At 39.6% G+C, this 72,089-nt stretch overlaps 1 pseudogene; it reads right to left on the bottom strand.

The window, feature by feature from the left end:
• On the bottom strand, positions 37,005 to 60,072 carry LOC100512217 (annotated as a pseudogene).

The raw sequence follows: 72,089 nt of genomic DNA, 5'->3' as shown, positions 1-72,089 counted from the left end.
GGGTGCTGTCATCTCCACTTGACTCGTACAAAAGCTGAAACCCAGGGAAGAGTATTTTTTTTTCAGGGTCAAGATATAATCTGAGAAATAGCACAGAAACATAATCCACAGCTTCTACCTTCTTGTACTTGATGTTCTTTCCTAGAAACCTCTCTCATTTCAGATCACACACATATTCACTGGAAGACTCCAGCATAATTTTTTAACACAGCTGTGTCTGTGACCTATACCAAATCTCATGGCAACACCATATCCTTAACCCACTGAGCAAGGCCAGGGATTGAAGCCACAACCTCATGGATCCTAGCTGGGTTGATTAACTGCTGAGCCATGAAGGGAACTCTCAATGTTTTCAGTACTTTATATTCTCTCTTTTGTTGTTTTTACTTTTAGATCTTTAGTCCCTCTTATTAAAGTGACAGAAGCCTAATAGTACAAGGAAACTTCAATACACTACTCTTAGTGTTTGAGAGATCACAAAAGAAAAAAGACATGGAGGATTTAAATGGTATTAGTAATGACATTATTGATTTTTCAGCAATACTTCAAACTTTATGTCCTCAAAATAAGGAATGTAATTTTTTTCTTCCAATACTCATAAAGTAGTTATGAAAATGGAATATACAGTAGGCCACAAGGAAGCTCCTATTATATTCTCTGAGTGGTTAATCTCCCCTCTTCATTATAACTCAGTTACTTTCTTAAGCACCCTTTGGGTGAAAGAGTTGATTGGAATGGAAATTGAAGCCTGTTTACAAAAAAACAACCATGAAACACTACTCATAAAAATTCTGGGATATAACCAAGTATTTATTTAGAAAAAAAAATTCATAGCATTAAGGGCTTTTTTATTTTTTTATTTCTTTAAATTTTTTTTTAGGGCTGCACCCACGGCATATGGAGGTTCCCAGACCAGGGGTCTAATTGGAGCTGTAGCCACCAGCCACAGCCACAGCCACAGCCACAGCAACTCGAGATCCTTAACACACTGAATGAGGCCAGGGATCAAACCCACAACCTCATGGTTCCTAGTTGGATTCATTTCCACTGCACCATGACAGGAACTCCAAGGGCTTTTATTCTTAAACAAGATGAAAATAAATAAATGAGACATTGATTCCAGAAATAAGAAAGACTGAACACTCAGTTAAAGCCAATAGCAATAAGAGAAAGGAATAAATACAGAGAAATAGTAAATAGAAATAGTGTAAAAAGATTAAAATAGACAGACTTAACATGTAAATTTAAGACCTTTGAAAAGCCTAATAATGGGACCAAACCATTATCCCAGGATAATTAAAAGGAGAGAAAGAGAAATATGTAATTTAAAGAAAACCATAGGCAGAGAGGAAATGTCATCATTGTGCTTTGATAAGCTTAAAATTCTCGAATAAAATGAATGATTTCCTGAGAAAATATGATTGGCTAAAATTAACCTAAGGGAAGTTGAAAACCTAAATAGATAAATCATGAGGACATAGTAATTGGAAGAGACTGGCAGTGGCACAGGAAATAGTAGGATAGATCAATGGAAAAAAATTTAAAAATCAGAAATAGATCTAAATGTATAAAAAAAGCTACGGCAAATAATAAGGGGGGGGGGAAATGCCTCAAATAAGTTGAGGAAAAAGAGGATTATTCAATGAAATGTGATGGTTACACACATTTGGGAATCAATCAATCGACCAATAGCCTTACTTCATAACTCAAACCAAAGTAATTTTCTCTTAGATTAAAATGTTAAACTTTTAAAAAAAGAATTCTGGAAAAATATAGGTAATATTTAAATGATCTTGAGAGGAAAGGCTATTTAATCTGAACACAAGGACAAAAACTACACAGGAAAATGCTATTGAAGTTAAGCAAGTATAAATTTAAAAGTTTTGTTTTTACAATTACTCAAAACTCTCAACTCATTCAAAAAAAAACCTTGAGAGAATATTTGCAATCTATGTCCTAGAACAAGTGTTCTTATTCTTGATGTGTAACAAGTTCCTACACATCAGTGAGTAAAAGATTAATGCCCTAAAGGAAAAATGGGCTAAAACAATTTTTATGGCAAATTTCTAGAAAAGATACTCAGCTTGCTTATGATAAAAATGATCAGCCTCACTGGTAATTAAGGAATGCAAGGTAAAAAATGGTTACATTTTATACCTTTCAGCTTGCAAACATGAAAAAGAATGGAGAAACTGAACTCCCATACTTTGGTGGTGATTACTATTATTAAAATGCAAACTTTGTGTGAAGCAATATAGCAAAATTTACTAATAATTAATTCTTCAAGTATTTTTAAGAAAAAAGTTTATAAACAGCAAAAATATATTACATATCATTATCTTTATTGCTCCCTGAAGATTATTTATAGTAGTAAAAGCCAGGTGTCAGACTCAGTGTTCTAAAATAGAGTATTGATTAAATAAATTATAATATACCCTTATAACAGAGTTTTACAGCTCCATTAAACTTATGTAGGTAGGTGTTTATTTTTATGGAATATGTTCCCTGTAGGTTAAATAATAGGAAAGCTCCAAAGCCTCCAAGAGTAAAATCTCACTTTTGTTAAAATGTATCTACTTAAAAAAATCTGGAGTGTTACAACCAAAGCACTGATAAACAGGTTACTTGGGTTAAAGATTTAGGGGATAAATATAGTTATTTCTAGTTATTTATTTTCTTTGTATTTCACAGTTCTCTACAACAAATATGCCTTTTATTTGTAATAAGATAATAAAATATTAACAAAGAAAAGTATTGATTCTGTCATTATTTCAACCCCATTGTCATCAACCAGTATTTTTCCACTATTTTACCTTGGAAACATTCAAACCTGGAGAAAAGTTGAAAGAGTAGTACATTGACAATTTGCCCATTCTTTATTTAACTTTGGCAATTATTTTGCTATATCTCATCCTCCCTCCATTTATATATGTATGTATGTGTGTGTCTGTGTATATAAAACACGTATATATGTACACAATATATTTGTATGCATGTTATTTTATGTAGATACATACATACAACATAACATACATGCATATATACATGTATGTATCTAGAGAGAGAGAGCAAAGAGCCATTTGTACATTGCAGACATTATGAATGCTTTCACCCCTAAGTCCTTCAGTATGTTCTTAAACAAAAGGGCATTCCCCTACTTTGGCACAATCCTATGACCAAGCAAGCCACGCAGGTCCCCGAAACTCCTTATTCCAGTTCAGAAACAACTGCTGCCTGGTCCTTTACTTCTCTGACGGCAAGGAGGCTGATCATTTTTTTCTTCAAGGCCTTCAAAAGACCTCTTTATTCTCTACTTGGTTGATGTATTCCTAAAAATTGCACGTACCCACAATGATATGTTCCTTTGGAATTCAATTTTACGTAGAAATCCAACATGAATGTGAATTTTAAATTGCTCTTCCATCAGTAATTCTCCTAATAGGTCATCTTTTTGTTTGCTCTTTCCCATAGCTGTATTGGATTTGGCTTAAAAGGAAAATGCAGGCATACCATGCAGAAGTGCTCCTGGCGTATTTCCTGGTACAATGTGTCATTGTTTTTTCAGTACTCAGATTTCACAGAAATTAAGTTTGTTAGTTTTGGCCTTGCCCAAGACATGCAGAAGTTCCCAGGTCAGGGATTGAACCTGAGCCATAGCAATGACAATGCGGAGTCCTTAATGTCTAGGCCACCAGGAAACTCCCAAGTATTCCTTAACAAAAGAGTTTTCAGCTCATGTTTACTTTGAAAAGTTATGTTTATGAATTTGAAACATATAAAACATATTGAACCAAATGTTGTCCTGGAATGGTCTCAAATTCTACTCCAAATTTAGTTGTTAGGACATCAAAATCTCATGCAGAGCACTTAGAAAGCATTCTAAATTACCACATGCTAGCAACTTTTGGTTAACAACATCATTATTATTATCGTTATTATTATTTTGTCTTTTTGTCTTTTTAGGGCCGCACCTGCAGCATGTGGAGGCTCTCAGGCTAGGGGTCTAATTGGAGCCGTAGCTGCAGGCCTATGCCAGAGCCACAGCCATGCCAGATCCAAGCTGCATATGCGACCTACACCACAGCTCACGGCAATGCTGGGTCCTTAACCCACTGAGTGAGGCCAGGGATCGAACCTGCAACCTCATGGTTCATAGTCAGATTTGCTTCTGCTGTGCCACAACAGGAACTCCCAACAGCATTATTACTTTGGTGATCAGAAAGCAGTTTTTCAAGACTATTATATCGTAACATAAGAATCTGTTGATTATGTTTACAAGCAATTTGCTGAATTTACCTTTTAGGAAATTACTGGGGGGCTTTGTATCAAAGTATGATGAATTATAAATTTTTCCACTTAAAAATAAAAGGAAATAAGTTCATGATCAACATTTTTAGGGAAAAGGTCTTTTTTTTTTTTTTTTTTTTTCTAGACCTACTTGTGTTAAACAAGAGACAGTTACATTTACTTGATTTTAGTTTTCCAATGACTGAATATGTGACATCTAACATTCAGGGCATGTTTATTCTCTTTGTTTCATTTGTTAAATGTTGATAATATCACCCTCTTTTCTTTGAAGGATAGATCACATTAGAGTTATAAGTAAATGCCTCAGTGAAAGGTGTGGAGATACTTTCTGGTTTTATTGCATTGTTTGGTAGTCATTTGGTCCTGTCCAAATGTCTCTAAGTAATTTGGCCCATGCTGAAAGGTCCTGGATATTTGGTCCTGTCCAAAACCATTTGGCATGGACCAAAATATGCTTGTGGACATTTGAACTGGACTAAATTTCAAGAACCTTTGGAGATGGAGCAAATGTTGTATGAATGTTTTGGATAGGATAGTGTCCTGCAAGGATTTCACTGGATGTGTTGTATTGGTAGACTCCATTCATGCAGACGGACATACCCTAGGAGTAAGATCATTATCGCGAGAAAGTGGAATAAAGAGTCATGTGATAATAATAAAACACCCATTTATTCATGACTAGCAAATAGCAAGCTCTTCTTACAGAGGGTTATTATTCACCAGTATGGAGAGGTTAGGATTTGGAAAATTTGAATGAGCTCACTACTATTCCAGAGAAACTATGGATATAAAAGGTAAATGATAGATGGAGATCAGGGAGTTTTTAGGGCAGTAAAATTATTCTGTATGATACTATAAGGTATGTACAGGTCATTATACATTTGTTAAAACCTGTAAAACATATAACAGCAAATTTGAATCCTAATGTCACGTACGATTGATAATGAACTTTGGATGAACTTTGATGATAATGATGTATCAATGTAGGTTCATTGACTGTAAAAAACACACTCTGGTGTGAGATGTTGATGGTGGCGGAGGTTGTGCCTGGGTAAGGGGAAGGGTGTGTACAAACTTTGTACTTTCCACTCAGTGTTGTTTTTGTAAATCCTAAACTACTATAAAAAATAAAGTTTATGTCTTTTTTAAAAGGCATATTAAAGAGGCTAACTCACCGAGTGTATATGATAGAGTTTTATTTTTCTTCATTCCCTGTTTTCAACTATTTTGTCAAATCTGCCTTGTCAGATTTTTAGGTCAGATTCCATAACTTAGCATTAGTAAGTCTGGGTCAGCCTGAAACTTTACCTAAATCTCTTCTTTCTTCCCTTTAGAACAGTTGGCATAACCTGGGACCCTGATAGCTTGAGTTGGTGGGACAAGGTAGAGAAGGGAGGTGATTTTGCCTGGAGATGACTTCCTGCCTCTTTAAGGTCCAGATCCTCCTCTGGATTGGGGCAAAGAGCAGGGAGGGAAAAGAGACAGTTATCTGTACTCAACAACTGACATAGTATCCTGTCTGATTGGTCCTATTTTGGTTCTGTTTAGTTCCAACTCTGCAGCTGTCTTCTGCTGGGAAGGTTGACTTAGGGTAGATGATGTGTTTGTTTACCTGGGGGGTGGGCAGCTTTATAGCCAATCCCTTCCATTATCAAGGACTTATAAAGAGAGAGGCAGCCCTATATCAGTTTAGCCCAGCTAAGTAGTCAGTACCCTTAAACCCCTTGTCTAAGCAAGACTTTCTCTTTCTTGACTTAAAAACCATCTGGCAATCTTATGGCAGCTTATTTTACCTGGAAAATTTAGGATCCTTTCCAGAATCTCTGAGGTCATTTATGGCACCCTCCAAGATTCACGAGGCTCTAAAGTGGTAGTATCCTCCATCAGTCTTTTCCTAGGCACATGGTAGTGTGGTCTCTGCTCAAGCCTGACTCAGACTATTCTTGCAAACCTCCTGCCTTTGGGAAATTTTCAAGTGACTCTATGTCTTTAGATGTTATCCCTCCCCTACCCCCAAATTTCAGGGATATGTGTCAGGTGCATACATTAACTTCTTCACTACGTGTTGCTCAGGGCATAGATGAGTCTGCGTGTTCTGCATTTCTTTAAGGATCCACTTGGAGATTAGATACTGGTTTCCTTTTCTCAATGGCATCCATGATCTTCTTGAGTGAGTTTCTTGAAACCCCTTCAACACACACATGCTTCGCATTGTCAGGAAAGAGGAAATAAGATCTTACCATCAACTCCTGTCTCTGAAAACTCCAGTGAATCTCTTCTTATCCTGTAACTTAGCCTATGAGGAAGGCTGATGTGAAATATTAGGGCAATGCCTTTTAGGACTAATGCTAGTTTTTCTGCTTTCTTTATAATTCTCAGAAGATTGTCCTCTTGGAGTTTTTGAGTCCTCCATTTAAAAGATGGAGTTCTGAATGCTTTTTGACCTCAGCTCTGATCTCAGGTCATTGATTATGAGGCAGTAGGAAAAATTCTTCCCAGGACCCTCTTACCTACATTTAGAGTTATAAAGGCATGATTCTTTTGATGAAGGCTCATATTTTTGTCCCACATTTTTCTTCAGAGTTTGGTATTTGGCTATGTGGAAAATAATTTTGATGGGAAGAGGGAGGATGAGTACATTGTCATAATGTCACCATTCTTCCCACCATTGCTTCAAGGTAATTCATATTTCATATATCTTTAAAATCCTGCAGGCAAATATGTACTTAAAAGGTTTCAGAAGAGAGAGACATCATGAGTGATTAAGGAAGCTCTATCTGTCAGTGCTATGAAAATAAAAAAGTGGTATCATAAAGTTTTTTTAATAATTTAATCTCTCGATTATCTCAGGTAATACTAAACTAACCATCAAAAACTCACTTAATTCTCTCCTGGATTCACCATTTACTTGCTTACCAATTAATCATCTGGGTCTCTGTTGTCTTCATGTAACTGACATCCTTGTCTGAGCATGAATTTTCCCCGGTGGCCGCTTTGACAGCATTCCGCCCCCGTCAGGATTATGGCAGTAGAATGGATGGAGTGCTTGCCTCTGTGCAAGAGATTAAAAAAGAAAGAAAGAAAGAAAGAAAAAGGCCCAGTGAAAAGACCTTGCCTGGTGGAGGAAATGCAAGACCTGACTTCCCTACAACTCTCTAGCCAAGTGGCTATAGGAACCACACCTCATTTCTTCCTTTGCAAAATTAATGGCTTGCATTAAAAAGCTTCAAAATTTCTTCCCTACCAAACATTCTTATAGATGTTACATCTTTAAGAAAAATTGATTATAATATTATGTAATTAAATGGTTAGCTAGAAAACATCTACTCTTATGGACCAGAGTAAGGATAAAATTTAGTCACAGTATGAATTACCCAAAGATAATAGGATATTATTTAATTTTAGATTATTTACATTCCCTATTTTGTTCTGCTTAACCTAATATGAAATGAATTAAGGATTCTATGAAGAAATATCAATTGAAAATTAATTTTTATGACAATGACTGGTAACCTATGTGATGATAATTTATAGATTACTGGTATTTATTTGAAGTTTATCATGCATCAGCTATTATGCCAAGTGAATTTTATATGCTGTCTTATTTAATTTGAATGCTTAGGGAGTTTGCTCAAGATAACATCATTATTAAGGACTGGGATTCCAATTCAAATATTCTTTATTCCACAACTTGAACTTCTAACCATTCTTTCTCCATTCCATCATGGGCTTGATGCTAAATTATGTATTATAATACATGTTTATTCATAATATGGGCCACCTGTATGCAAATGTTAATCTCTTGGACCAGTGCTCATATCAGGTTCTGAATAGTCAAGATGCTCTCTCCTTTATTTTGTGTTTTCATTATATTTTTATTTAAAGTAGTATTGTTTTTATCTAATAGAAAATATGGTCAGTTAAAAAATACGAAAAACAGAAAAGTTCAAAAAATATATAACCAGTAATCTCACTACCCAGAAATAGTTACTGTTACCACTTCAGTTTCTTTATCTTCCAACCCTCACTACTGTCTAACTATTCTTTATTTTAAACTTTTTTTTTAAAGTGGTACTGAACTGAATAAACTATTTTTAGCTTATTTCCCCCCCCTTTCACTTAACAATATGCAAGCAGTTACATACTTTCCTGGGTGACATGTTTCTGAAAAATGTGTTTGAACACCAAATGTTAAGGCCGATAGCAGACTCATTTTAACAGAGTGAGGGTAGAGGAGAGAGAGTCCTTCCCAGGGGGAAAAAGATGCTACAAAATATGCCATGTGGTTTCTGCAGGCATAGCTTTTCTTAGGCTTCAGCAGGCAGAGAGAGAGGCTTTCCTGGCCCCAGTAAAGACTGGCAGACATTACCAGCTTAGACACCAATGCTGAGGCACCAACCATTGCGTGGGAACTGGGAGTCAGTTCGGGAATTTCCCCTTCATTTTTGCTCATTTTTCCACTTCTATGTCTCTGTAAGGCCTTGGAGGAAGGTAGGGATTTTTTGTTCTTTAATTACTGCAGAAAGTGCTATTTATCTGATTATGACATTAAATTTTACCACCTTTACTTTTAAAATTTTAAATATTTAATTTATTTATTTGGCCACACCTGCAGCTTAACAGAAGTTTTTGGGCCAAAGATTGAATCTGAGCTATAGCTACACCAATGCCAGATCCTTAACCCACCCTGCCAGTCTGGGGACCAAACCCACACATTTGCAAAGATAATGCCAGGTCCTTAACCCACTGCACCATAGTGGGAACTCCTACTACCCTTACTTTTGAGAAGCTTACAATTTCTTTTTGGCTTGCAATCACCAGACTGAGGAGGAACCTAGCCCTGAAAATATTTTTTTTTATTTTTTGCTTTATAGGGCTGCACTTGCGGCATATGAAAGTTCCCAAGCTTGGGGCCAAATGGGAGCTGCAGCTGCCAGCCTACATCATAGCCACTGCAGTGTGGGATCCAAGCTGCATCTTTGACGTATACCACAGCTCACAGCAGTGCTGCATCCTTAACCCACTGAGTGAGGCCAGGGCTGGAACTGGCATCCTCATGGTTACTAGTCAGCTTTTTAACCTGTGGAGCCATGGAGGATCTCCATAGCCCTGAATTAATTAATCAAATAAATAACTATTGAAATGAATATACATTGATAATAGAGCTTGTATCAATTTCCTAGGGCTGCCATAACACATGACTACACACTGAGTGATTTAGAACAGCCAAGATGTGTCCTCTACCAACTCTGGAGTCCAGGGCTCAGAAATGTGGGTGTTGCTGGAGCTGCACTCCCTCCAGGGGCTGTAGGGGAGCCTCCTTCTTTGTTTCTTTGAATTTCTCCAGGCTGTTGGCCCCTTCATTTCCTGCCTTTACCTTCATATGGCCTTCTCCTCTGTGGGCTTCTCTTCTTCTTGATCTTAGAAGGACATATCATTGGATTCAGGGCCCATTGGAATAATGCAGGCTGCTCTTATCTAAAGATCCTTAAGTACATCCTCAAAGACCCTTTTTCCAAAGAAGATCCCATTCACAGTTTCGGGGTGGACATATCTTTTGGGGAGGGGCTGGTATAGAGGGAAGCCTAAGCCAGATACTTTGAACATGGGCTGATATGAGAGAGATTTAAGTGAGTAGCTATAACACAGTACAGTAAATGCTAGAAAACAGGCCTAGTACAATTGCTTTTGGAACACAGAAGGGTGGAAATTTGGGATGCGGGCATGCGGATGTCCAGGAAGCCTCGTATAGAATGACATTTCAGGATGAAATAGAGTGATTTGTTCTGGGCCTTGATAAATGACTTTTTTTTTTTTTTTTTTTTTTTTTGGTCTTTTTGACTTTTTTAGGGCTGTTTCCGTGGCATATGGAAGTTCCCAGGCTAGGGGTCATATCAGAGCTGTAGCCACCGGCCTACACCACAGCCACAGCAATGCAGGATCCGAGCCGCATCTGCAACCTACACCACAGTTCATGGCAGCGCTGGATCCTTAACCCACTGAGCAAGGCCAGGGATCGAACCTGCAACCTCATGGTTCCTTAGTTGGATTTGTTAACCACTGAGCCATGACGGGAACTCCAAAAAGACATTATTAAAAAAAAAATTGTTAAAATAACCATAGTTTCAAATAAGTATGGTTATTTTAAATATGGATGGTGAGTGATGAGGATTGGTACTTGGTATTAGAGAATGGTGGGGACTGTGGTGAACTGGAGAGCAAATATGGTAACTGGGGGGATTGTCAGGTCTACAGGGGCCAAAGAACCACACTTTCACCCCCTCCACTGAAATTTGACCAGAGTTTTCCTGTGGGAGCTTGGGTGTCCTGGGCTTTGAAGCAGTGAGCTCCTGAGTGCCTTCCACTAAGTGTATTAAGATTTTCTTTCCTTCTGAAGGCTTTGTTCTAATCTAGTTCAACCTCTCTTCATTTCTTCTCTGGAGTGTTCTTACAGGCTTACCCCATTTGCCCCTGCTTTTTGCATCCAGCCCATCTCTCTACCTCATCTATCTTTTCTCTGAGTCATTCTTATGTCCATCTACCCCAAATTATATTTTGTTATTTCGTTTCTTTCTTTCTTTTTTTTTTTTTTCCTGCACTCGCAGCATAGGGAAGTTCCCAGGCCAGGAACTGAATCTGAGGTGGAGCTATGACCTACACCACAGCTATAGCAATGCTGGATCCTTAACACACTACACCAGGCAGGGGATCGAACCCATGCTTCAGCAGTGACCCTAACCACTGTAGAGACAATGCCAGATCTTTAACCTACTGCACCAAAATGGGAACCCCCACTTACTTATTTTCATGTCAGGTTTCACCACCTGTATGAAAGCTCTTTGAGGGAGGAAACCATGTGTTACTTACTTTTTTATTCTAACTCTCTCTCCAATAGATATTACTCAAGGGTCCTTGGTAAATAAACAAATTGGGAAGAAAATGCTCATTCAGTGTTCAGTGCTATCAGAGTCCTGTTTTGTGGAAGGAAGCATATACAATCTCATTTCAAATTTATCTTCTACTCTCAATGTCTATTTTTTCCCCTAAAATCAAGTTACTATGTTGCAACTCCCATATAAAAATCAATATGCTAGGCTGCTGATAATGTCCCTTGTTCTTATTTAGGATGCTTAGAATTTTGAACAAGGGTGGGCAGGTTTTCAAACCTGAACTTCAACTGTCAATGAAGAAATGTTTCAGCTAATGATCATCCACATTGGTATCAGGCAAACATGTGTGGGGCTCTAGGAAAAACCAATTCACTTGTCAATACCTCCCTAATCTAACTTGCTACTGCTGCACAGATAATACTGCTCCTTATTTCCTGGGCTGTCATTCTAGCAAGATTCAGAGCTGATGAGGCTAAAAGACCTCCACAGAGCACCACCTAAACCGCAGTTTAGTTCATAAGACACTGCTAGGTAGGTGGATGAACCCCAGTTCTGCATTTGAAGGCTGCTCTCACAACCCTTCTCAGGATCTGTATCAGGGATCACAAATTCAAATGCAGGAGGCATAAGTGAGAAAAGTGGGCTTACGCTAGCATAAAAGAAGGGTGGGGACTGTGGCATATTGGACAGCAAGTGCAGTAGGGCAGCCGCCCCAAGCTCCTGCCATTTGTTGCTGCTTGAGAATGTGGGCCTAGTATTGGCGTGTTGACAGATATTCAAGTGTTTGAAGGGAAGATAAAAATCTGGATTTTTTTCTGTGCCATCTCTACACTTTCAAAACACAGTGTGGAAGGAAAAGAAAATAGACAGCTATTTTGCAACTCCCAAATAAAAATCAATGTGCTAAGCTGCCGATAACTTCCCTTGTTCTTATTTAGGATGTGTAGGACTTTGAACAAGTATGGGAGAGTTTTCAAACCTGATCTGCAGCTTTTCCCAAAAGATTTTCCCCTTTTCAAAATTGAAATTTTATAGGATAACCATGTGAAAAGGAAGGAGAAAATGAAGCTTATGGGCAATCAATTTTTTTTTTTTAAAACAGCCTTATCATCATATCCAGGAAATTTGAGGAAGCAGTTCTGAAGGTGATTTTTTTCTTTAAATCTGAACAGATTCAGTCTGGTTTTCAAATGGCAAAACTGACTAATGGTTACTTGTTAAGATGGTTCTTGGTGTTATAGGAGTTTTAAAGTGATCTGACTGTCTCTTTAACTGTCAGGGGTTCCCTGTACGGTAGGTGTCTTTTCCCCTCAATGAAATCTGGGTACACACTTCCCTGGGGGAGGATTTTAATTTTTTCAGTCAATTCCCTGTCTCCATGCCCCCAGATATTGAATCGACTCCGTGCTGTAAACACGCATGTTTGTGCAGCCCCACAACTTAACCCTTTTAACTTCAGGGATTTCTGACATGCTGAAGCTCATGGAAGGATCCAGGTCAGCACCCCCTGGCTTGTCATGAAACCATAAATAAGCAGATGGGAGGTGGGCACGGTTCTGATGTGCCAGGCACCATGTGACATTTTACATGCATGCTCTCATCTAATCCTCAGTATAACAATCTCATATGGCAGCAATAGCATTACCACCTTCTGAGTAAATAGAGGTGTACATATAATAGCAAAGGAAAAGATAGCACTTTAAGGATGCATGGCCCACATGTACTAGTCAAGGGACTGTCATATTGTAGAAGTAGAGCCTTGGCCTCAGGTAGGACAGGCTTTGGAACCTGGCTCTCCTGAGTTGCGTAACTTCTCTGAGGCTCAGTTTTTTTTTCTTCCTGGGCCTCGTAAGTACCTGGCTCATCATGATGGAAGTATAATGTGTATGAATTTGCAGATCCAATGCTTAAGTGCAGGAAATATCCCATTATGGATTTTTTTCCCTAAAAGCAAGTTCAATCTGTTGCTAGTCCATATTTTGATGACGGGGCAGAAAATTCACTGCCAGTCATGGCTGAGATTTGCTTCTCCTTGGCCCCTGGTGCGTAGAGGTAGCAAGGTTATTCTCTTTGAGCAAACAGGAGCTCATGTCACTTGTGGAAAATGGCAATATGCTCCCACCGAAGTGGACCAACTCTAAACAATTATATGACCAGCATAGAAAGAAACCAACTCACAGGAATTCCCTTGCGGCTCAGCAGATTAAGGATCCAGCATTGCCACAGCTGCTGTGTGGATTCAGTCCCTGGCCCTGGAACTTCTTCGTGATGCTGGGCATGACCAAAGGGAAAAAAAAAAGAAAAAGAAAAAGAAAAACCAATGCATGAATAGCAAAAATAGCTGAAGCTTTTGAAAGTGTTTATAGCTGTGAACATGAAGAAAAAAAGTCCAGGCTTCCACACTATGGTTTTCTTAACAATAGTTGTAGCTTCTTAATGTGTAGTGGTTATGACCTAGCATTTCCATGACTCTTTATTCATCAGCAACTCAGGCACTTTATCTTCTCCCATTTCCCAGGAAAAATGTCCTAATTTGTTATCAGGAAGTCGTCTTTCAGGGACAGTTACCTTTTCCTATCTTTCTATCAGTAAGTTGGGCTCCTTGTAGGCTCTTAGGAGTTCATCTTGCTTTTATGTTGCTATTAAATTGTTCTGTTTCTGAAGCATTGAGAGGATATATGTGTATATTTCTTTTTTATTTGAAGGGTTAGTCTTATCGACTCACACAATTAGTACAGCCATCAAATACTCACAGGAACAGGTTGTGTGTCATCACTCTCGTGGTGGTATTATCTCCAGGGTGAAATACCCCCACACATCCAGGAGCCACGCACCAAGAGCTACCCTCCAGCATGATTCCTCCATCTCTGCCCACCTGGATGTGACATCCACAGTGAGCGGCTTTCGTGAACCATGAACTTCTAAACTTGCTTGTGCTCCAACATGGTTAAGACCTGGCGTGATCTTAGTCATGAGACAAAATGGTGTGTTCTGTTAGTCCCGTAGGTTTGTGGTTCTTGTTTTGCTTATTTTATTTTGATAGTAAGCCAGAGAATTGGGTCAATAAATTGTTTTTGCTCTTCATTGTCAAGCTTTAGGGAGGTCATTCTGAAGTGATGATGAGTATGAGAGCAGGTAGGTTGGGTGTGTCTTCTTGTTGGGGAATAAGATGAAAAGAAGCTGACCTACTGATTTGCATTTCCTTTATTTAAATATCATTGCTTTCAAAAAAACACACACGCATGCAATAAGGAACATCTTGTAGAGAAGAGGCTTTTACTTACCTTCATGTACTTTGATTCCAGACAAGAAAAGAGGACAAAAATAAGATTACATATGGCAATCTACTGTGACAATTAATGTAAACAAAGCCTTGTTTCATAAATATGAATATAGCCTTGTTAAGTATTGAAACTGTCAAAAACTAGTTACCCTTAATTTTTAGACATATAATAGATAATAATACACATAATTTCTAAAGTGTCAGCAGCTTATTATTTTTTTTTTTTACTTATTAAGACTGATTTATCTTCATAAATTACTGTAAGTAGATTCATAAGGAGTAAGAAGTTTCCTCTGGGGATGTATTTGTTTTTTTTTAAAGGTGTGGCATCTGGAAGTTGCCAGGCAAGGAGTTGAATTGGAGCTACAGCTGCTGCCCTACACCACAGCCACAGCAACACCAGATCTGAGCCACATCTGTGACCAACACCACAGCTCAAGGCAACGCTGGATTCTTAATCCATTGAGTGGGGTCAGGGATCGAACCTACATCCTCATGGATATTAGTCAGGTTCTTTTCTGGTGAGCCACGATGGGAACTCTCTCTGGGGGCTTATTCTTAATGGAGAAAATTTAGATTTGGGTTTTATGTTTAATTTAATGGTAGAACCATAGAATGAGGAACAGGGATGGTTTGTTTCTGTGCTGTCATGATTTTATGCAAAGACTACAAACTGAGCTGGGAAAAGAAATTTCAAATTTGTACTAGTGAATTATGAAAGCACAAAAAACCCTTAAGATATAGATAAAAAAATATGGATGTTGTAAATTATGTCCTCCAAAACACATTCTTTATGTTTAAGAAATAATCACTACTCCAAAATTTGATGGGTGTTATAGCTACACTACCTTCTTTCTTACACCCCCACCTGCACCAACATACACAGACACACACACACCTGAGTATAAAACTCTTATAGCATATTGAATAAGTAGGTCATAGTATTTATCTTCCAACCTTAAAACTTCCAGGCAGCAGATGAATGCTTTTGGTAAAAAATTGAATCAGTTTTTGTATAAGTGGCGTGTTTTCATATCACCTTCTCTCCTCAAATAGAAGCACTGTGAATACCAGGAAAACTGTCAGCAAAATTTCCCCCAAGCTAAACAATTTAAGTTAAAACTCCATGCCTTCCAATTTGTTCAGATTCCTTGTCTTCTGTAGTTAAACTGAAGGGGAAGCGTGCTCAGTGAAATGTCTACTCAGTGATTCTATCCATTTAGAAGCAGGATCAAAACGAGCAAATGAATCATGCAGTATGCCTCGTACACTGGAAAATGGGTCATCTTTTTGTGAGTAGTAAGACATCTGTAGCCAAACCAGGTTTAGGTGGTTGAAAATGTCATCTAAGTAGATTCTTTTAACTTGTTTCTGAAAAAAAAAAAAATGTCACTGACAACTATTTGTCTTCTCAAAGACACTACTTTCAAATATCTTATCCCGCAAGCTGAAGAATATATTTAATTCCAGAGAAAAGCCTTTCAGCGCCCTGAGAAATCCTTTTTGTTCAAAACTAATCAATTTTTGCTTTGTGCACAAAAGTAAAATACTTTGTCAAACTCTCTGCAGAAATCCTTTTAGCTATCTTAAAAAATGCATTTGGTGCAGCCCTGGCTGATTTCTGTTATACGGGCAAAAATTTACTTTGTCAAATTATATTCTTCAGAAAGCCTTTCAGCTGACTTAAAAATCCATTTTGTGCAAAACAATGACCATGCATCAGCTCGGAGTGATTGCACAGTAGTTACTTAGCTTGGCAAATGGCAGCAAAATGTCAGCTGAAATGAAAGACACACAGCCCAGGGCTTATCAGGGAAAGTGCAGATGATTCATGTAACATCATAAATAAATAACGGCAACTTTGTGTAGAAGTAGGTTCAACAGCAGAATGTTCTTTACCAACCGTAGTATGTTTCAAAGCAATAGTAAGGAAGGGTGCCTTACCTGCTGACAGTGACGTGAGCAAAGATAAGGTAGGGCATCTTTCATGCTCCTGTTTCAAGGTCACTTAACATTGTGTGTGAACAAGAAAAAAAGACCTTTTGCCCAATGATAGGGTGAAACCTAAAGTATCATCAAAGTAATGATAGTCATGAAGGGAATGAAATTTCTCAACGGAGTGCCCAGAATAGCATATTCTTCTTGTATACTCTTGTGCTCTCATTGGCCAGCTCTGCTTGAAGGAGGAAAAAGGATTTGGATGTATAGAAAGATAGGATAAAAACAGAGCTGAAGACCCTAGTCTTAACTCATGAAATACTAGTTTCCAACAGTGTAACGGTGCCCTTGGTCAGTTAACAAGGGCAATGTCATAGGACTCCATGCTCCGAGGGCTGTATGCTTGGTTTAGTGCTCTGATGTCACCACCTTGAAATCCATAATATCTTGAACAAGAAGGCCTGCATTTTTATTTTACTAAGAGCCCTGTAAACTTTGTAGCTGGCCAGCCCCCATCAGCCCTGATCAAGGATAATAAGCAAGTCTGCCATGTGACTTCACATGTCTCAGGCTCTTTTGCCTTTATGGGTCCCTTCCCCTATAAAAACATTACAATTTATATTTCACAACTGCATTGGTATAAAGATGAACACATTAGCATTTTCTTTGCCCTAAAGTTTCTTTTTTTAAATTCTGATTTTAAAAGAAATGAAAGCATTTTCTCGGGTCCTAAAAATTCTTTGGGCCCTTGGCCTTCTGTCAGAGTGGATGAAGACGGGATGTCAGCAGTCCACTGCCAAAACTGCCATCAAGTTGATGTGTGCTGGTGGGGGACAAAGGCGCCTGCACGTCAGTTTTGTTACTGAAAAATAGGCCCGCGTGTTCTGAACATGTGTATTTTATGATACAGAACACATATGGCCCTTGTTGTAACTCACAACTAAATACAAAGCATGCTTATCACAGAGAAGCTTCCAGAGCCCTCGGTCTTTTCCATAAGTACTCAAAGTGTTCTAAAAGTTTAAATACAAACTGCATTTCCTCAGAGCTCATTCAGTTTGTGGCAACCACATCACATACTTTAACCTTACCATGCTTTTCATGTTAGGTGGGCAACCCAGACACTAAGCAAAATGGCTGCAGGTTCTGAATTAATCTGCAGGTGACTCTCCTGCCTCTAGACTCATTTATTTTGATGTGTCTTATAACTCTATCCAAGGCAGTTGATGACTTCCTTTTACCCCTTGGAAACCCCCAGGGGATGCTATTACAGAGTCCCACAGGGACCCCAGCTGCTCTAGAGTCAAACTCCATGTTTTGTAGGTTTCACTTCCTTTCTTCACTGTCCTCCTTAAATCTTTCTTTGTATAGGTGGCTTTGGTTTCTGCCCCCGCACAGCATGGAACAATGAATGGTGAGTTTCAATGGAATTTAAGTATTTTCCTGGCTTGGTCTTTCTCAGCCATGGTTGTATACCACTATTATTAGAGAATAGAAAACATCAGATATCCTGGCCTCACCCCGAAACCTATTGAGTCTAATCTCCAGAGAAGGTATCTAGGTATTCATGCTTTTATAAAATTGCCTGGGTAATGCTAATGTTTGGATTACATACTCTTTTTTTTTTTTCTTTGAATTTTATACAGAGTTTATTGTATGTTATGGTGCATATCATTCACGACAATGTTGTAGGAAATCAAATTCTGCTGGTGTCCTCAGAAGAAATCAGTGTCTCACATAACACACGTGTGCCTGTTTCCTTAGCCTTGAGTTTAATTTTTAATATTTAATATGTATGTTAAGATGAAGTACTGGGTTACATCCTCTTCAACTAATCACCTGTTGCAGGAATCACTTTTACAACCTTCCTGACCTTTCTTTGTTCTGCATTTAGATCAAAGACATTGTAGTGAATAGATGTTAAAAATGATCACCCTTATGGGAGATACCCATACAGGAAAATAATATCTTCTGGCTTTTGGTTTCATACTATGTAACACTTGGGGCCATGCACGAATTTTTACTGAATTTGGAAGGGATATTAGGGATGGTTTGTTAAAGTATAGGCTGTGTGGCATGTGCACAATTTATTTAGGGAGCCTCTGGGTCACCTCAAGTAGATCAGCACATTTTTAGAAGGGCTGAACTGAGATGCATCATGAGAGATGTTTGCGACTGCCTTAGGGAGGATATGGAATACACATTAAGATGCTGTGGACAGAGAAAACCAAAAATGAATTCACAGATGAGCCTTAAATCAAAAGCTAGGTGGGGATACTCTTTAATGCCATCACTGATTTGTGATTGAGCTGTTTCTCAAAAGAACAATGTTATACAGTTCTGCTTCAGGTGTACTGTGAGACACACAATAAATATTTACAGTAGGTGCTTAATAAATGCTTTTTGCTTGAATCACGGTTGATAGGCTTCTTGAGGAAAGTCATCCACAATTGCGTCTTCTTTTTTTTTTTTTTTTTTTTGTATTTTCCAGGGCCGTTCCCATGGCATATGGAGCTTCCCAGGCTAGGGGTCGAATTACAGCTGTAGCTGCCGGCCTACACCACAGCTGCAGCAATGCAGGATCCGAGCCATGTCTGCAACCTACACCACAGCTCACGGCAATGCTGGATCCTTAACCCAGTGAGCAAGGTCAGGGATCAAACCCGCAACCTCATGGTTCCTAGTCGGATTCCTTAACCACTGCGCCACGACGGGAACTCCACGTCTTCTTTGTTAAATGATTACTTTTTTGGATTTGCTCCCAAAGAGAGATTTTACCTCTTTTATAAATTTCATATTCATCATTTTCAACATATAAAATAAAAGATCTAAATTTTCCCTTTCTGCAATGCCTTCCAGACATCCCATTTGGGATTTTTGAATTTAAGATGCTTCAAAGAGCCTCTTATATTACCGAGAATTTGCTGCACAGCCTGGGTTTGTTTTTGCCATACTCTTCAGAATGCTCTCTTAGATTCAAACATGAAGAGTTTAAGTGGTACAAAACATTTTCAACATCATATAAAATGCGCAGTCTTTGTTTTGAATAGTGAAGGCAGGTCCCATCAAGAGAGCTTATAGATTGGAGTTTGCATCCAGGGTGTTTGTATTACAGTCTGGTAGAGAGTAGGAATTCAGAACCTAATTTATCAGGTTTGTCTTTCACGAGTAGTTCACTTTAAAGACCCTTTTCTCTAAGGTCAAGGTCTTAAAGTCTAAAGCCTGTTGTCTAAGAAACCCTTGTATGTGCAACCATCTTTCCTAATGTGGTTTTGTTTGTTTTATTTTCTTTGCTTGTTAGGGCCAGAACTGTGGCACATGGAAGTTCCCAGGACAGGGTAGAATGGAAACTGCAGCTGCCGGCCTACACTACAGCCACAGCAACACCAGATCCGAGCCACACCTGCGGCCTGCACCACAAGTAATGGCAATGCCCAAAATCCTTAACCCACTGAATGAGGCCAGGGCTCAAACCTATATCTTTATGGATACTAGCTGTGTTCTTAAACTGCCGAGCCACAACAGGGACGCCCTGATGTGGTTATTCTTAATGATTACCAATCTCTCAGGTGTCTCCAGTGGCCCCAGTACTACCCTGAACTTTTCTCTCCCCCCTCTTTGCCATTCCCAACTATTGCATCTCAATAGGGATGTCCTACTGCATTTTTCACTTCTATGTCAACAATGACTCAGATTTCATGGACACCTCAAGGTAAGACCAAAACTAGCTGCAGTCACCAAAACACCTGAGATTTTCACAATTATCTGTTTATATATACAACGTATAAAAAACTCATTATGCAGGGCTTCTTTATGCCAAGTTCACACTCCAGTTTAGATTTTTCTGCCTAACTCCAGATCTCTATTTGCAGTACATTACATAAAGCCAAGTAGGTAAGAGGGGATCCTATGTTTTTTACACAAGACCATATATTAAAAGTAAATTACATGCTCATTCTTTTTACTCTTCAAAGAACATCCTAAGGAATTTTTCTTATCAGTGCATATGCTTTAGGCTTCCCTATTAGCAGATAACAGAGAAAGAACATATTTTGTAAGCAAGAAAAAATGTCTAAATGTGTGCTTTTGTGCAGGTGGTTTAGAATTACGGTATTAGGTATTTCAATTTTACTGGGCTTTGTCAGAAATAAATCACACCTTTAGTCATGGTCTGTGTCTCTACAATAGTTTTATATATTTAAGTGTGAGTGAATTTGATTTATTCTTCCTGTGTCCACTCAAATTATTCCATCCTATTAGTATTTATGTCAGCTAGGTTGGAGAGTGTTTTATACCTGGGCCGTATACTCTTTTCCAATTCCAATTTTATTGTGGGTCTGTTAAAAGGTCACTTTAACCTCTCTGCAAAATGAAGAGCATAAAGATGTATAGCTTTTCTGTCACTTTACCGATACACGTCAGTAAACATGCGGCTGGGCTTATGCTGTATGTAGTTTGTGAAAGAAAAGCTGTCTAGATCCAAAGGATGACATGATGAATAATCAAAATAATTCTGGGCTGCAAATCTAATCCTAGAGGAAGTGTTATGATGGAGAGTCCTGGGCAAAAATCACATGATAATTCCTATGTAGAAAACAATTGATGCTGGCTTTGTTTCCTTCCCCATGATACCATGCTGAGTAATGTCCTCCAGCTTTGGAGGCCCTCAGGTTACGGGCAAACATTGATTATTTGTCAGATAATGCTATCAGACTTACAAAGACATCCACGGTGCTCCTGAAAGGAAATAAATGACTCCGGCATCCTTTTGGGTGGGAAAAAAAAGAAAGAAAACATTCCCTGAAATAAGTGTTCAAAGAGTTTACAATGGTTTAAATGTGGACGATGTTTTGATAAAATTCCAAGTCCATTGCCAATAGCATTAAAAGGCCTTTTCTCTGTATAATGAGACAGAGTTGTTGCATTTCAGACTGGGGACACCCAAGTTGAAATCTGTTTAGTGGGTACCCAGTGCCAATTGTTGCGGTTATATCAGCTCATTCAATTCTCTTGGTAACTTGAAAGAATATTGTCCCATAATCCAGAGGAAGAAAGTAAGATACAGAGAGGTGTAATGACCTGTTCAAGGTCACCTATAAGTGAGAAGTTTATTGTCTGAAAATCTGTGGTTGGTTATCAAAAGTTGTAATTGTATGCTTAGAGAAAATTATTACTTACTTGTGCTCCTTTCAGAGTTGGTGCTAACTGGAATTAAGACCCAGTGAATATTTTTAGTCTGTGGGATGAGCTGGTAACATATGTAACTTGGGGAACTTGGTTCTCTGGGACCATGAAAAACCTCCATATGCCTCAGGCATTTAGTCCTTGGTTTCTCAGGCCACCTGCATCTTTGGGATATTTTCCTGGGCTTATGCTTGATGATGAAGCACTAGGGGTGGGCTGTTGCTGTTGAGCCTCTCCCTTCATTTTGAGGGGTTTGCTGTTACAGGACATGTCTGAATTGTGAGGATTTTCTCTGTAACTGGTACAACTGGGGTAGGTTCTAGTACCCTATACTTACGTAGGACTAAAGAAATCTTATAATACCTTATAAAAAGAAAAATAAAGTTCTTGTGGAAATAAATAATGAATAAATAAACAGCAAATAAGGGTTTCTGCTGTCTTTAAAAGAGAATTTTCATCACTATGAATCAAGGTCAAGTGGGCATCCTGGCTTCACCCTTGATATTGACGGACGAGCAGAATGAGAAAACTGATTCCCTCCAAGCATTAACAGGCTGCCTTTTCGGCTGTGCACTTCATGTTCACTTGCTTTAACAAGATTTACACAGTCCTAACTCACTTATTAAGTGCTTCAAAAGCATTTTAAGGCAGAGCTCTTCAAAAGCAAGATGCATATCCCAGCCCTCTGTCTGAAGTCGACTGCTCAGAGTTCCCTGATTTATATATGTGTGCTGGAGTTAAAAGGACACCATTCACTCTCTCTAATTTTTCTAGTTCTGATTGCTACTCTCTGCTTTAATTCCTTTTGTTGAATCCCCTCCCAATTCCATTAAAAATGATTTTTAAAAGTTTTACAGAGAATGTGTGGCTGTGGAATTTTCCAGTGCCTGGTGAAGGGTGGGGCAGAAAGAGAGTGTAATGTGGGTGTGGCCATAGAAGATTCTGGAAAGAGATGACTGGAAAATCATCCAGACTTTCAAGCAGAGGGCTAGATTTTGCCGGTAGCCCTGTAAAATGTGTTTACAGGTGGTAAAAATGAGTTCCTGTGAACAGAAATCTGTAAATAAGAAACTGAAGTATAAAGATAATGAAGCAAGTGAAAAATAATTTCTCTAAAGAAAAGCACTCACTATGCTCATTCGACCACTTAGCTGTTGCAGTCAGCACTTCAGAGAGCCCTCAACCAAGCGCTATTTGTTTTTCCATCAGAGAAGAGATGAGCGAATTTACATGAACTAAAAGACTATCAAAATACTGATCAGAAGAAATACAGGACAATAAAAAGAATGAGCCAAAGAAAAAGAGAATTGTCTCTTTCTTGGCAACTCACACTTCCACACTTCTGATTCGCATTTACTGTTGTGAGAAATGTTTCCTGGTGATGAAATATCACATACACAGTGGGAAGGGAAAGACCCAGGACACGGATAATTTGCGTACATTTAGCTCTATTAATATCATTAGGTAGGAGAACCAGTGACACTGCAGCTAAAAGCAAGAGATGAAGTAACCAGTGCTTTATCTCCCGTTGCCAAGGACTGCATGATGAACTCTGCAGTGACCCAAATTTATCACAGAATAGTGCTCAATGCCGCCATACCAAGCACTCTGTTGCAATTACAGCACATTAGGCAGAGGAACAAATCTCAAGGGGAAATGTCTAGTCCTTTAATCAAGTGGCGGAAAAGTCAGGGTGCATAAAAATCACCCTGTGAAATATATATTTATATATCTCTCCCATCTGTGCATGTACATCTCTGTCTGAGAATAGCCCTAATTTTGCCCAGAAAATGTTCTTATTATATACAGGAGTCATGAATGTACGGTGCCCTCACTTAATCTGGTCTCTGCTTGCTGTCCGGTTTTCTCCTATATTAAATTCTCTGTCTTTAAGAACCTAGAAGCTCAGGGAAATTAACAAACTAATATGAGCAGTTGGAAGTATAATTTACTATATGAGATTTTTGCTTCTCTTCATTTTCCCCAAAAGTACTCCTTTATTTCCCTTAGCTACATTTTTTTTTTTTAAACTGTGTGGCCTTCTCTGATTTTCAGCAATTTGATTGCCTCAGGGCAGACCAAATGCCATTATTCTCAAGGACATATTTTAGTATTTAGTAGACACAGGAAAGCTCGTGTTACAAGCGTGCTGAATCTAAGTCATTGATTAGTTGTAATGGATGGAAGGAAAGCCTGTGTAAATATAGGGTTAGACAACATTATTAACATATTTTATAGGAGAAACAAGCAATTGTTTTCCACAATTCCCTGAGATATTGTCCAAGAAAGGCTTAAGAATTATAAATTTGGATCGCAAATAGATTGAGTCAACTTAGTTAAGGTTTATCAAGAAACTAAGGGTAAAATAGTGAGAAGAGGAAAGGAGATAACAAAGAAGCAAGAAGGAGAAAAGTCAAGACTGGAAAAAAGATACAGGTCTGTACTCGGAAGCCACTGTCAAATAGTTTACCTTCGTCATCAGCGTATGTTTGAAATAATCTGTAGCCGACAGAGTCATTTAAAATGGTGAAACTGGTTTGTGTGAGGAATCAAAGCTTAAAAATAGAACATTCTGCTATTTTAAAGTTACAGCTGTGGTAATTCTCCTGATCATAACATCTCAGAAGTCCTCCTTGATATCTTTTTTTTTTTTTAATGGTAAAGGCATTCCTTATCCCCAAAATCTAGCTAAAATGTGTTTCACATCAAAGACCCCCTATTTGCCTCTTGAAAAAGATGTGGCCCAAATAAGGGACACCCAATACACCCCCAGCAATGCGAGTCTCAGTAACTCTTGTGGTCCATATCTGTCTTTTTGATAAATACTCATTTTCAGTAGGAAGTGCGGCACTCTTGTGTTGTGATACATGGGGATTATATCATCCTTGTGAATGTCTACATATCTCTCCCACACTCAGTAACACAGAGGAGACACTCAGGAGGCCAAGCACATATGGAGGAGCATTTAAAGGTTTATTTCTTATTATAGTCACACACGTCTAGGTCTCCCAAAAGGCACCTGGGCTGTTGGGACCCAACATTTTCCTGAAAGATCAGTGATATGATTTTAAGCCCTTAAACCATTGCAGCTCCATCAATATTTCTTTACTCCAGCGTATGGATTTCCACTTCTTGGACCTGCAATCAGAGGGAATTTACATCTCCCCAAGTTTGGTCAATTTTTACTACCAATTGTGCGTGTCTGATTTTGTGAGGTACTAAAGCATATATTGACAAATTAGATCAGTAGAACACAGTTTTCGTAGTCGAGAGATGGGTCCTTTCTATAATTTATAAGCTCACCCTCTCCCACTTTACCCTTTCTGGAGTATTCGATAACGGCCTCGTGAGGTACATGGGAGAGCTTTGAAAGAAAATGAGATGTCAGAGAGGTGGACAAGTCAGGGTTGCAGGGAGAACCTAAAAAGTGCAATAGATTTTTCAAAGTAAGATCTATGACAGAATAAGGGAAGGTCTGTGGAGAGCATGAAATTAAATCAGATGGACTAACAGAGATGGAGAAGGCTGCAGAAAGGAAGCTGCGGCCCCAGCCACAGGGAGACATTTTTCTGATCTCAGTGGAAGTAAGAACTGGAGACAGGGCTATTACAGTAGAAAGAGAAAGACAAATGAAGCAATAGAAAAGGACACATATATCCAAGTCTCTCTGAATAGTCCCCCAAGAAAGATAGCAACGTCAGAGAGCATTCACCGATACATACACGCTGGAGAGGACATTATCATTATTTAGTCTTTACAGAGGACTTTCTGTTCAGAAAGAGCTTTTATTTTTCTCAAGTGTAAACCGATGAAGGAACAATCAATATGATTAGCCAACCAGAGGCCCTAAGCTTCAGGGGCACCCCGGGAACACAACTCCCTACCAGATGCCCTGTGAATGGTGCCCCTGGGGTCCCGCTAAACTTAGAGTCAGGCTGGCTTTCCTCATTCTTCACTCTTGCTCTAGGTAATTTGCAAAGTTCATAGGATCTTTGCTCTTGCTGGCCTCATCCCTGCTTCTGAAAATCTAACAGTCACAATGTTATTAAAATCATGTCTCCTCTCTAAGGTAGCCCCCCATTCTGTCCATTCCTTTTCGTCCAAAAATTGGACCAACCTTCCTTTGTTTTACAGCAAAGGAGCCATTGGAGGGTCTAGAATTTCTACAGGGAGGGGCTGCAAGGTAACAAGCTGGAGGAGAGGGAAAGGGGATGTATTAACATTGGATTTGCATGGCAAGCATGTTTCTTTTACTGACATTGGGAATTTTCAGGGCACGTTTTGGGATTGGTAGAGGTAATGCAAAGGTTAAAGCTGTCTCCTCCCCCCCCCCCACTGCACTGGCAGGACCAAGCATATCTCATGTTCTAGAGTTTATACCCTATAAAACTTATATAAAGAGCCTTTTCAGAACTGGGATGAGTTTTATCTTTTTCTTCTTCACAGCATGTAACAGAATGTAATGTTTTTATTTTAGGAAGAATTTGTTGAAAATAGAAAATAAATTTTGAGCAAATAATTCTGAAAACACTAATGTTCTGAAGCATTAACACAGTGTAAAACATTAAGTTCAGTTACAGTTTTGGTCAAGTGAATTTTAAATCTAGTTTCTATTTTTTTTCTATAACTTAACCCAAAATAGCTTCCCTCTTATGCTCTCTCTCTTGTTTTAGGACATTGATAAATCTGACCCTTAAAACAATTTTTTAAGCAGAATTCCTTAAGTTTTCACAATCACATTTTTGTTACTTCACCAGACAGAGAAACAAATGGATTGTGAAAATTTTCTTCCATTGTAATTCATGCCAAATTAAAGATGGGTAGAAACATACCATAAACATATTTTAAATCTTATTTAATCAGTCATTTCCTTTAATTTCACGATTGCTTTCTTGAGCTATTTACAGAGGAATCATAGTGTTGAAACCCTCAAAAGGTAATTCATCTTTCTGCTTCAATCTCTAGTCTGAGTTTTTAGATTCAAATAATATTCCCAAGTCAGTATTTAATATTATGTATTTTTATTTAACTGATCATTAAAATAAAATCTCTATAAATACTATCTCTCACCAGTTAGGAAGTTTAGAATTTTCTGAAAGCACTATATGTAGAAAATTTATTTTTGACCGTCTTTTTCACAAGAGGTATAAAGTCTAGAGCCTCTGTACAAATATTACTAATAACTGCTAACTTAACCAGATTAGAAGATAAAGGTGTTTGCATCAAAATAAAATACATGTCCTGACAAATACCTACCTAGCTTATTTGTCATATACGGTGTTCTCTCTGCAGCTGATGCATGGAAGTTGTACTCCTTCTACCAATGGTATTAGTCAGAATTCTCCAGAGAAAAAAGAATCAGTAAGATATACAGAGATACATAAAAAGAGAAAGCTGGTGTGTGTTTCTGGTGCAAAGCCAAAGGCTTGAGGACCAAGGGGGGTCAGTGGTGTAAGTACCACTCAGTCTGATCCCAGAGGTGGGGAAACTAATAGTGATGATATCTGAGATATCTGGAGATGTCTCTCCAGAAGAGAGAGCAAATTCATCCTTCCTCCACATTTTTGTTCTTTTTTGTAAAAAATTTTTATTATAGTTGATTTACAATGTTCTGTCAATTTCTGCTATACAATAAGGTGACCCACTTATACATATATGTACATTCTTTTCCTCACATTATTCCCATCATGTTCCATCACAGGTAATTAGATACAGTTCCCTGTGCTATACAGCAGGATCTCATTGCTTATCTACTCCAAATGCTATAGTTTTCTATAGTAGAATTGCTATAGTAGCAAACTCCCAGTCTGTCCCACTCCTCCCTGTCCACCATGGCAACCACAAGTCTGTTCTTCATGCCCATGAGTTTGTTTATTTTCTGTAGGTAGGCTCATTTGTGCCATGTATTAGATTTTAGATATATCATATGGTATTTGTCTTTCTCCTTCTGACTTACTTTACTTAGTACGAGAGTCTCTAGTTCCATCCATGTTGCTACAAATGGCATAGTTTTGTTCTTTTTTATGGCTGAGTGGTATTCCATTGTGTATATGTACCACATCTTCTTCATGCATTCATCTGTTGATGGACATTTAGGTTGTTTCTTGGCTACTGTGAATAGTGCTGCAATGAACATAGGGATGCATGTATCCTTTTGAATGAAAGTTTTGTCCAGATAGATGCCCAGGAGTGGGATTGCTGGGTGATATTGTAGTTCTATATTTAGTTTTCTGAGATACCTCCATACTGATTTCCATAGTGGCTGTACCAATTTACATTCCCACCAATAGTGTAGGGGCATTCCCTTTTCTCCACACCCTCTCTAGCATTTATTATTTGCAGTCTTACTAATGATGGTCATTCTGATTGGTGTGAGGTGGCACCTCATAGTAGTTTTGATTTGCATTTCTCTAGTAATTAGTGATGTTGAGCATTTTTTCATGTTCACATCTTTGTTCTATTTGAGTCCCCAGAGAATCGAATGATGGCAACCCAAGTTGGTGAGTGTGGATCTTCCTTGATCAGTCTACAATTAAATCTCTTTCAGAAGTACCTTCATAGACACAACCAGAAATAATGCTTTACCAGCTATTTGAGTGTCCCCTGGCCCAGTTGAGTTAACACAAAATCAACTATCACACCACCCCAGGAACTGAGTGAAATGTGTGCAGCCGGGATTGAATTTGCTTTAGAAAATCCAGCTGAGTGCTGGTTGACATAACCATAAGTAAAAGAGGCATGGCTCTTTCATATGACTCCTCAGGATATAATCACTTGATCCAGTGGTTGTAAAATGCCAGACTTCTTGCTTTTTACCCATCTCTGTATACAGAAAGGATGTGTCTACTCCAGATCTGAGATCTGTGTTAACTGGAGCAGAAAAATCAAAAAGCAATTCTTTGGAGGACCAACTTTTGTTGGCTCACCCTGTCTGCTCTTTAAATAGATTTTGCTGCCTCAGTGTTGACCTTTAATTTTTCATTGCAATTAGATTCACAATATGCTCAGTGGTGGTCAAAGCTTAAGAACCATGTGGTTCTCCTCCTCACCTCCATTGTAAGTGTTCTTATGCCTGACTTCCTGAGCCCCTCTCCCACTTAAGACCCTACCTATATTCCTGTATTTGCCCCAATCTCTAACCACATGTCTTAGCTTCCCTCTGGGACCTTGCCTTGTATTTACCTTTTTTGCCTTTGGATACCGGAGTCTTCTCTTTGAACACTGGCCTCTGAGCCCCATCAGTATATTTTGCGTTACTTGTTTATAGTTTCTTTGTTGTACTTAGGTATTGCTTGATAATTTCTTGTCTATTTGTTTCTTGCCTGTGTCCCCCTAAGTAAAATCTAAGTATTATGAATATTTGGGCTTTATATGCCTTGTTTTTTATCCAGTCTCCAGTTCCTGGAACATCATGGCTCAGGAAATGTTTAGTAAATGAATAAACCCTGTAATGGGAAAAGAGACAAGATGTTCACTGTTTTTCCACTTGGGTTTTTAGTTTTGACTTTCCGGATACCTTGGGGAACTGAACTTCATGGACTTGCAGTGCCAACAGCTTGTGTGACTGCTGCCTGGAGAGTTTAGTACCCATCGATGCCAAGATAAATCTCAAAGCATCTCCTGTCAGCTGAGCTTCAGCCAACGGGGTAGCTCTTGTTCCAGGTGCTTTTTTAGTAGAAACATCTCATCCAGGGTTAACAACCGAACAACATTAATGCCATCACCCCATGGTGACTGTGTTATGAGATGACTTAAGGCATTGCTCAAGTACAGGAAAATTAATAAGCAAGAGACCTCTGGATCCAGTTCAAAATGCTAATATTGGGTTCCTGAACCATCAATGTCTTGGTCTCAGTTACTGTTAGGTATGACTATTTACGGGTGCAAGATGCTTATAAATAGCTTTATTATTCCTTCAAACTTTGCTCTCATTTGCCTGCTTAAAACATCCAAGTAATAATTACATTCTTTCACACCAAAGGTCTGTTCTCTTGCAGCAACTGTAGCATACTTAAGCTATTATTTAGCCTTTTTACCTTATTTTAAGAAGAGTTAGATCAACATTTGACAGAAAAGAGTGAAAAGGGGCTTTAGAGACTACCTATTATGGAAGAAAGATGGGGCAAATTGGTACTTAGCAGCTAGTATGGACCAACTAACCAGTTTTCTTCACCTTTGGGCCTAGGACTATGCACAAATATTATACATTAACCTTAGCCTTGGGTTTCCTAAAGCGAATTCCAAAGGAATACTGTTCATATAAGATTTGCCTCAGAAAAAGGGACTCTGAGTTAGAGTAAGTTTGGGTAACCTGGATTCTAGAACAGACAATTTGTTCAACTAGATTTAAATCCATATTTCCTGGATGATTCACCTTTGTTGGAGAGGAAAGAAGTTGACTAATATTTAGTAACATTCCATGGGTTTGGTGTTCCCTGTGGGAAAAGCTGCTTACTCAACTTCATAGAAATATAAATCAGCTGGAGGGCTCCAGCTAACAGTTACCACATTTCATCCATGAAGAACTCAAGAAGAAAGCAGATTTCTGTGGAAGGCCTTTGTGTGTGGGATTCTTTTGTTCTCCATGGTTGGATCCAATCCTTGTCTAATGACCTACTAAAAGCAGAACTGTAAAGACGGAGACACATCTCTTTATATTGACATCTTATTTATTTTAATATATGCCAGTGTTGCTCCACTTTTTATGCATTCTGATTGTTATCCCTTTGAACCTTGGCCCTGAGGCAGTTTAATCATGATTGGTTCAATTGTGTAAATCCAATAAACAAATCTTGGCTGAGGTCCCACAGAGGTATTATCCTGACATTTCTCTGAGTGTGTTTACGAAGCTTTTTCACCCAGTCTGAGAACCATAGCCTTGCCATGTGTTCTTAAATTCAGAGAAACTTACTGCTTTACAGAAAAATCATCCTAGGTCACTTAAAGGCCCTTTATTACTAAAAAGAACGCATTTTTTGGATGGATTTAAAATCTCTAATTTATTTCATACCTGTACCTTAAAACCAGTCTCAGTAAAAGTATAGCCATAAGGAGTCAGTGGCTATAAACACACCCAAGCCTTTAAGGAAACGTGACCATCAAACTTCATTTTTTAATGTCTCTTTTCCCAAAGGATAATTTCTATGTCTTTTATAATGTTTAAGTGGAGCCTAGGTTAGAAGAGTATTTTCCACTACCTTTAAATAGTTAGACTTATTTAAATGTAAAGGTGTTTTTTTGTTTTTTTGTTTTTTGTTTTCCTTTTGGTTGATGACCAAAATGCTAAGTAGTGCTCACAATTGATTTTCCACAATAAATATAAAAACACAATTTGAGAGCTATATTTAAGATATACCTCTCCTCCAATCTTTCCTAGGAATGGTAATATAGGTGAGAGATTTTATATTATTAATTAAGAAGCTTGAGGAAATTATCATTTTAATAGCTCTTGTCTTCCTTTTGAAAGGGAGAAAAATGGGACACTTATGTGAACATAGTTTCACTTCTCCAAGCTGTTTAAGATAGTTATTTCCACGTGGAATATTCACATCAGCTTGTAAACATATACAAGAACCTAAGTTAAAATGTTTCCACTTCGTATACTAATGTTTCGTTCTGGTGTTCATCCAAGATTTGGGTCCCTCACAATTATAGCATCTGTTTTTGTTTGGTTAATTTTATAATCTCAGATGTTTCCATAAATCCTGAATTAAAGAGAATACTGCTGGGACCAATTTGTGTGGGTAGGCTAAATGTAAGAGTCTACCATCAGTGTGCAAGGATGTTTTGTTTTGTTTTGTTTCTCTGGCTTGTTATTAACAGATATCACATTTCGGTGAATGCGTCCATGCTTAAAACAGAGAGAGAAAGAGAGGGGGAAAGAGACGGAGAGAGAGAAAAGTGGTGCTGCGCAGAAAATGGTCCATTTCATCTTGTCTCAGTTAGATTATGATATTTGGGATCTAGGCCATTTGTGCCACTGAGAAGATGGTAACAAATCGGTCAGTCACTTTTAGTTCTATCATAAAATTTTCTACAGAGTTCAGAGGTGTTTCTAGTTCCTTAAATTAGTTCAACACGCAAGGACAAATGCTTCTCTAGCTGCGAAAAATCAGGGTCAATGAAGAAGATGATCAGACACAAAAATATCGTATTGTTGTTTTTTTCCTTATATGTACTTTGAGGAAAAATAATAATAACAAAAATGTGGACTGCTGTAAATAGGTCACTGTTTTGTGTCTTTCCATGTTACTGCTCAGAATCTCACATCCTGAATAATTAAGAACCCTCCTGGTATCCTTGTTGATTTTTTCCAACAGCATAATTATAGAGGGAGGATTCTTTTTATTCTTTATCTGCTTTATGAAGAACTGAACAGGCAATGACTTTTCAAGCAGCTACTAAGATTCATCTGAAATTAAGAAAGCTTAAAGTATGTGGAAAATAGGTTCATTGTTTTCAGGTTCTCTCAGATTGTAGGGTACAACTTACAACACAGTACTTGGTGCTTTTAACAACTGAAATATTAACTAATCATTTTTAAGGCATTAAAAAAAAAAAACCTCATTATTGCTGAAGACAGTGGAATCACAAATAAAAAGAAGCATCTTGATCAACCACTGCTCCTTTGCTCTCTAGGTAAAATCCTTTTTGAGTTCTGCTCATTTGTAGATGAATGATTTGGGGGACTCCACTGGAGGATTGATATTTTTAATTGAAGGCAAAAAAGCATGCTAGGTCTATCTCTCAGATCATAATAATTTTTCCTCAATAAAATGAAGTTATTTATCTAATTTTCATTTAGAAGACAATTGAACTTTTTCAAAATGGTTCTAGTTAATTTATAAAAATTAATTGATGGCATTCATTTTAGGTTAACTTCTGAATTTTTAATTTTAGAACTAATTTTATGTGCTTTGGAGAACATAGTTTCCTCTTTATTGAGAAACGTAATATAATTTCATTTATCATTATAGCTCTGAGGGATGCCCTTAAAATAATAAGTTATCCTTTATTAAGCTTTTCCCTATAAATTATTTGAATGTTGGTTATTTTAGATAAGAACTTCCCATTTTATTTAGGGAAAACTTTGTAGTCAGTTTAACTTATTAGAAATAGTGAAGAAAGTTATGAAACATATTGTAGGAGAAAGTAGCAAATCTGACTCCTAAGCACTGTAAAGTAAGGAAGGGGTGGTACCAAGTTATACATCTCTGGAATGTGAGATCTTCCATTAGGTAGTTAATATCTCTGAGCTCAGTTATGAATAACAATAATAATGTTGAAGGGATAGTGTGAGGATAGCTAGACATGCCTAGCACAGTGTCCGGGATAAATATTATACATCTATCTCTATGTAGATTTACATGTAGGGATAGATTTATAATGGAAAAAAATATATTTAAATAAATGATCTCAAGTATGACATAGATAATGCCAAAATCTTCCACAGATTTTCAGACCTTTCTTTGCCAAAATTCGTGTGATTAGAAATGACCAACAGAAAAAATGCCAAAGAAAATGAGATCCTTTTTGCTTTATATTATAATATGCCTTTCAAATCTATTTGGAAGTCAATAATCACTTCTTTAAGCAGTTATAGAAAGGAAGGTGAAAAGGATCAGTAACATTCCAGTTAATATTTATATTTCATCTAGTATAAAATCCTAAGATGAGTTCTAATAGAAGAGCTAAACTACTGTCAGAAAATAATTTATAATTAATAATTAGGAAATTTATAAGTTTTCAAATTTTTTTCCTGAAGGGTTCAAAATAATTTTAGTGTTATTTAAATAAACATATTATTTTATTAAAACAAAATATGTTTAATGTTTCCTTTAAATTTTCTTTTTTTCTACATTTTTAAATTTAATTTCCCTGGTTCTACCAAACAAGAGCATATAAATAACACTTTAGGGAGTTCCCATGGTCGTGCAGCTGAAACGAATCTGACTAGGAACCATGAGGTTGTGGGCTTGATCCCTGGTCTTGCTCAGTGGGTTAAGGATCCGGAGTTGTCATGAGCTGTGGCGTAGGTTGCAGACGTGGCTAGGATCTGGCGTTGCTATGGCTGCGGTGTAGGCAGGCAGCTACAGCTCCAATTGGACCCCTAGCCTGGGAACCTCCATGTGCTGTGGGTGTGGCCCTAAAAAGACAAAAAAGATGAAAAAAAAATAAATAAACAGTTTAGAAACCTTAGTATTTTGACATTTCCCATAATTTTTTTTTTTACTATATGTACAAACTGCATTTCAGAGAAAAGCATGACAAATTAACTAAAAATTTAATATTTAATCCTAGTACCTGTAAAATTATTTTTAACATTTTATGGCCCTCTGAGGTACCTAGAAGCCAAGCCTACAATAGTGAATCAAGGTTGCAGGATTAATTGAGATGATGCTGTCAGGACAAGGGAGGTAATGGGATAAAACAAGGGAAGGAGCTAAGCAAGTTTGTGGAATCAGCTTGTATCAGGATGCTGATCTCATGGGGGACTCAGAGCATGCACTGCACCTCCGTGATGGTCACAACCTGAGACAATGGGGCCAGGCAGTTGTGTTCTGTGTAATTCAGTCATAGATGGTGGGATTACCCGGGAGGATGGAGTTGTAACTCTAAGCAAGGAAGTTCCTGTTTGGCAAGGGGCACTGCTTCAGAGAAAGGAGGCAGTGGTGAGCTGTCAGCAGACTATGCTCATAGCAACTGGGGTGTGGATGCACTGACACAGCAAAAGTGAAAGACAGAGAAGAGGCACCTGTAGCATTTACTACACATCCTTTCAGAGTTAAACAAATAGGTATTGTTTTACCTACATAGTAAATTACACAGTATGCATTATTGTTAATTGCTTTTTGAAATTTGAACAATGAATGATGAATATCTTTCTGTGTTAACAAATGCATTTTTATAACAGGTGCATACTGTATTATAGGTAGAAATATATCACATCTATCACTTAGATTATTTTCAGATCTCTCTTTCTTTTGGATGGAAAATGTATTTTTACTTAAATATTTGTCTCGGAAGGAACATGCATTGAACATTATCTTACCTTTTGTACATATCCACATTATATTTATGTACTCCCCTTGCTCTCACCCCTAAATAAATAATTTCTACATTACTCTTTCTGAGATAATTCTTTTCTGGTTATTTTTCATCTCTCAGCCTTGGTCAAGATGGCAAAATACTCATAATGTCTTTTTATTGCTAATGCTTGAATTTAAGAACTTAAATTAGTTTTACTTCTGCTTAAATTATGAAGAAAATAAAGTTAAATTACTCCTATTTTAGAGAAATTGAATAGAGAAATTTTGACTAGTGAAACTGGTTACCTCAGAGAAAACATTTTTTGTTTGTTTTTTTTTCTTACTTGTTCCATAAAATCTTCTGGTTTTTCACCTTGATCTAATAACTTCATAGTAGATAAACATGTGCCCCAGAAATTTTCTGTCTACAGGGATTAAAACATGTCAGGGCTGACATATTTAAAGATTCTCAAATTTTCCATTGAGTCTATATTTTTTCACATTTAATATAAGTAAATCATAATTTTTATATAAACTTTAAGGAACTTTTCACCTTTTGCATATCTCATTTATGTTCCTATTACATACAGTCACCTAAAATTTGTTAAGTGTATGTAAATCTCTGGACCAAAGTCATAGTAAATTGAAAAGTATTCATGGCCCCTGATCTAAAAGAGCTTAAAATTGAGGTGTAGGGAAAGTTAAGTGACAACTTAGGGCCAAATAATTACATAGAGTCGAGGTGGCAAAATAGTCTATCATTTGGCATAGGAGTTGTAAGGAAATATTTTTTATACTTTCCCATGAGTACCCAGCATGATATTAAAAAAGTTTCACTAAACAGTGCAACTTGAACTGCTTTTAAGTGACATGGAAAATTTAGCAGATGAAAGAAGATGAAAGAGGCATTCTAGAAACAGACAAAGTGTTTGAACCAAGGAAGGGAGGTAGAAAGCTCAAGCACAGGTTCGAGTAATTTTTTTGGAGGTTGATATAATTCGTCAAATTAAATCAAATCAATTACTTTGGCATTAAAAAAGGAAGGATAAAGGAAGGAAGGAAAGAAAGAAGGAAGGAAGAGAGAGGGCAGGAGAGTGATGGAGGGGTTAAGGAAGAAAAATCCTAGTTGGCTGCAGTGACTTTTTAAAGAAATTTCATAATTTTTAATACTGAATTGTGGAATACAGCATTTTTACATATAATTCATGTTACTTGTCTCAAGATATTGGCCACATAAGTCACTCTTTATTTATGGAAATGCAAGTTGTATAGTATTTGTCAAGTTTATTCCAGCTTGAAGGATATAAAGTTTCATGAATGAAGAGCAAGCCCTATCTTTTATTTATTTATTTTTATTTAAAAATTTTTTTGTCTTTTGTCCTTTTAGGGCTATACCCATGGCATATGGAGGTTCCCAGGCTAGGGGTCTAATCGGAGCTGTAGTTGCCAGCCTACACCACAGCTCACAGCAACGCCAGATCCATAACCCACTGAGCGAGGCCAGGGATCAAACCTGCAACCTCATGGTTCCCAGTCGGATTTGTTTCTGCTGTGCTACAATGGGAACTCCTCTTTCATTTTTTAATACATGATCTGAGTGAGACTTTGGAATTTTGTTCTTTACAAAGCACATTCCCTACCCCTCACCCCTGCCACCGAAATTTTTTTTTTTTTCTTTCTTTTTTGGCTGCCCTGAGGCATATGGAGTTCCTGGGCCAAGGATCAGATCCAAGCCATAATCACAACCTGTGCTGCAGCTGAAGCAATGCTGTATCCTTAACCCAGTCTGCCGGGTGGGGGATTGAACCTGTGTCCCACTGTTCCCAAGATGCTGCTGATGATGTTGGGCCACAGCAGGAACTCTGAAAAGCACATTATTTTTAAACTAGAGTTGACCCTTCAACACTATGGATTTGAACTGCACGGGTCCACTTGTATGTGGATTTCTAGCACTGCAGTCCTACAAAATACACAGTTGGTGGAATCCATGGAGGCAGAACCACGAACACAAGAGTTGAGTGTAAAGTTCTATGTGGATTTTGATGGCATGGGGGTCAGTATTCCTAGCTCTTACATTGTTCAAGTTTCAACTGTATGGCATTCATAATGGAAATTCAGAAAAAAATAATGTAAAAATATTTTCAGCTTCACTTTCCAGCATGAAAGTGATGAAAAAAATAAAAAAGGAAAAAACTCTAAAAAAATGAAAAACACAGAGGAAACGCTGTGGAAAAAATGAAAAACACAGAGGAAATTTTATCTTCAATAGAAATTAAAATATTGCTTCAACTCTTACCTCAAACTGTGAGGAACAGCTGCTGATACGGTATTTATATCAAGTCAAGAGAGGAGGTTAAGGGACATCTCATAGAATTACAGGTTTGAGGCAGTATATAGAATAATCCAGAAGTAGGTGGCATGGCCCTGAGAAGTTAAAAAAACAATCTCTAGTTTGGGATTGCAGTTGTGGACCAAGTTGTTAGTAGCAACATCCCCCTGCACTATGGGGTGGGGAGGTGGGGGAGCTGGCTTGCCTGAGAAGTTGTTCATCTGCACCCGGTGCTCCTTTTGGGAAGGGTATGTGTGCATTGGCTTTGCAGCTGCTGATAATGAAGGCTGAAGAGAAAGAAATAAACATCAAATGCTCACACAAAACACTTGTATGTGTCACAACTGGGGATGTGCCTGTCAGCCCAAAGGGGGAAACCGGGATGACCAAAGCCCTTGTGAAGTGTATCCTCATGATAGAGTGTGTGACAGTTTTGCTGACCAGGGATATTGGGACAGTATAGCTAAATTGGCATTTCGCATAGCCCAATTCCCTCTTCCAGCACCTGACTACTATTCTGTAACAAGTAACTTACCTGGAGGAAAAAGCCCTCATTAAAAGATGAGTAATAATAATAAGGGAAACATTTGCAATACTAGCAGAAAAAAAATGAGGCAAGAAACACAACAACAACAACAAAAATGACAAATGAGGGAGTCCCGGCTGTCTCACAGCTGGTTATGGATCCAGTGCTGTCTGTGTGGTGGCAGTTTGATCCCCCCCAGGGCACAGTGGATTAAGGATCTGGTATTGCCACAGCTGTGGTATAGGTTTCATCTGCAGCTCATATTCATTCCCTGGCCTAGGAACTTCCATATGCTGTGGGTGCAGCCATAAAAACAACAACAACAACAAAGTGAAACTATACATCTGAAGAAAAATTATGGCAGGAAGTTAAAAACATGAATTATTAGACTTTAAAATATAAACTTATTGAAACAACAATTAAAAAATAGACACAGCATATCCTATTCCAAAGGAAGAGATGGAAAAGGAGCTGGAAAAAATGAAAGGAATGTATAACACAATCACAGGGAAGAAATAAAATGTGGAATGGATATGTTACAAACACTATGTATCTATACATATGAGAAGATATTGAAAGCATAGTCTTATGTCAAAGACTAAAGATTAATAATTAGAAAAATAATAATATGAAATACAGATAAAGGAAAGCCAATAAATGGAATTCCAGAGGAAACTGAGGAGTAGGGGAAAATTCAAAAATATAATAGAAGAAGCCCTATGATAAAGGAAAAACTCAATCTTTGTCATCCTAATATTAAAGTGTTCCATCTTATAATGACCTAAATTTATGTATAATGTCTAAATAATATATAACTGGGAGAAAATGTTGGAACCCTATTCAGCATTAATAAGCAGTCGATGCTAGTCCATTACAATGATACATAGCAATGTTTTAGATATCTGAACTTCTAAAAGTTAGCACTAAAATTTCTCAGATGCTGAATTTCTCACCTAAGACATTCATGAGAGAGCTTCAAAGAACTGTTAGCCCAGGAAATGAAGTATTTTTAGTATATTCTCAAAGGATACAGGACCATGTCTAGCTAGAATGCTTCACTTCTCCTTGCCGTAGATATTCAAGAGAGATAGATAGTTTTAGCAGGTATTTTTGTTTTTTTGTTTCATTTTGTTTTTGTTTGTTTTGTTTTGACATCATTCTGGAAGTCATTGACATCACCTAGCTCCTCTTTTGCCTCTGGATAAAGCCGTATATGCCTTCTTGAAGGTGTCTAACACTAAAACTAAGTAAAAGAGCAGATTTAAGAGACATAAAATAATATAGCATGTCTTAGGTCACAAGAGATATTTCTTCACGGCTTAATTTAGTACAAAAATTACATATTATTCATGTATTCATTATATAATTATACTGATGAGTTTATATAAATGACTTAAGCATTTCCACGTACATAGTCAAATATATTTACACAATTGGAAAGGCCGCATACCTCATTTTGAACTTTTAATAAGTGTCAGTTGTTGGCATGTAGAGTGCATGGTTAGGAAAAAAAATGGTACACAAATTATAAGCAATGACTATTTATTTGTGTTGAGACCAAATCATGGCTCAGAGAGCAGAGCCAAGATCCCAGGCAAGAGCCAAGAGAACAGTGAGTCAGGAACTTATTCTCAGAAGGCAGAGCTGATCCATAGTCAAGGAACATTCTCTGTTTCCAGAGTAGGGGGACCTGAAAAATAGGTACCTGACCAGATTTCAGAATTGCTCTGGATCAGTGGCTCTATGCACCTTCCATTTTCCTCTTTTTTGAACAAGGATGTGTATTATAGTTATCTCATCCCCATCTCACTATTGCATTTTGAATGTATATGTGGACTGGATATGGGGCAGGGCAGATAAATTGTGATTTTTAGTTCACAAATCAAGAAGGGCCACATCTGAGCAACTGCATCTGAGTAACTGAAGCTATGGAAACCTGTCCACACCTGAACCATATTTAATGCTAAAATCCTGGACTTGGAGCTAATACTGTAATTGAATAAGACTTTTGGGGTCTTGGGCGGGAGGTAGAGTATTTTGTGTGTGCAAGGGATTTGCAGTGTCATGGCTAGAGGCTGAAAGGTAGTTGGCTGTCTTCAAAGATGACCCTCTAACTACTCTTATCATCTCTCTAATTGCATGACTGTTCCATGAAAAAGTATAGTACAATTGTCCTTGAATCTGGGCCAGCCTTATGACTTACTTTGATCAACAGAATGCTATGGAAATGGTGTGGGACATTTGAGAAGCTGGGTTTTAAGAGGCCTAGAAGAGTCTGTCTTTGTTCATTTAGCATATTCTTGCTGCTGTTAAAGGAATCTTAGCCTAAACTACTAAACAATGAGAGAGTATGAGGAAAGTGGAGCCTTGTCATCCCACTGCCCCTCCTGAACTACCCCTCAGTCATCTCAGTTGACTTCTGATGTGTGAGTAGGCTCAGGATGACTAGGAAAGCTTCTACCCATACAACCTACAGAACAGTGAAAAGCAAATCATCATTATGGTTCTAGGTCACTAAATTTCGGAGCAGTATGTTACACAGCAAGGAGTACCTGGGACATTAAGTGCTCCCAATTGGATTTCAGACATTTCTAAGCAAGTGTGGGAGACTGGTGAAATATGCCAGACAGGACGCCATTTAAAAAATACTTTTTGGTTAGAGGAAAATAAGACAAGGGTTTGCATATACAGGGAGAAAGCAAAGGAAGTGGCTAGAAAGAATGGAAAAAAAAAAGTACTTTCTGACTCAGACTTTGGGCTGTAAGCCTGCCCTCCTGACAGCATCTGCAGGAAGAAAGAGGGTGGCACTTAGAAATACAGCTTGTTGACAGTGTCACTAAGAGGGACCTGGAAACTGCCAGTGGACAGGCATTCTCTCTCTTTGTGCACAGAATAGGAACACAGCTCCACTCTGGCTCTTTGGACACTGACCACTTTGTGGGTACTGGAGGATGGTGCTGAGATGCAGATGTTATTGCTGTAGGGGGTGGACTGTCCAGTGTCAGCTTGAGCACTTCTGTTGGCTTCGTGAAAGTATTAGTAAGCAAGAGAACAGGAACATGAACAGATCCTCTATGGTTCCCCAAACTCCCCTCTCCCTCACTCTCCTAGAACAATCTAGATCATATTTTGAGGTGGCTTCATTAGTGTGTGGGCAATGGAGTAGTGAAATTCAGTTATTATTGTTAATGTGAGGTTATTTGAAGCTATAAGTCAGTGACCCCTACAAAAATTCAGGCCATATCATGATACTTGTATTTATATACATAATAATAGTATGTTATATATAATAGTACATAATTTTATATATTTTTGCAATATCATGTTTCTTTCATGAAATTACACTGTGAATTACATAGAGCAATATTATTTTCTCTGTTTTAATTGAAGTAAATTCATCTTAAATAAGAGATTAAAGGACTTGCCTGAGATTACAAAATAAAAGTAATAGAACCAAGATTTGAATTTAGCCTTCTAATTCCAGTAATCAGTGGAGTTTTAGTGCTTACATGTCAGATTGGATATAATTTATATGATGTATAAGTCCTGACTTGGGACCCTTTTTATATATATGCATATCAGTATGTTATATATACATTTGTACATTCATCTACACAGGAAAATTTATTCCAAAGACGTATTCTTACATCTGCTCAGACTTAAAGAAAAAAAATATAAAAATATTATTGGGATATACATGACTATTTTCTCAGAAAAACATAACCCTCTAAAATCTCATGAAATGTATATATCTATACATATGCTAACATTAAAATTATTATTGTTTTATATAGTCATTTCTTAGAAATTATTCTTGCAAAAACATTTCTAGCACCTAGCATAGTTTTTTGGTTTAATCACTACTGATACAATGTTGTATAGCAAAAAAGGTTGTGCATCAAGAGTTTCCACTGAAATAAGCTGTCATCAGCACATTTCCTTATGAAATAATATTCATTAAAAATAGGATATTCTCTTAGCTCAAGTGACAGCTCATCACCTTGTCAATTTTCTATAATAATATACACTTTATAATACGATGCTAACAAGACACAGGTAGCATTTCAGTCATCTACTACAGTGTCAAAATGGAGACTAGCTATACTACATTCAAAGAAAAGGTGCCAATTAAATGTAATCTTTCCTCAGTCAGTGCTCCAGTACCACACAATAATCTGATCTGTTTCCTTGTTATCCAATATTAGATACCAGTGTTCCACCACATTCAGTTTCTCTCTCTCTGTTTTCAATATTAATCCCAAGCATACTGTCATAACTACTACCAGACTTGGCAGGGAATTGCCAGATCAGGGAATGTTGAGATCTAGAGCCTTGGCAGATGCAAACAAATGGAGGAAAAAAGCAGAACACCCGTAATATAGGAGGAAAACATAATATATAAAATGAATATGTTTGGAGTCTGCTACAGTTAAATTGAAATGTTTACCACTGCTTAGCTGTCTGAGTTTATGCAAATAATTAAATTTTCCAACACTCAGGTTCTTTTTATTAAAATGGGGCTAATTCTACCTCATCTGAAGGGTGTGAGAATCAAATGGGACAATGTTTATAAAGGGTTTAGCTCAGAGCCCAGCATGTAATTGAAGCCTAATAAATACCAGTTCTATCCATGTATCTCACTATAAAGATGCCATTCCACTGGGAAATCAGTTCTCTGTCTCATTGTTCTTCCTCTGAATGCTTTAAGGGGTTTTTGCCTTTGTTTTTCAGTGGTTCAACTGGATATACCTTGTTTTATTTTCTTTGTCTTCAAAGGAAACCATTGCAGTTTATTGCATTAACTGAATAATTGCCTTGAAGACTTTCATCTGCTTTGAAAAATTCTCAGAGATTAAAAAACATATCTAATCAATTCCTTTTCTTCTTTGCTTCTAACTCCAGTTATTCTTATGTTAGTCTTTATCTTGAGTCTACTATCATTTATGTTCCTTTCTATATTCTCCATTCTTTTTAAAATCCTGTGCTTCAGCCCAACTAAACCTCTCTCTAGCTGTGTCTAATTCTTTAGTTAACTGCTTTATTACATTCTTTTTTATGTATTGTTTTATTATAAAAAATATTCAAACATACAGAAGAGTTGAATCTTACATTGAACAGCCACTAAGTCCATGAACTAGACTCTGCCAGTAATTTCATATTATACTTGCATAATCACGTGTTTATTTAACCATCTATCTATATATTCATCACTCCATCTTAACCTTTAATGCATTTCCAATGAAAATTAGACCTGATTATATTTCATTCTAAATACCTTAGCACACATACCATTAGCTAGAATTCAGTATTTGTTTCTAGTAGTTTTTATTTTATTTGAAGTTGAATTTACATACTACAAAAGGTACAAACCTTAAAAATTCATTTGCTAAGTTTTGATAAATGCAAACACTTGTGTAACCCAACCCTCTGCCAAGATATGGAACATTGTCATCACCCTAGAAAATTTCTTCATACCCCTTCACAGCCAATCCCAAATTTAATATCCATGAGCAAGTACTGTTCTCATTTTTTCCACCATATGTTAGTTTTGCCTGTTCTAGAACTTCATATAAAATGAATCATACATATCTTAAGAATCATATTTATCTTTTATGTAAGACCTTTTTACAAAGCATAATGCTTTTGAAATTCATCCATATTAAGTATACTAGCAGTTATATTAATTTCTTAAGGTGACTTTGAAAGAGTATCAAACATTGAGTGGCTTAAAACAACAGAAGTTTATTGTTTCATAGTTCTGGAGACTAGAAGTCTGAAATCAAGGCATTGATAGCCATACTCTCTCTAATGCCTCTAGAGAGAATCCTTCCTGGCTTCTTTTAGCTTTTGATATTTGCCAGCCACCTTTGGCATTTGGAGGCTTATAGATGCATCACTGAAGTCATATGGCTGTCTTCTCCCTATATATCATCCTATCATCTTCCCTCCATGGGTCTGTCTCTGTGTTCAAATTTCCACTTTCCAAAAGGATGGGGAGTGAGGGGGTGAATATACCGCCTGAGGGAAGTGCTTTGCTTCTCAGAGTGCAATGGAGGATGAAGCCTCCTGGCCCTGAACACTCTTTGCTTAGGTGTAGGGAGAAGCCACTGGAAGCTAAAATTGCTAACAAAAATCCTTCTTGCGATCATGTTACAGGTGTTGATCCTAATCTCTAGTTGTGCTGGCTTGTTTAAATTTCATTTCTGGAAGCTGCTCATATCACTCAGGTTTACAGCTAAGATTTGAGAGACAAACTCAGGAAAGTCTTTATTTCAGCATTTTTTTGAAAGAGTCTTTAAAAAGTAATGGAAACTTCCCAAATGCATTTTCTTTAAATGAAAATCCTCTTAGAACACAGGCAGCATGACTTCCAAGGTTTCAAAGCTGGTGTGAACAGCATACCTCCATGTGGCTCAGCCTAGCACAGCTGTCACCTGCAAGGAGCCTGCCTGGGGATAGAAATGCAGGGTTTTTTCCTTGCTAAAACAAAGTGTCCCTTAAATAAAAGAGTGAAAGAAAAGAGCAGAGGAAAGGGCTCCTCTGAAGTGAGGGTCTTCCTCATTTCACCCTGGGCTCAGACTGACAACCTCTCAGGCTCATGTGCTTCTCTCCCTCTCCCATTGCTCAAAATGATGCTTCAGTTTTAGCAGTGGAAAATAGGTATCCATTTTTTATCTTTATTTTCTTAACCCAGAATTAAGATGCTGATAGAAGACACCTTCTAGTACTGGGACAACCTTATTCCTCTGCCCTGCTGGTATTTTTAGTGCCCTTGTTATGCGGAGGCTTGGGATAGCACCATGTCACTGAGATAACCTTCCTGGAACAGCTTGGGCTGGGAGGGGTGAGGCTAGCCCCTGGATAGCATGGGTAGCATGACTAGGTTGAGGATGATGGGGAAGGTTTACAGCGACCGTGTGCCTAGGGCAGGCACTGAACATGCTGATCTGGTCATGGCCTTGGAAGCGCATGTTCAGAGGCCAGGGCTGTCTGCTCTGATCATAGACTGATCCTGGGATAATGGCCTTCTGGAAGTTGTTGGAAGTGGGCTCCTGGGTTGATGGTGATGACTAGCTTCCTGAGCTAGCTGAACTGCATGAGGCTCTCCCGAAGACTGTTCAGGGCCCCTTAAATCAGCATCTTCTGTTCCCCTTCAGCAGGTGGACCCAGAGTGGCTGCTTGGACAGGACCTTTGGGTTGCCCATATTGTGCTCTGGCCAGGGCTACATTAAGCAGCCTGGGGTTTAAAACTCCAATGTTTTGGTGCTTGTTTGCCTACCTGCAGGATATGATCATATTCTTCTCATGCTGTGGAACACATCCATGGTGGCAATCTCTGTTTCCCTGATGTGCAGGGAGTCACCAAGCTGCAGGCACTGTGCCAGTTGGAGCACAACCCTCTTAGAACATGATGATAGTGATCTGGTCGAGCTTTGTACTTACCATTAGTAGGCTGGTGATGAATTTTTCTATGTTTGCAGCTTCTATCCTGTTAGGTATGAGGTGCCCAAGCCAACAAGTTCCTCCTGGCCCTGGGTCACAGAGAACATTGGCTTACCACGCTGGGGCCACTTCATGTGTGAGCCCTTCTTCATAGGATTCACTGTGGTGATGCCACTCTGAAGACAGCCCTCATAAAGATGTTGGACAGGAAGGCACTGAGCACAGAGTACATGTGATACTGGACCTGGAGGTGGAAGAGGCAGGTGGGATGGATTCCCAGCATTATAAGTGCTCAAAGAGTGACTGGGCATACCAGCTTTGGCTGCCTTCTTGCATATCACCACAAAGATCAGCTGCTTGGCTCCAAGGATACAGGGGCCATGCATTCCAGGGCTCAGTGGCCTGGGTGCCTTCATCAGTTAAAATGGAATGGAACCACAACTTGGCAAGCCTCAGTCACCCACACTTGTGTTCATGAGCAGCTTCCTTTCATGCTTCAGGGTCCAGTACCACTTCTGGCCTGCAGATGACAGCTCCTTGGTCTTGTCCTTCAGCTGCTGCAGCTTCCAGAGTTTTGGCGTGCTACCCATGTTCCTGAGCTGGTTGTGCAGGGCCAGGATGTACAGTGAGGAATCATTGACCCTTGTGCTGAGCTGCGTGACCTTCAGCCCAGTATGTGGATCTTCTTGGTCAACTGATCCCACTGCCTTGCTGAACCAGATGGTAGATGATAGTGACCAAAGTCACCATATTTCCTGTGACTGGTGGTCCCTGGATTCAGCTCAGTGGTCTCTGTAGCACAGTCTTCCAGAAGTCAACCTGAGAGTGGTGAACCCTTATGCTCTGAAGTACTTGGCCAACTGGACTTCCTTATCATGCCTAGCAGTTTACAGTATATCTCCTAACATGGAGATGGCCTCCATAGCTGATGTTGTCAACACTACATCCTGTCCGATGAAGTAGATTTCCATACAAACCTACCTGGAAGTTGTGGGTTACCTCCACAGTGTGCCCTCAAGTGCTCTGCAGCTAGATCAGTGGTGATCTCATTGCCATAATCATCAGGGTCTTTGATGATAGGGCTGTTCCCTTTCCACAGGGGCACTGGATCCTTTTTGTAGGTCAGACAAATCTTGTTTCCCTGCATGAGCTTCATGCTTCTTAACCAAATTATCACTAAGTCTGATTATCAAAGTCTATCTTGGGCAAAGTGAAGTCATGGAAGCCCAGGTCCCACCTGAATGTAGTGTTACCTTGAGTCTGAAACTCTTTAAGTTTCTTGTAGTAGCTGGCCACCAGCTTGACCAGAGGGCCAAATATATTCTGGTACTGGTAAGAGTCCTCCTATATATTGGGGTCCCTCTTCCACCCCTGGCTTCCCTAGGTTGTTCAAGGTGGTGGTGGAAGTCTTCCTTCTCTTCCTCCCCTCCCCACTTCCTTTTTTTTTAAATGGCTGAACCCAAGGCATATGGAGGTTACCTGACCAGAGACTGAATCTGAGCTGCAACTGTGATCTATGCAGCAGCTGTACAGTGTGGGATCCTTTCCACCCACTGTGAGGCAGGGATCCAACCCACATCTCCGCAGCAACCTGTGCAACTGTAGTCTGGGATTTTCTTCCTAGAGCTGCTCCAGCTGGCTCATCTACTTGGTGGTTACCTGCCACAACTGTTCCTGCTCAGAAGTAATTGTGACCAGCTAGGCTAGGAAGCAGTGGTCTGGATCAGTGGCTGCCACTGTAAAGTCTCCCAGCTGATGGTCTTGAGGCTGCTCTAGGTGCTACAGGGCTGCCTGCACTGCAGCTTCACGACCCAGGTGCCTTTGGTAGGAATAAAGCCAAGGAGGAAGAAGACCTTACCCCTGCTGCAGTTCTAACACTCCAGATCTCCCCCAAGGCCAATTCTTGTGCAGACTCACTTCTTTGCTTTTTATCCTCAGAGGTGATTTATAGTGTGACTGCTGGAAGCATTTCCATGACCTATTGAACCACTTTCTACTGGTATCACAGTAAACCATGCAAGCAGGACTGTGTATTCCCAGTAACCACAGGGCTGCATGGGGAGATCCTTCCTGTAATAGATGTCATCTTCATCTTTTAAGTTCAGCTTGGTGAGTAACTGGCTAGTCTTGACAACACTCTCATCCTTTCCTTGTTCTGCAGGATGCCCACGTGTAGGCCCACCTGCAAGTCCAGCTGTCCAGCTGCAGAGCCCATGCAAACCAAGCCCCCACTTCTGCCACCTCTGGGGATGCTAGGCGGTGTCTCTGTGTCTGGCTCTGGCAGGTGAACTTGGTGAATTTGAACACCGGTTTGTGTCCTCCAGGGTTCAGGAAAGTGCACATGTTCGTGCAGAGTGGGGTTGCCTCCACACTCACTGCTTGCCATGAGGGTCCTATGCCACAAGTACCCCACAGGGTAGAGGCTTATGCAGCCATGCCTGTGCCCTTGGCCCTTGGTGGGACCTAAATTGACGCCACAGTGAGAAACTGCCATCAACACCTGTTGTAAGGTACATGGCTTTAATTTTACCTGTTTTAGCAGATGTGAGATGGCCTCTATTGAATCCTTGCTTTCAGGTATTATTATTTTTTAGTTTTAGAATTTCCATTTTATTATTTTGATATAAATTTCAGTTTTGAGATTGATTTCTACATCTTGTCATAGTAATATCGCAGTTATTTTAACATCTCTGCAAATGATATCTGGATCACCTGTGCATCAGTTTCTATTGCCTTCCCCCCATCTCTTATTTTGTGTATCTGGCAGATTTCGAAAATTGAATTACTAAAGTTATGTGTAAAAGTTATGGGCATTCTAGAAATGTTATTTTTCTCTAGAGAGGATTTCTTTAGCTTCTGGCAGATGGTTATAGTAGGCATGGATTACTTTAATTCTGATGGACTGAGCTGATCCACAGCTGGGTTCCAGTCTTTGTAAGGCTGGTCTATTTCTGGTTTAACCTCAGCCTAAGACTGTATTCGCTCTGGTGTCCGCTTGAATACATGGGGTTTTATCAGAACTCTGTCCTTTTGGTTTTCCTGTAATCCCATTTTAAAATCTTCCCAGAACCATGAAACTGAAAAAAACCCTACATAGTTTCTCAAACTCAAAGCAGCTATTTTCTGCCCTTTTTCTATACTCCTCAGCCTTTACTACTTATAGGTTGGCAAATGTCTTAAGGGGAAAAGAGGCTAAGACTGTTGGGCTCAATTCTTTGAATTCTTTTCTCCATAATCTTAGGAACTGGCTGTCTTGATGCCTGTCTTTCTTTAAAAGACTGTTGATTGTTTAAAGCAAAAACAATCATAATGCATTGTGGATTTATAGAATATGTTGATTTAAAACATATGACTAATACCCAAGAAATTGGATGGAGATTAAATGAAATTATATTGTTATATAGTTCTTTGATCCTTCTTTAAGTAGTATAATAGCATTTGAATTGAGACTGTGATAAGTGTGTTACTATCTATAAGTGTGTTACACTTACATTTACAAGAGGACACACACAAAGAAATATTGCTAAAAAGTCAATAAAATAGGTAACATTAAATAATAAAATTACTCTAAAAACATAAAAGACAATAAAATAAATGAACAATAGTACAAATAACAGGTAGGGAAAATAGAAAACAAATACTAAAATAGTTGAATTAAGCTGATCAGGAAAAAAACTGTAATTCTATTGAAAGTGGACTAAACACTGTTAGAAGTTATAAGACTGAATAAAAGGTAACACCCATGTACTTGTTGTTTAGAAGGTATATTTTATAATATCTAAAAATACAAATAATTTCAATTTCAGAGAGTGAAAAAAGATATATAAAGTGAAATAAATTTATTCTTTGGCACAGTAGTCTCATTTCTGGTATTAAACCAAGAGAAATAAAAACACGTATACAAGAATACATATACAAGAATGTTCAAAGCAGTATTTATTCGTAATAGCCAAAAATTTGGTAACAATCCAAAAGGCCTATCAATACAAAAATGGATAAGGAAAGGAAGTTCCTGTCATGGCTCACCAGTTAACAAACCCAACTAGCATCCATCAGGACACAAGTTCGATCCCTGGTCTCACTCAGTGGGCTAAGGATCCGGCGTTTTGCCCTGAGCTGTGGTGTAGGTTGCAGACACAGCTTGGATCCCGTGTTGCTGTGTCTCTGGCATAGGCCAGCAGCTACAGCTCTGATTGAACCCCTAGCCTGGGCGCCTCTGTGTGCCATGGGTGTGGCTCTAAAAAGACAAAAATAAATTGTATATTTATACATGAGAATACTAATGAACAATAAAGGAATAAACTTTTGATTAATGAAAGTACAAGGAAAAATCTTAAAATTATATCTGAATGAGTGAAAATAGATGCAAAATAGTACTAATATTTGACTCCATTTTACATCAGTTCCAAGAAGAGGCAGATCTGTATCACGTTAACAGAAATCAGAAACTTGTTACCTCTGGAGGAAAGCAAAATAGTTGGAAAGGGAGAATGAGGGAGATTTTGGTGGTGAGGAAAATGTTCTCTTTATTAATTTGGGTGGTTTTTAAAATTGCCAAAATCATTGAACTGTATTCTTAAGATACATATATTTTATTTTTTTGCGATTCAAACCTCAAAAAGTTTAAAGTGCAGCATTACTTAAAAACAAATCTGGAATAAAGAATTTTCATTTATTACTTTATAACAGAAGCTAATATTTACATACAACTTGAAAAAAAAAACAATTATAACTAAAATTATGATTCCAAAGGTAGGCTGGGCTTTTGGTATCTTTTTTTAGTGGATCAGTTAGTAGCACATAACCAAATATAAGGTTGGATCCATTGAAAAATACAGTATATCAATGAATTCCTTCTTCCAATGATATGGTGGTTCTCATAGAACTCTTGATTTTAGGTTCAGTGTACATCTCATAATATTTGTTCAGAATATTGAATAAACAGGGGAAGGAGAGTGTTTGGGTTTAAAGAGTGGAGTGTTAGTGCATTGTGCTATACATTGAAACTAAATAAAATATTAAAGGAGAGTCACCTAGTCCCATATTTAAAATGATACATATTCACAGTTGTTTTATAATTTGAACTGAAAGAAGATTTAATTAGAGCCTTGTCAGAATTTAAGACAACATTATAAATATTTTTAATGATAAAGAAGGATATACTATGTGAACAGATAGGAGTTCATAGCAAAGAAATGGAAACTAAAAAGAGGTCAAATGGACATTTGAGAGATGAGATGAAAAATTTGCTGTAGGTCATAAAAACACATTGGACAATGAGAATAGATCGGTGAACTGAAGGATAAGTTAATAGAAATAAACAAAACCAAAGCCCAGAGTGAAAAAGATAAAAAGGGCTGTGTTGACTTTTTTATTATGGAACAACATAGATATTGAACATACATTGAGTTGGAATTAAAGAGGGGGGAAAATTGCATTAGAGAAAAGTATTTGAAAGAAAAATGAACATACCTTTTCCAAATTTGAAAAAATTATAAAAGCTTAATTACTTATTAAATATATAAGCTCATTGTGACTTACAGGTTGAACTTTTCTTATTCAGCAAACTGATTTGCCATTTGAGAATTAAAATTTTAAACTTCAGTGAGATGTATTTGAAAAAAATCAACTGCACTTATTTAAAGTGTACAATTTGTAAGTTTTGACATATAAATATACCCCTTATTATGCCCATTTTAATTCCTCTTGCTTATTGTCTCCCTGGTCCCCAGACAACCAGTGGTCCAGATTCTGTTACTCAGGATTAGTTGTTGGCATTTTCTGCAATTTACATAAACGCAGTAATGCAGTATGACTTCTTTTGTGTCTGGTTATCCTTTTACTCATCATGATTACTTGGAGTTCATCTTTGTTGTGGCTACCAATAATAGGTCATTCGTTTTTTATTGCTAAGTGGTGATATACTTCTCTTCAGCGAATTTTTAAAACTGGTAAAACTAAGCTATGGTGGTAGAAAAATGATTGCCTCAAGCAGAAAGGTGAGGAAATTGATTGGGAATGACCTTGAGGAAAATTTCTGTGATCTGAGTGCTATTTATAGGGCTTAAAATCCATTGAACTATATTCTTAAGATACGTGCATTTCACTGATCATATTTTTAAAAATTTTCTGCTCCAATGAGAAGCATTATGTTGTTCTCAAAATAATTTTATTGGTGTATAGTTGAAGTACAGTGTTGTGTTAGTTTCAGGTGTACAGCAAAGTGAGTCATTATGCCTATACATTATCTATTCCTTTTCGATTCTTTCCCCATATAGGTCACTACAGATTACTGAATAGATTTCCCTGTGCTATACAGTAGGTCCTTGTTCCTCATCCGTTCCATATGTAGTAGTGTGTATATGTCAATCTCAAACTCCCAATTTAACCTCCCAACATTCCCCTTTGGTAACTATAAATTTGGTTTCCAAATCATTAAGCTGTTTCCGTTTTGTGAATAAGTTCTTTTGTACCAGTTTTTATTATTAGATTCCACATATAAATGATGTAATATGTTTGTTTTTCCATGATTTACTTCACTTAATATGATTTTTGGGTCTATCCATGTTGCTCCAAGTGGCATTATTTTGTTCTTTTTTGTGTCTGACTAATATTCCATTGTATATATGTACCACATCTTCTTTATCCATTCCTTTGTTGATTGACGTTTAGATTACTTCCATGTCTTGGCTACAGTAAACAGCACTGCAGTGAACATTGGAGTGCATATATCTTTCCAAATTATATTTTTCTGTAATATATGCCCAGGAGAGGGATGACTGGATCATGTGATAACTCTATGTTTAGTTTTTTTTAAAGTATCTCTGTGCTGTTCTCAATAGTGGCTGCACCAGTTTACATCCCGCCAACAGAGTAGGAGGGTTCCCTTTTCTCTATACCCTCTCCGCCATTTATTGTTTGTAGACTTTTTGATGATGGCCATTCTGACTGGTGTGAGGTGGTACCTCACTGTAGTTTTGATTTGTGTTTCTGTAATAATTAGTGATGTTGAGCATCTTGTCCTGTGTTTTTTTCACCATCTGTTTGTCTTTGAGAAAAGATCTGTTTAGATCTTTTGCCTATTTTTAAATTTTTTATATAAACTTGTATGAGATGTTTATATATTTTGTAGATTAATCCTCACTGACTGCATCTTATATTTCATGAAAAGAAAAGGAAGAGCATGAAAAATAACCGAGGGTAGTGCCCAATTGCCATCCTAGTTGGTTAATAGTATCGATGCCTGAGTCCGTGATTTATTGTTAATGTATTATCATGTGCTTGAGTCAGTGATTTATTTTTAATATTTCTGGTTATGTGGAAGTACTACCTTATATTTTAAAAGCATCTTTCCATAATTTTACTCTTTTGTGAGGGAAAATATAAGAAAAGTGTACTTTATGATGGCTTTTATCAAAACACTCTAACTGAATTAATCATGACCTCTCTCAAGTTGTCTTTATGGAAATAAAATATTTGCCTCAAATTGAGTATACCTATGATAATGCTTAATATATATTAGAATAGAAATGCTAATGTTAAAGCCTCATTTTTGTAATTTTTTCTTTATCATTAAAATATAATAAAATATCACACATCTCATATCAGATAGACTTAAATCTTATAAAAATTAAGACACATTATTCAAACTAACTTGTAAATCAAATAATTTCAATTAAATAGCATATTTTTTTGAATGATGAATGATTAAAGGCTAGGTATTCATTTATTCATTTAAACATTTATTAACTACTTACTATAAGAGTAGATGTACAGTTTTGTGTGCTTTACCTACCTCAGGATATCTTTGATCTTTTCAATATTAAATATTAGCTTACATAGAAAATGATCACTTTTTTCTGTGATTTGGTATACATAATCAATATTAGACTATATATAATTAAGCTGTATTCAGTATTAGAATATTGAATATACTCAGTGCTCAATATTGCAGGCAATATTATACTCTACATTAAGCTGTATATAACCTAAGTAAAGAGTGTTAGGCTTATCAGGGCCTCCTGGTGCCTGGACCACCTCCTGTAATAGAGCCTTTTTTGTTCAGTCTTCTATTTGGTCTAAATACCATTCATTATTGCCAAGTAAAAATGTACTTTAATATCCAAGTGTCTTTGAAAAATAATTATTCAGCCAGGCAAACAAATCTACAGTGCCCTGGCTTGAGTTTTGCTTCCGTAGGCTTTGGATGAATATGACGTTCCAATTAGAACCTCAATACAATAATTACCAATACAGTTGTAATTAACATTTAATCATAATTTGTCTCCATACCTGCTCTTCTTATCTCAAAATTCCATCAACTGATGTTCTGATTGACCCAGAATGGGACCAGGAGCCTCAGTACTGAGCTGTTCTCCTGGTAATGGGAACTCTAACATCACTCTCCTGAATGGAAGGAACTCTTCAGAGGCTTCCCTTTGTCCCTAGAAAGGTTTGAAACAACTTTACCTATCAGGCCTTTTGAAAGAGTGGCCTTTTTCTCTACCCTGTCCTTGCTTTTGCCTCTGTCCCCCTTTGCCCATCATTGCAGTTGCTCAGGCCTTCCCTCTGCCCCTACGGACTGGTAAACTCATTCTTGTATTCAGGTACTTAGAGATCTTCACAAGACTGGTTCTTTTTTTTTAAGCGAAGTATAGTTGACTTACAATATTATATGTTTCAGTATTATATGATATACAAATAGTGATTTGATATTTTTATAGATTATACTTCACATAAAGTTATTATAAAATAATGGTTATATTTCCTGTGCTGTATATTACATCTTTGTATCTTGTTTATTTTGTACCTAATAGTTTGTGCTTTTTAATCCCATCTGCTGTCTTGCCCGTCCTTCCACCCCTCTCCTCTCTGGTGACCACTGGTTTGTTCTCTGTATCTGTGAATCTGTTTCTATTTCGTTATATTTGTCAATTTGTTTTATTTTTTAGATTCCGCATATAAGTGAAAACTGTCAGTGCTTGTCTTTCTCTAACTTATTTCACCAAACATAATGCCTTCCAGATTCATCCATGCTGTCACCAATGGCAGAACTTCTTTTTCTTTTTTTTTTTTTAATTTTATTTATTTATTTATTTATTTTTGTCTCTTTGCTATTTCTTTGGGCCGCTCCCACGGCATGTGGAGGTTCCCAGGCTAGGGGTCGAATCGGAGGTGTAGCCGCCAGCCTACGCCAGAGCCACAGCAACACAGGATCCGAGCTGCGTCTGCAACCTACACCACAGCTCAGGGCAACGCCGGATCGGTTAACCCACTGAGCAAGGGCAAGGATCGAACCCGCAACCTCATGGTTCCTAGTCGGATTCGTTAACCACTGCGCCACGACGGGAACTCCCCAGAATTTCTTTTTCTTATGCTAATATTCCATTGTATATATATGTACCACATCTTCCTTACCCATTCATCTGTTGATGAACACTTAGGTTGGTTCCATATCTTAGCTATTGTAAATAATGTTGCTCTGAATTGGGGTGAATGTATCTCTTCAAATTGGTGATTTTATTTTCTTGAGATATATATACTCAGGAGTGGAGTTGTAGACTCAAATGATAGTTCTGTTTTTAATTTTTTAAGGAACTGCTTTAATGTTTTCGTAATGACTGAACAGCTTTACATTTCCACCAGAGGTTATGATGGTTCTCTTTTCTTCTCATCCTCACCAAAACTAATTATTCTTTTCTTTTAGATGATAACTGTTGTGACCAGTGCGACGTGATATATCACTGTGATTTTGATTTGCTGAGTATCTTTTCAGGTGCCTGTGGCTATCTGTAAATGCCCACTTCTAATTTTTTTTGCTATTGAGTTGTATGAGTTCTCTTCCTATTTTGAATATTAACCATTTATTACATAGATCATTTGCAGATATTTTCTCCCATTCAGTAGACTGTAAGTTCATCTTGTTGATGGTTTCCCTTACTCTGCAAAAGCTTTTTAAGTTGGATTCATTTCTGTTTGTTTATTTTTGCTTTCGTTTGCCTGAGGAGATAGATCCAAGAATATATTGCTAAGAATTATATTGAAAAGTATACTGCTTTGTTTTCTTCTAGGAGTTTTATACATTTAAGTCTTTAATCCATTTTGAGTTTTTTTTTTATACATGGCATAAGAAATGTTCTACTTTCATTCTTTTACATATAGCTCTCCAGTTTTCCCAACACTGCTTATTAAAGAGACTCTTTTCTCCATTGTATATTCTTGCTTCCTTTGTCATATATTAATTGATGATATGTGTGTGGACTTAATTCTGGGGTCTATTCTATTCCATTGATCTATATGTCTGTTTTTGTGCCAGTCCCATGCTGTTTTTATTATTGTAGCTTTGTTGTGTAGTCTGAAATCAGATAGCATAAAACTTGCAGCTTTGTTCTTTTTTCCTTAATGTTGCTTTGGCTATTCAGAGTCTTGCAATTCCATAGAAACTTTAGGATTATTGATTCTAGCTTTGTAAAAAATGTCATGGGTATTTTTATAGAGATTGCATTCAATCTGTAGAATGCTTTGGGTAGTATGGATGTTTTAACAATATTAATACTTGTAATCAGTGAACACAGGATGTCATTTCATGTATTTGTATCAGTTTTAATTTCCTTCATCAGTGGGTTATAGTTTTCAGAGTATGAATTTTTCACCTCCTTGGCTAAATTTATTCATAGGTATTGATTTATTTTTGATGCAGTTATAAATATGATTGTTTTCTTGCCTTCTATTTTTGATAGTTCATTAATAGCATATAGAAAAGTGACATATTTCTGTATATTAAGCTTACATTTTACAAATTTATGGATTTATTTTTTAGTTCAATTAGTTTTTGATGGAGACTTTAGAGTTTTCCATATGTTGTATCAGTTCATCTGTAAATAGCAACAGTTTTGCTTCTGCTTAGCCAACTGGGATGTCTTTTATTTGTTTTTCTTATCTGATTATTGTGGCTAGGACTTCTAATTCAAAGTTAAATAAGGATGGTAAGAGTGAATAGACATCCTTATCTTGTTTCTGATCTTAGAGTAAAAGCTTTTAAGCTTTTCACCATTGAGTATGATGTTAGTTCTGGGTTTGTCAAAAATGGCCTTTATTATGTTGGGATATGTTATCATTATACCAACTTTGAGTGTTCATAAATGGATGTTGAATTTTGTCAGATATATTTCCACATATTGAGATGATGATGTGCTTTTTTTATCTCTCCTTTTGTTAATGTGCTGTATCACATTGATTTGGGGATATTGAACAATCCTTGCATCCTGAGATAGCCCACTTGATCATGGTGTATAATCCTTTTTATGTATTGTTGAATTTGGTTTGCTAACATTTTGTTGATATTTTTGAATCTCTATTCATCAGAGATATTGGCCAAGAATTTTCTTTTTTCATAGTTTTTCTTTTGGTGTCAGGGTAACTTTGGCCTCATAAAATGATTTTGGGAATGTTCCCTTCTCTTCACTTTTTTGGAATAGTTTGAGAAGGATAGCTATTAACTCTCCTTTATATGTTTATTAGAATTTCCTTGCGAAACGATATGGTCCTGAACTTCTGTTTGTTGAGAATTTTTTGATTATTGATTCAGTTTCAATACTAGTTATCAGTCTGTTCAGGTTATCTATTTCTTCCTGATTCACTCTTGGAAAATTGTATGTTTCTAGGAATTTATCCATTTCTTCTATGTTGTGTGATTTTTTGACATATAACTGTTTATAGTATTCTTTTGTGATTTTCTTTCTGTTATATTGGTTGTAAGTTCTTTTGCATTTCTAATTTTGAATATTTTGGTCCTATTATTTTCTTGGTGAGCCTAGCTAAAAACATCAACTTTAGTTATCATTTCAAAATATAGTACTTGGTTTTGTTGATGTTTCTATTTTTTAGTCTCTATTTTACTTATTTTTACTCTCATCTTTATTGTCTTTCTTCTGTGGACTTTAGGATTTTTTGTTTGTTTTTCTAATTCTTTTAGGCAGTAGATTAGGTTGTTTATTTGAGATTTTTCTTAGGTAGTTTTATATCATTGTATAATTCTCTCATAGATCCGCTTTTGCTATGTCACTTAGGTTTTAGAAAGTTGTGTCAAATTGGAATTGCAGCTGCTGGCCTACACAACAGCCACAGCAACTTGAGATCTGAGCTACCTCTGCTACCTGCACCACAGCTCACAGCAATGCTGGATCCTTACCTATGGAGTGAGGTCAGGGATTGAGACAACATCCTCATGGGTACTAATCAAGTTTGTAACCTGCTAAACCATAACAGGAACTCCCACATAGCACACTTCTGATGAAGGTACACACTGCATGGGGAATGAAGTGTGGCAGTGACCAAATGCTCATGGAATTTACTGGTCTTTCCGTGTTCCCTATGATTCTGGAGCAGCTGGCTCGGCCAGTCAGTAGAATGGGTTTTTGAAGGCAGAGCGACAGTGTTACTTGGATGGCAATACCATGCAGGGCTGGGCAGTTTTCTCCAGGTGGCTGTATATGCTCTAAACCAGCATTCATTATATAGTAGTGGTTTTCCCATAGCTAAGATATATGAGTCCAGGCATCAAGGGTAGAAATGGCAGCAGCACCATTCACTGTTGCTGCTCTTATTGCTACTTATCTACTAGCAGAATTTGGCTTCATGTCCATGTGACTTTATACTGTGCTTGCCTAGAGGCTTAATTCCTAAGGGAGTTAGGCTTCTACCAAAAAACACACTGCTTCCATTAAACTGAAGGTAAAGAGTGCTACCCTGCCCACTTTGGTCCCTTGGTACCTTTGGCTGTGGTCATTGATCCTGATTACCAAGAGAAAATTGGTCCACTGCTCTGCAGTGAAGGTGAGGATGCTTATGATAGAAACCTCAATAAGAGAAACAGAAAACATTTCTTCTTCCTCTGAAGCTTAGAAATGCAGTCACTGTCCTCGGACAAGTTGTGGTCCTGGCAAGTACTATCTTTAGACACCCACATTTCAGAGGTTGTTGCTCTCCTTGTGAAAGTACCTTTAGTCTCTAAATCCCAGGGTTCTGAGGGGCTGTCTCTGCTCCTGACCTGGGTAAACAACAGTGAAAGGAACTTGTCCTTTGAGGAAGAAGGACTAGGTGTGTCCTTCATGAGCTGGCAACTGAGGCTGGCATTTCTTTCTCCCTCATACAATAATCTGTGACCTGCAGGTTTTCTTAATTTGAGGAAGAATGTGAGATTTTGTATCTTTTGAATTGTCACAAAAGTGGAAAAAAAAAAGCCAAAAAACCAAACCAAAACAAAACAAAAAACAACCCAACCCACACCATAACTACCAGGCTTAAGACAAACAGAATTTTAATATAATATTTTATTCTAACCCTTACTATTTTCAGCAAATGCATATTGTCTTTCCCAATAGGTAAACAGGTGCTGGAGAGTTGAGGCAGGTTGTCCCCTCTATCTTGAGAGTCAGGAGATTTCAGAAAAACCCTTACAATGTTCTAAGTGGTAGGAGCTGGCCCAGTGCACCTAAATGTCCCAGCTGTGTCCCTGCTACAGAGGTGGTGTCCGCATGTAGCTGATGCAGAAGTGTGATCTATCATTGGTACTGGATGCTATGTCACAAGCTTAATGGCTGAACTGAAGAGTCTGGTTGTATTGGGGATCACCTCCTCAGCTCCTTGTACTCTGTGTTCCAGGCCCTGTGCTGACTGTTCAATCAGCAGCATCCCATTTGTCCCAGCCAAGGGAGAGGCCAGTTAGCATCACCCATTTCACAGAGAAGGAAACTGAGGCTCAGAAAGGTGAGAGAATCTCCCCAGATTGGTCAGTGGAGTTGAGAGCCCAGTGCTAATTGTCCAATCCCCTGGTCCCACACTTAGAGCTTTACTGAGCCCCCGTGGGTCCAAACATTGGGCCTGAGCCTAATGATTCTTGGTTCTTCCCAGCCTTAAAGAATAGTTGCATCTTGCTGGCCTATGGTGTGGGGGCTCCAGCTGGCAGGATAAGCTCTCAACACAGGACAGAGTGGCACATGTGAGCTACCAGGAGCAACATCTCTGGTATCCCTCCCAGTGCCCATCAACAGCTGGCATCTGGGTGCTCCAGGAGATGCCTTGCAGCAAGGTCTAGAACTGGGCAGGGAGTCCACCCTGCCCTCAGCCTACTCCTCCCCTCCTCACCTTTCATCCTTGTCGAGGGGGGCTCCATAGCCTGGAACCAGGTCACAAGTTGTTCCTTGGGCCGAAGGTTGTAATGATTTTCAGTCACCTGGATCAGCTGGATCTCCCTAATTCCTTTGAGTTCCTGGGTCAGTGGACAGGACAGGATGTATACAAAGTCTGGTGGGGGGATTGTAGGGGTGAGAATTGGGGCAGGGGGCTGGTCCTCAGTCTTTGCTCACGTGGAGACCCTCCTTGCCTCCACATCCACCCAGGCCCTGCCTCTTGTCCCAGTGGAGTTTAAACAGCTCCTCCTCCAACAAGTTGTCCTTGATGTCAGCCCCTATCTCCATCCTTTAATGGACTGGTTACCCCCCTTTTATGGATCAAACAAATGTAAGACCCAAGGGTTGGGGTCAGACGGGACCTGTCCACAGGGGTGCCTGACTTCTACACCCTCCTTTCCCACAGGGAGGCCACAGCTGCTGACCTCTCTCCTTTTCAGGACGTTGTTCACATTGCTCTGGAAGGCAGATAGCTAAAGTCCATCAGTAATAGACCTCTTAGCCCATAACTGGTCCCCTTCCACACCCCTTCTCATAGTGCACTGCTGCCAGGGCCCAGCAGCAGACAGGCTCCCCCAGAAGCAGGATTTGGATTTGGGCTTGGGCATTGCTCTGGGCTGCAGAGATGGAACTGAGGCCAGGGAGTTTCTCTGATGACAGGCAGGGATCCTGAGGCCTCAGGTAGGGACTCCCTCCCTCTTAACCTCAGGATCTGACCCCTGCCTCCGCCCCACCTCCAGGCTCACTCACCTCCACATAATCTTCCATCACAGTGTCCACCTTAAGCAGGTAACAGAGGAATATGTTGAGGAAGGGATGAAATACTGTGCCATCAAGGTGGGCTGGTAATGAGATGCTTCCATGGACTTCCATGGACCTCCACGGACCTCCATGCCTTCTGGCACAGCCCAGTGCCAAGCTCAGCTCACACACGTTCTTTTCTTCCAGTGTCATGTCATCACAGACTCATACTTTGGCAGATCTCCCAGATATGGCCCTCAGAAGGACAGTGACTTTCTCAGGGGCCCTCAGAGGAGAGGCTGCCTCCCCTCCCAGCTGCAGGCCATGTTCTGGCCTTCGCCCCAGTCCCACTAGTGACCACCAGTGACCACAGTCATGTGCTCTGGACTCTAGTGAGTGTCCAGACTCCCAGCCATGCTCAGCTGTGGAGGGCGAACAGGTATTCATTGGGCCTGTCTGAGTGGTTCCTGACTGCCCCAGACACATGGGAGTCTCTGGCCCCAGGCTGGGCCCCAGGACAAGCCAAAGGTCTTGCTTTCTAAGATCCCCTCATGGCATTCCCCTGCATAGGACTCCTCCTTCGTCCACTCAGGAAGAGGTTCCTGAGGTGCCACCTCTTGACTGACAGGGAGGGGGTGACCTGGGTACTGGGTGGTGACATTTGCTTCCTCTTACATAGAAATTCTGATGTCTGATCAGCAAGGATTTTTAAGGAGTCTATCAGTTCTCCATGTTCGTCTCATCACCATCTGGGGCAACACCAGACCCATGGCAATGGGCACCACAGCTCATGGCACCACAGCTCATGGCAATGTTGGATTCTCAACCCACCGAGTGAGGCCAGGGATCCGACCCAAGTCCTCATGGATACTAGTCAGATTCATTTCTGCTGTGCCACAATGGGAGCTCCCATTTTGATTTTTAATGGTTAAAGTGCATGTAACTATTTTGACAGGCCATAAGACAGGCTGTTTGACAGGCCATAAGACAGCCTGTTCTAGTTAGCATAAAGTTCCAGCCCAACTTTATTTAAGCCAGAATGACTTCCCCATACCTCAGTATATGAAAATGTCCCCCATTAATTTCCAGCTAGGCACTGGATGAGAATCTGTCTTGGAGTGATTAGCAGTGACTTAAATAGGACAGATTGGGGAGTCACACGGAGAACACATACCTGCCTGGGTCTACTGTTCTTACCCAAGGCTGACAGCTCCAGTGTCCCCCCTGGCCCATGGGATTCTCACAGTGCCCATCTCTGGTGCAGCCACCGTGCCCTTTTCAGTGAATGTAGAAGGAGTAGTGGAGGCTTGTCTTACTGAGGACAGACTGGGCTGGTTTAGGGAGAAATGACCCCCACCCACCTCATCCTCCCAGTTGCCTGGAGGAAGATGAGTGCCAGCTAATGGTCCAGCAAGGAAGCCAGAGGCTTGCTAATCCTGCTACCTCCCCACCCTCCCAAAATAGTCCATCCAACACCACTGCACTCCATGACCAAGGCCTCCTGCCCCGAACTGCCTCCATCTGCATATGGAGGCCAGATTCTCCTCTTCTGTCGATCTGGATGAGACAGACTGGATTTGTCTGAGAAACTTTATGTGATAAGCTACTCAAATCATGTCTTGCTTTGTCCCCTCCCCCCCCCCCCGGCCCCATCTCCTTCCAGATCTACAGCCTCCACGTTACCTCAGTGAGCAGTTTCAGACTCAACCACTGATTGTCTTTGGTGTACAGCTTTTTAAATTTTGTGAAAACCTTCCTGAGGGGAGAGAGAGTTGGGGATAAGGTTGGAGGATTTGAAGGCACATCATTTTGTAAGGGAACACTAAAAATCCAAATGGCCTGGATGAGTGTTTTCACTGGGTTCTTCTGCGCCCAGGGGTCTCTGTGCAGTCAGGGAGGGGAGCCCTCCTCTTGTCACCTGGGCCTCCATTCCCATTTCTATGGAACAGATCTGTTCGGAGTACGAGAGCTTGCAGCTGGACAGAGTTCTGTTGCTATCAAGTAAACACTGGAAAATCTCTCATTTGGCTCAACTCAGGACCTGTCATTTTAGGATACTGGTTCCCTAAGCAGAACTGCAGCCCAAAGACCCTAGGGAGACTAAAAGACCCACCAACCAGGTCAATTTCTGTTCTTAGGGTCCATGCCTCCCAGGAGCTCCCAGCTGACTGAGAGTGGAATGCTAGCCACATTGGGGGTGCCAGTTCCACCCTGGTGTTTGGATGGAGAACAACCCAGCCATCTGGAAATTCATCTCCAAGTCTTCTTCAGGCACTGTATTGAGGGTCTCTGCAGAGCTGAGAGGATGGAAGTGAGAGGGGAACTTACTGAGGTCTCAGAACTCCTGGGGAAGGGAAGAATGAAATGGGGCTGGGGTGGGGGCTGGAGCCTTACTTCCTCTGGCTTCAGACCCCTCACTGACACTCCTGCCCTGGATGACACAGATGTTCAGGGAGCCCAGTGAGGGCTTACAGGGGTCCCCTTGAATAACACTTCCATGTAGGAGGATTTGAGCTCAACCCAAGGAAGGAGCCTAGTTAGGAAGTGAGTGTCACATCCCTGGGATAGGAGAGTCAAGGTCAGCATGCCTCTTGCAGGAGGGGCCGAAGGACCATCCAGGAATTCAGACCATGGACTTCAATCCTGAAAGTTGAGAAAAGAGGTGAGACAGTTTCCATGACTCCAGATAGCACTCTCTGGCCTTCCTGAGGCATCTTTTTGCCACTTGGATCCAGAGCTCCACCACATTGGCCCTATCCTGGGCCATCAGGCAGATGTCCCATGAAGCAGGTGGAGATGATGCAGCTGGCGTCATGGGAGGGATGCCAGGGTTCATTGCCTGTTTGGTCCCTGGGGCCAGATGGAACCCAGGCAGTGGTGAGATCTCACCTTGAACAGATCCTGGGGAGGATGAATAGTATCCAGCACTGGTACAGCCCAGCTGAGGGTCTGCAATCCCAACAGGGACTATGCAGTGGTCATGGTCAGAGCTGGATCTAGGAAGCTGAGGAGCTGAAGAGCTGAGGATATGGCTTGAGGCTTGTGGAAGTCCCTGGGTTTCAGAAAGTGGCCTCTGCATCTAGCCAGGCCTTACTTTTTCCAAGCACTGGTGTGTAGCTCACACCTGCCCATCTCAACAGAGTCTTACACCTATTCAGGTTATCTCTCAGGTCTGACTCCCCATTTAGATGTGCATTCTCCCATGGCATCTGTAACCAGGGCTTTTGTTTGTTCATCTCCCATGAAGACAAGTACACAGCAGTTGCCTGATGAGAGTTGAGGCTGTTGTGCCTCTGGACAAATGGGTGAGCCACCCAAGGCCCTGGCAGTGATTGACTGAGCTCACCTCCCTCCCTACAAGGACCAGTCCCATCCTGTGTACACTCTGTTCTGCCTTATTAACCTACAGAGCCCTGTGTGCACCAGACCCTCTCAGTGTCCATCTCTACTGTCCATGTGTAGACAACAAACAGTTGTTAGTTTTAAAAGCTGCCTAGGTCATACAGTAGGTGAGTGGGGAGTTGGGATCTGGACCCAGATCATCAGCAAATGACAGGTGTGAGGCAGCTGATGACACAGCTGGCCCTAGCCCTACTGCTCACTGTATCCCTGACAGTTAACTGCTCAGTCACCAAGTGGGGAAGGAACACCAAGGTGCTGGTTTTCTTCTCCCTTAACAGGTTCTCAGTGGTCACAGCCCAGGGACTGGCTGGCTCTGGTGCTCAAACTTGCTCTGTCATTAGGGTGTAGCAGGAGAGAGGATTTGCACTAGAGTTGGTGGTCCAGGTGACGTCAGCCCAGGAGCTGGCATTGGAGGCCAGCTTCCGCTTATAACAGGGAGAGTGCATGGGCTCCCAGAAAACCTGCTTCTATTCTGCCCAGGTTCCCATCATAGAAGACATGGCTCTAGGGAAGGCAGTTCATCCACAGTCAGAGACCTGGCCCTTTCTTCCACACTGCACTCTTTTTTTGTGTCTGACCTCCTATGCCTGATCCTTCCCGCTGAGGAAACAGTCCTCCCTGATTCCTGCTCCTCTGTGTTGTTCTGGGCAGTGGCAGACCTGGTCATCCATCAGGCTTAATGCAGTCTATGTGTGCGCTTTCTCCTGACACTCTCTTGACAAAGGACCTGGACATAGCCCCCTCCCCCTCCCTCCAGCCCTCCGCACACCTAGGAATCAGGACCGAGGACAGAGGCAGAGTTGTGGGCAGGATATTCCCATGCCTTTTGTTCTGGACCCCCTTGATGATGGTCAAGATGGCTAGATATGGAGCAGAGCGAGCAAACTGAGGTGCCCTCTAACAGGGATAAGTCTCTGGGGGAAGTCCATGGTAGCATCACATGTGATGCATGGTGGGCAGGACATGTGAATGGCCAACTCTCTGGCTGGTATCGAGGCCCAGGGATTGTGTCTGCTTCATTCCCTGAGTCTGTAAAGGATCTCAAAAAGTGCCTGCCTGTAATAGTAGGTGCTGGATACGCACTGTTGAGTGATCTCCAAGTGCAAGCATCCCAGCTCTCTGGGTGGTCCTAAGGCCCTTCTCTGCTTCCAGAGATAATTTAATCTGGGGTAACACCAAGGACAAGAACCAGTTCAGCCAGAAGACATTTCGGTCTCTTTTACAAATGGAAGAGCAAGTTGCTTTCCATGTGCTTTTCCATACTGAGAAGGTCATTGAGGGGTGAGATAGATGTCTTTTCCTGGGGGAGGGAGAAATAATAAAGAAGAAACACCATAAATGTGGATGGACCTAGAGGGTATTAGGCTAAGTGACCTAAGTCAGAGAAAGACAAATACCATATGGTTTCACTTACATGTGGAATCTAAAAAACAAAACAAATGAGCAACCATAACAAAACAGAAACAGTCATAGATACAGAGAACTAACAGGTGGTTGGCTGCCAGAGGAGAGAAGGGTAAGGGGGAGAGATAGGTGAGGGAGATTAAGAGGTAGAAATTTGCAGTTGCAAAAGAAATGAGTCGCAGATATGAAATGTACACTGTGGAGAATATAGTCAAAAACTATGCAATATTTTTACACAGCGACATATCCTAACTAGGCATGTCGTGGTGATTGTTTTGATATACAGAAATAGCAGATCGCTGAGTGTAATAGGTACTGACATAGTGTTGTGAGTCAATTATATTTGAAAACAAACTTATAGAAAAAGTTCAGATTTTGGTTCCCAAATATGAGTGTTTGGGAGGGGAAAGAGGATGAAGGCTGTCAAAATGTATAAACTTCTATTTATAAGATAAATAAGGTCTAGGGTCTATTTTATATCTCTGTGATATGATGAATGTTCACTAAACTTATTGTGGTAATCATTTCATGATGTATGCAAGTCAGATCATTATGGCATAGACCTTAAATTTATACAGATCTCTATGCCAATTATATGGCAATAAAACTGGAAAAAAAGGAGTTCCTCTTGTGGCTCAGTGGCAATGAACCTGACTAGCATCCATGAGGATGCAGGTTTGATCCCTGGCCTCACTCAGTGGGTTAAGGATCCAGCATTGCCGTCAGCTTTGGTGTAGGTCACAGATGTGGCTTGGATACAGTGTTTCTGTGGCTGTGAGAGCAGCTGCAGCTCTGATTTGATCCCCAGCCTGGGAACCTCCATATACTGCAGGTATGGCCCTGAAAAGCAAACAAAACAAAACAAAACAAAACCAAAAACCAAAAACCAAAAAACATGGAAAAAAATGGAAAACCATAGCAAGATGTCATGACCAGATATCCTTTCTGAGAGCCGGGGACCAGGTAAGCATCTGCCACAGCTGATCCATTAATTCCTGCAAGAATCCTGTGAAGCTTATTCTTCACCACCCACTTTTTCGAGGAGCAGAGCAAGGCTCAGATATATATGGTGACATTCCCAAAACATACAGCTGGCAGTGGGAAGAGCCACCACTGTGCCCAAGAGGCAGCAGATGCTTATCCTGTGAGCAGCTGGTCTAGGACCTCCTGCCCTGTTGAAAGGCGGGTGTGTGTAAAGGAAGGTGCTGATGTAGGAGAGATTTCTACTTGGAAAAGCTGGTACATGGACCCTAGCAGCTCCTCCATTGCACCTTCCTGGAGGGCCAACATCTTACAATATCATTTAGGTTAAAAATTGACTCATGTTCATACTGGACAGCACAAGGAGGGACATCAATCAGTAGCATCACCTTGAAGTCCTGGGAGGATTGAGGTCTGTTGCTCATCTAGCAACTCCCAGCCCCTCAGGAATGTGTGAAATAAAAGGAGCAGGAGTACCCTTGCTGAGGAAAATTCTGGCCTTTTTAAAGTATCATTTGAGGGAATTCCTGTCATGGCGCAGCAGAAATGAATCCGGCTAGAAACCATGAGGTTGTGGGTTTGATCCCTGGCCTTGCTCAGTGGGTTAAAGATCCAGCATTGCCATGAGCTGTGGTGTAGGTTGCAGATGTGGCTCGGATCCCTTGTTGCTGTGGCTCTGGTGTAGACTGGAAGCAGCAGCTCCAATTGGATCCCTAGTCTGGGAACCTCCATGTGCCTGTGGTACTGCCCTAAAAAGACAAAAGACAAAAATAAATAAATAAATAAATGAAAGTACCATTTGAGTTTGGTGGTGGGGAAGGGGGTGCATTCTTAGACAACTGTTACTTTCTAACGGAGTTTTTAGCTGAAGAACAATAGGCCTTCCTGTGTTAATAGCCTTTAGTATAAAGAGCATTATTACAGGGAGTTCTCAACAAGCATCCCCATTACAGGGATGTGGACACAGGCTTAGGGATGTCAGATGTCTGCTCAAGGTTCTGCAGGTCAGAACCAAGAACTTTTCAAGGCTAGGGCTGCATGACATTTTCTCTAAACTATAGTGCCTTGATGTGTCCCTTACCCAGAGGGAAAGGTCTGGAGGAAACTTGTTCCAAGTTTGGAGATAATGTGCAGGGCAGACTACAAGAACCCTGCTTACTTCAAAAAGAAGACACTGATTTTTTTTTTTTTTTTACATTAAAGGGGGTTTTGGGAAGCTCATTTTGGGGATCCCATATTTAGCAAAAGGACAGAATACAAAGAAACTTATTGCTTCCCATAAAGTGGAAGCAAATTTTTTTTTCTGTAACACCCTGTGAATATATGAAGAAAGACTTTTTACCCTCTGACACAGCTGGTGGGGTAGAGTAGAGGTCCAGATACCTTTAGAAGTAGGGCTGTGGGACCCTCTAGTGGGAAAGCCCCAGCAGAGCCTTGGGGGAAAGGGGTTCTCTGGTAAGGTTCTGTGATACCACAGTCTTTTCAGGCTCTCGGGTGTTGAGACTCTTCTCTGATCTTGGACCTGCCTTGGTCATTGTTGGTGTTCTGAAGCATCAGCTCCCCTGCCAGTGAAATGGAGTAGTTAAACCCATTGATGAGGACCTCAAAAGTCCCTAGCCCTAACCCTATCCTAAACCTGACTGCAAAGACAGTGCTTAAGTAGCCAGGCCAAGGGGCATCACAGGCCTGTCTGGACATTGCTAGCGGGGAAGACCCAACAATAATTTTTGGTGAGGTTGTGGAGTGTTTGGAACCTTCATCCATTACTGGTGGGAAGGTAAAGTGAGGGAGCATCTGTGGAAAACAGTAGATCCTCCAAAGTTAAATAGTTACCCCTGTGACCTTATGGTACCTGTAACTGTATATGCCCCAGAGAACTGAAACATTGTTTATGTAAAAACTTCTATATCAGTGATCATAACATTATTCTTAAGAGTCAAAATGAGGAGACAACCCAATGTCCATTGACGTATGAGCAGATAAAAATAGCCATACAGTGGGAAATTATTGTCATCAATAATTCATTGTCACATGAGGTACTGTGCATGCTACTATGTAGATGAATCTCAAAAACACTGTGTCAAGTGATAGAAGTCAGTCACAGAAGATCACTAGTGTATGATTCTATTTATAGGAAAAAATTCAGAATAGGCAAAATCACAGAGATGGGGAGTAATTATTGTTTGTTAGGGACTGGGTGTGAGGGAAGACTGAAGAGTGATTGCTGATGGGTACAAGACTTCTTTTTGGAGTAATGGAAATGTTCTACCATTAGACGGTGGGATGATGAATCACCACTCTATAAATATGGCACTAAATTATATCAAAAGGTAAATTGTAGGGTATGTGAATCATATCCTAGTAGGTGTATAAACATTTTGAATTGCCTTGTGTGGTTAGTGGCTGCACTCTTGGACAGCCCTCTTAAGACTGCTGGGTTCTGAGTTGGCTGGTTCTGACTCACCATCTCCCATGGACCTGCCTTCAGTAGCTGATGTCTTAAGGCAGGAATGCTATGCCCCAAACTCCATGTCTCCCAGCACCTGGTACCTTCATGTTTGCTAATACTTACACAGGCTCTCTTGAGGATACAGCCTGTAGTGCTCCCTGGTTTAGGGATAGGCTGGGTTTTAGGAAACAGCACTGTATTCCTAGAGCTGTCTTCCTTAATAGCTAGGAACTGAGTGACTATGGCGTGGGGACACTTTTACTTAACGATGGCAGAAGTTTCCAGAGTAATTAAGCCCTGAATTGGAATTTACCTGAATGCTAAGACTTAACAGTAAGAAAAAGTGATTCTCAGTGCTGCTCTTTCAGAAGGGCTAGTTGAGTTGAAAGACAGGCCAGCCTTTCCTTGGTGAGGATCCCTACTCCAGCGGCATCAAAGAATTTTTAGTCACTAAGCACATTTCCTCATAGATTTTTTTCTTGTTTCAACAAGCACTAGCCTAAAGATATATAGCAACGGAAGCCCCATTCCAGCGTATGGCTTATCTGCGTGACACTGGGTAGCTACTGAACCTCTCTATGCCTGTTATTTTATAAAATGGGAATAAGAACCTAACCTGTCTTCATGAATGGTTACAAAAAGTCCCTCTCTGATTGCCTGGTGTCCATTGGTCAGGCACCACATGGGAACAGTGAATGCAAAACCCCATTCCTACTGAATCCTCAGTGCTTTTTTTGTTCCGCTGGTGTTTGGTGGTGCTTGTTTGAGCCGGGTCCTCCTGAGAGTAGAGTAGCTTGATGTCTAGAAGTGGAAGTGCTGGGGAATGGGACTGCTTATTGATTTTTATCTGATGTCTCTCCTAGAGTAAAAAGAAAGTACCAAAATTCCCACTGGGGAAGATTTTAACAAGTCACTTCAGCCCATCTACTTACCCTTGGCAATGCGGCCTAAGCTGGGTTTTTAAAAGTGGGCTACAAAAGACCTTCCATCTGCCTGCCCACCTTGAATTTGATCATGCTGAAAGTTCACTAGGATGTGAGGAAGAGGAGATTCAGCCTTTCTGGGGCAGAGTTGACAGGTGCAGGCACAGACCATCCCAGGGGGCATCTGCTACACGCCTTGGCTGATACAGGTCCCTAATGTGTCTTCCTGCTTCAGATCTTCCTCCACCTCTGTCTCCTTCCTCCATGCAGCACCCAGAGGATAAGCTTTCTAAAGCAGTACTTTGAGGGCATTGTGTTCTTCCACCAATCATTCCAGTTCCCAAGAAAGGGCTTGCCCACATCTTTAGCCACAGATGTCGTCTCTTCCCTGTCCAAGCGTATGCTCCAGCTACGCCACATTTCTTACAGCTTCCCCAGTTTTGCCTTGTTCTCTCTGTCTTCTAGATTAGGGACACATGCAGCACCACTCCCCATCCTGTCCCCTGGCTTGGGCCTGGTTTTCTTTAGAGTTCAATTTCCTTATCACTTCCTCCAGAAGGCTTTCCAAAACAAGGCTGTGTATGCTTTCTTGGGGTTCCCATAGGCTCATGAAATTCTCTCTTTTGTAGCCATTATCACAGTGTATCATCAGTGCCTATTTACTTTCATGAAATATTTGTTGAATGAATGAATCAATGAATGGATACCTCGTAACTGGGAATCTAAGATGTAAACTCAGATTCCTTCATGTTTGGGGTTGAGAAAATGTCCAGGTAAAAAGTAGCCATTCCTGTGAATGAAATTACTGCATTTTCATTTCCTGGTTTCTGTTGGATGACACACTACCATGGTTCATCAATATGGGCTTCCAGAAAGCAGTCTTTTTCTTTCAGAGCCTTCATCCATTCTTTTGCTGCTCAGAGGCCCCATCCTTCTTTGTAGACCAACCTTTGTTAACCATGAACCTCGTCTTCACCCCACATCACACTTGTCACATGCATGTCCACCACCTAATCGGTGCCACCCAACCAGTAGAATGAGCATTCAGAGTCTTTATTTTGTTTTACCACATTGGGGTCCAGATTGAAAGAGAACAGTGCCTTGATGGTGACCAACATGGAGCCCAAATTAAGTACAGGGATCATAGGAACTCAATCAGCACCCAACACCAGCAGTATCTTCTGAGTTCCTGCTTTCTAGAGCCAAAGACCTAGGGGCAAGCATTGAGGAATAAGCTGGCTGCCTTTTCCAGCAGGTTAAAGAAGAAGCTCTGATAAATAAAAGAAAGCTTCTGGGAGTAGGGAATAGAAGCAATAACAGTAACAGTATTGAACATCTAGTGAGCATGTCTTAGAAGTGCCTTACACATTTTCTCACTATCACCCTGGTGGAATTATTATAATTATCTGGTATTATAATTATCACCAAATTGAAGACAAAGGAACTGGTTTGGTAATATTCAAAGGCAGTACTGTGTCCATGACTGACTACCTCCCTAGTGTGGAGGTCCTGATTCTCCCACTCATTCCTCATGGACCTCGTTTCAAAACCAACTTTGACTGTTCTTGGGTTGTTCACTTCCCTAAGCCTCATTTTTCCCATCTGAAAAAAAGGAGTGAGCATTGTATCCAACCCACTGGGTCTTTATGAAAGTTGCATGAGATGATCATGCATAAAAATGCTCAGCAGAGAGCCTGGCCCTGTAAATGTTGTTATCAAACTGATATTAACTCTATGTTGTATTTCTCAAGAAGGAAGTATATGCTGGGAGTTGGTGGTCCCATGATGTTAATTCCTTTCCCAGCCCTAGAGGCCTATGGAAAGAGATGATAGGATTAACTGACAGGAATGTGGGGGAAAATGGGCACCATGTCAATTCTGATTCAAGGATGTGCCATGGGAGCTCAGAGCCACAAGCCACCAGCTCAGCCATGCTTCCAGTCTCCTCAATTTACACAAGTTGGCGACTATGCAGAAGCAAAGCATTATCTTAGAGCTGGCTTGCCTTGTTGAGTTTGGTGACCTAGAATAAAATGTAAGGATAATGGATGAGATAGTAGTCTCTTGGAGCTGGAGGGGTTACTGGAGTCAGTGAAAGAGTATAGACTTGGAGCATAGCATACCAGAGTTCAAAACCAGATCTGCTCTTAACTCACTGTGTGACCATAGGTACTCTGTTCCCCTTTCCATGCTTCAGTTTGCCCATCTGAGAAATGGGCAAGGCAGCTAGGGCACTGCATCTGGAATCCTCAAAAGGTAGGTGAAGAGTTGAAACAGTCATTTAATAGATGTGAGTCAGATGGAGAAATGAGATGGGTACCCAGGGCAAGGAGAGATGGGATGGTTGAGAGAGTCTTTCTTGCCTGGATGTCCTTCCTATCAACTGAAAGGGAAAAAAACAAACAAACAAACAAAAAAACCCCGCACATACAACATATGAACTGTGAGGTTTTTTTTTCAGGGTGTTACTGAGGATTAGCTGGGAGACAGCCTTTACATAGCTCTGAGGAACTGCTCTGAAGATGTCAGAAAAGAACTAGGGTGTATTTGAATTTTGGCTAGGGGATGTGTGCAGTCAAGATCTTGGTAAAAATTTACTGCTAGTCCTGAGCAACAGATACAGATATCTCAGTTAATGGTTTTAGTACCATTCTTTGCATGGACAGATGAAAGAATCAGGGGTCATTGAAATTCTACCTTAGATACGTATTTTAACATTCTAGGGGCCCATATATCCAAAAAACAGAATGCTTCATCCTGAATTCCTTTCAGGGCATACTTGTAGGTCTGTGACTGCCTGCACTGGCTAAAGGCTTTGTCCTTGTCTAACTGGAAAGACAGGCAACACTTTTTGTTTACCCTTAGCAGGGTGGTGTAATTTGAGGAAATGGGGTCTGAGTTACTGAGTTTCCAGGTGATGATGCAAAAATTTAGCTGGTACTCCTTTCAGACTGGTAAACTCTGGAGTGCATAGCCTTGAGCCACCAAGAAGAGGAAAATATAGGTGGAGACTCTCAGCTTTTAGTACAGAGTCTCCCTGGCTGAAGGGGCTCCCTGCCTACTGTCAGAAT

The sequence above is a fragment of the Sus scrofa genome, chromosome 2 (genome assembly GCF_000003025.6).
Source record: "Sus scrofa isolate TJ Tabasco breed Duroc chromosome 2, Sscrofa11.1, whole genome shotgun sequence".
Taxonomy (NCBI): Eukaryota; Metazoa; Chordata; class Mammalia; order Artiodactyla; family Suidae; genus Sus; species Sus scrofa.
This window is presented reverse-complemented; position numbering and strand designations above follow the sequence as displayed.